The sequence below is a fragment of the Protopterus annectens genome, chromosome 10.part0 (genome assembly GCF_019279795.1).
Source record: "Protopterus annectens isolate FY-2018-M chromosome 10.part0, PAN1.0, whole genome shotgun sequence".
Lineage (NCBI taxonomy): Eukaryota > Metazoa > Chordata > Ceratodontiformes > Protopteridae > Protopterus > Protopterus annectens.
Genome location: NC_056744.1, coordinates 956,634,368 through 956,706,456, shown reverse-complemented (window position 1 = coordinate 956,706,456; position 72,089 = coordinate 956,634,368).

Below are 72,089 nucleotides of genomic sequence, written 5' to 3'. Positions count from 1 at the left end.
CATGTTCATCAGTGAAAAGTGCAGAATTCTGAATGAGTTCAAATATGATCAAACACCAACACTCCAAGAAATTGAATAATAAAAGAATTGACGTATTCAAAATAAGGAGACATTGTTGGCTTCTAATGCTATCAAATGAGCCCTCAAATCTGTGACTGCAATTCAGTAGTCCAAGGCAAAATTAAGTCATTGAACCAGTCCAAATATATAAATATGGAACAATTCTTCAGACTTATAGTAACCCAGATTTGATTAGCATCACAGGTGCTGATGGGCTGCTTTAGCTAATGGGTAAGCAGTAATAAATTAGGCAAAAAGGCTGAGTCTCTTTATTCAGGAGGAAGGGTATGTGCAGAGTACAGGTGCTATAGTGAATAACTGTAGTGGAGATTAGAAACATACACTTAATGTCTCCAATAAAGAAAACACAGCATATGTACAGGAACATGAGCAGAAACATACCTCAAATGTGATGTCAACCACCAGTTTACTTGATGCATGTTGAATATACAGATCTCTTCCTCTGTTCCCAACTTTTACCAAGATAGCTGCAATCCATGCACACGCCTAAAATAAATTGTCCTTTAAGATGGAGATGGACGTTTTCTGGTCAACTTTGCAAACATTGATATTCATGTCTTTCATTTTATTTCAGTACACCCATAAATACACACACACAAACACACACACATATATATATATATATATATATATATATATATATATATGGATCTATGTTGATCCATTGAAAGTACATGTCATCGAAACGTATAGGATCTAACTCACTTTCATGAAAGTGCACTTTATCAAAATTGCACTTTCGCAAAAAAAAAAAAAAAAAAAAACAGTACTCACATTTATGCAGGGGGAGCAAGCCCCCCTTCACCCCCATGTGGAGGGCTGTGCCACCCACACACCCCTACTTTAACATTCTTACTCTGAGATCGCACCACAGTGGGGAAAAGGGAATATTCCCTTATCCCCGCTGTACCACGATCTAAGCAACAGTTTGCTTAGTTGAACAATCAATACGACATCTTGATGTACAACTTAATCTACATGTAAACAACTGTTTGCTTAGTCATCTTTCAGAGAAAGTGCATTTTCGACAAAATGCACTTTTGCAAAAGTGAATTTGATCATGTACGTTTCGATGAAACGTACTTTTGATAATATGACCAGGACCCATATATATATATATATATATATATATATATATATATATATATATATATATATATATATATATATATATATATATATATATATATATATATATATATATATATATATATATATATATATATATATATATATATATATATATATATATATATATATATATCTGGTTCTACCTGACTTCGTCGACAGCGCAGAAGACCGACATCGGAATCCGGAGCTCCAGAAGATCGAAAGTGAAGAAGACCGGCTTGAATCGCGAGTGGCAGAACATCGACAATGCAGAAGACCGACACGACGGATGACAACACCAACGCCGAGGATGCCGACATGGGGAAAGGCTGTGTGAGTATCACGGTAGTGACGGACGTTAGGGTGCGGCAGGTAAGTGTGGAGATTGGCGGTCTGTGGGGATAGGGTGGGTTAAGTGAGTTAGGGTTAGGGAGGCGATAGGGGTGGGTTAAGTGAGTTAGGGTTAGGGGCGATAGGGGTGGGTTAAGTGAGTTAGGGTTAGGGGGCGATAGGGGTGGGTTAAGTGAGTTAGGGTTAGGGAGGCGATAGGCGGGTTAAGTGAGTTAGGGTTAGGGAGGCGGGTAGGTAAGTGTGCGATAGTGGACCTTAGGGTTAGGGTAAGGTTTAGTGTGGGCTTGTAAGGATTTTGGTGTGCTTGTGTTGTGTGTGTGGTTTGTGGAATGGGGATGTGTTTTGTTTTTAATAATTGTTATTGTGGTGTGTGCAGTGTATGGGGTTTCGTGTTTGTGTACCGTCGGTTATTTCGGTTATGTGTGGTTTCGTGTTTATGGACTGTCGAATATGTGGTGTCGGTGATGTGGTTGTCGGTGTTGTGTGGTTTCGGCTATGTCAGGTAGAACCATATATCTATATCTATATCTATATATATCTATATATATATATCTATCTATATATATATATATATATATATATATTTATATATATATATATATATATACATACACATATCTTCTTCTTTCGGCTTTTGGTTAGGGGTCACCACAGCAGATCACCTGTCCGCTCATGATTGGCAGTGGAGTTTTACGGTGTCGAGTTGCCAGCCCGGCACACACACACACACACACACACACACACATATATATATATATGTGTGTGTGTGTGTGTGTGTGTGTGTGTGTGTGTGTGTGTGTGTGTGTGTGTATATATATATATATATTTTTATATATAGATATATATATATATATATATATATATATATATATATATATATATATACACACACACACACACACACATATGTGTGTGTGTGTGTGTGTGTGTGTGTGTGTGTGTGTGTGTGTGTGTGTGTGTGTGTGTGTGTGTGTAGGAAATTGTGGGGCACAACCCTCAAAATTAGGGGATGCAGAGGGAATCTTTCAGAAAACAAAACATTTTAATAATGTAACAATGAGTTTTGAATTTACCATTTTAATCACAGCACTTTTTTTTGAGTTTTGGGACTCAGAATTTTGGGTCTTGCACTTGTAATCAGGAGTTGATTAAACCTACCAGCATAAATGCTACGTTGGATGAACACACCTCTCCTGATGTAAATGCTAAGTACTTGATATTAACTATAGAGAAGGGAATGAAAGGGCAACATTTTTATATCTAGAAATTTCAAAAATGTGACATAATGAGGTGATAATACAGTTCTACTGCACTGGATTTAAAAAATTGCTTGGTGGGAGGATATTAAATGTTAAAACTACTTGATCATTATGTAGCAACAATGGGTGATATATCTGCATGGTTTCTTTGTATTGCAGAGTTGAATATGTAAATTCATTGAGGGACCGATTTAATCCAGCTATTTTCAAAAGCGAAGAAAAACTCATCAACTCTGAAGCTGTCATAACCTTCTGGGTAAAGGATGAGAATCAGACATTCCCTTGCGATGATATATAATAAAATCAGCCAGCCAGATCTCTCAGGTTGTCAGAGACACTTTGACTACTTGACAGAGTGCATGGACAGTGTAGATCAGTGTGTGTGTATTGTACCTAGTCAGTCACTGTAGTCAGAGAGCATGTGCGAGATCAGTGCCATTTTGTATAGTCATTCAGTGTGACTACTAGCTTTAATGGAGATGTATATGTGAGTGTGTTAGAAGTAATGAGCCAGTCAGTAAGCATATGAATTTCAAAGCATATGTTCCAATTACAGCTCCTGATGTGTTTTTGTGCAGTAAATGACCTGAACCCATCACGTGCCTCAGTGTCTCATCTGAATACATGAGACATGTGACAGACGGTAAGAAAATACCCATCCATTAATTTATTATCAGTAATGTTTAATCCAGTTTAGGGTTGGTGCATTTGGAAAACTACCCTTGGAACAAGAGGCATAACTTATGATGCATAAGGCAAGATACAGCATGGCTGGGATACCAGTCCATCATAGAGCTGTGCCAACCCAGAGACAAATTAATACATTTTACTGTACCAAACCAGAGACACATGAACAATTCTGGGGACAAAATAAAATAAGCAATCAACTTGTCAAGTATATTTCTGGAAGTGTAATGGAGCTAGAATACCCGTAGAAAATAGCTTCATACATAAAGAGAACCTACAGGTTGTTCTCAGACCAAAACTGAGGATAGACTTATCTCCCATCTGTTGCAATACAAGGTAAATATTCTCAAATTTTTTTATCCCCTTTTGGTTCCCCAAAGCTGTACCTAGTTCATCTCTTTGTCCACTGAGTATACCACTCTCAGCATGTCGAAGGTCAGTAAGGAGACTGAGGACATTGGGGCAACATCACACTAATGCCAGAGAGTGCCTTCCGACTTTTTCCCTATACCTGCCTGCCTGCATGCACTAAGTAATACTCCTGAGGCTAGCATGTGCAATGCACATCAGTGTTGATTCTTCCCTCACTTTTGAAACAGTCTAACATTAGCAGGGCACAGCACCCTCCCACAGGCAACACTTCACAGCTGTTCCTGCAGTCTGCACTAGGAAAATCTAGCAGTGACAGTGTGCCCCACATGAATGCCCCATCTCCTCCCTTCAGGATGGGCACACCCATCCTACTGTATTAGAGCCTCATGATCACAATAAATAGCTCTTTACCAATGAGCTGATTTATATTGCAGTGCTATTTATGGAGAGTCATCCAAATTCCCTTAAGTGAAACATCTCACTGCCCAAGAATCTGCAACATTATCAATTGTGAATAGCTACACAACAAAGCACCTACCACCTGCACTGTAGCAGAGGAATATACACACAAGCACTTGAACCCCATTCCTCAAACAGAAAATAGTTATTCATGCATAGACACTAAAGGACCCCTTTGCACACAGTCCAATGATGCTTGTATATACACACACACACACACACACACACACACACACACACACACACACACACACACACACACACACACACACACACACACACACACACACACACACACACACACACACACACACACACACACACACACACACACACACACACACAGTGACTCATTGATATACACATACATGAACAGTTACTTACATACAGCATGACTTGCCTCCTCAGCTATCTGTTCATGAAGGGTCTCCAATTCACCTTGCACAGATTCTCAACATTGGAAGTTGTGACTGTGTACCACAATAATGCATTACGTAGTTAGCACCTTTGAGATCCTGCTCTGCTCCAGACTTCTATAGCTTAGGTGTCAATGAATCCTGAACTATGCATGTATTACAAATGCAGTGGGATGGTCAGTTACATAGCAGTCCTTTGAACCTTGCTGCCTAGAGCACACAGTGGTGTTTCTAGGACGTGTGTGTGTGTGTGTGTGTGTGTGTGTGTGTGTGTGTGTGTGTGAGGGGGTCTTTGAATCAGAACATTTTTGCAAAGTATGCAAGGCAGCTTGCATCCATCTTGCATGCAGTAGAGAGTTGATTATCTGAACGCTGATTATTTGAAACATCAATTATACAAACACAGTCTTCCAAAGTTTTTGAGTAGGAAAAATCAGTAAAGTCTGAATATCTAACGTTATACATATTTGGTTGTGCATGTTTTTTGAGCTTGTAGCCTGCTCATGTGTGAAACATATTCTTTATTGTCCAATAGAATTATCTCTGAATAGTTGAAAAGTGTATTCCTTGTGTGTGGAAAAAACAAGATATTAGATATTTAGAAGTTTTTTATCTGGTTCAATGTATGTTTGATTTATCCAAACAGTTTGATTATCTGAACTACACTAGGTCCCAATTAGTTCAGATAATCGACCGTCTACTGTACTTCACAAAAAGAGTATGAATCCCAGCTATGGTTTATTCACATGTATAAAATCCCAGAATCTGGCAGCAGAAGTAGACCTAATGTTGATCAGACGTGCTGGGCTGTTACAGCTCTGTCCCTGTGGCTGTTGCCCTCCTTTCAACCTTCCTGTTCCACGTATCCCAGGCACTCTCTTGCACTCACAGATGTGCCCATTGTTTTTGATTCTGCTGCCAATTGTGATAATTCTGTTTGCCACTACTTTCTCAATGACATTTTGCCTAAAGCATAACTTGTATTGTTTTTATGAGCTCATTCCCTTTTTTGCTCTCTCATTTCTTCTGAGCATAATCCCAGCTTCATACTATTGTATAACTATTATATGGACCCAAATCATATCCTTATTTTCTATCCTATATTTACGAAGCACAGCTGCAAACACCTGAGCTTTCTGTTGTCTTACTTCAACAGCTGCTTTACCATCCTTCCTGACTTCTCTGCACTGCTTCTGTTAGATTTGTGTTTCTGGCCCTCTCAAGAGTATTCACAGCTTGATATAGAACTCCAGCTGGGACTGTACCACTGCTGTCTAAAGGGAAAATGCTATGTCCCTATTCCTAGAGTCTGTTCTTCTTACAGTGCAGTCTAGCATCCTGTTGGCTTTAGATAACACTCACTCCCATTGCTTCTGGGTGTTCATTCCTTCAACAATTGTGCTTCCCGAGTCCTTTTCCTATTACGTGGTTTGAAGCTTTATCACTAGCTTTTATTGCACTCCATAATTTTCCTTTCCAAGAAGCAATACCCTACACTTATCAATATTAAACCTAAGTTGACAAAATTCTGACAATGCTGTTAGCTTGCCTAAATCTCTCATGATGTGCCACCGCATCTTGTGCTGTGTTCCCATACTGTAGTGTCACGGAAGCGGCATGCCTTGTCTTCCATTCCCATTTTTACATCCAATACACATATTAATTAAATAACGTAGATCCCAGAACTGACTTCTGTGTTACACCATCGATTGCATCCATTTCTGCTGTCACTTCTCTGTTTACTATCGCCCTCTTAATACTGACCCCTATTAATTTCTCCATCATCTTTTACAGAATCGTGTTAATTTCTCCATCCAAGTGCCCAATGATAAAACAAATTATATGGTTCTCGGATGATGATGAGACAACAAACGAAATGCTAAAAAGGCTGTGCCATACATAACATAACATAAAAATATGGTACCATGCCAAATGTTTGAACCCCTAAAGAAATCAATAACTGACCTGAGTAAATATGTTTATGAGCTAGAATATAACTAAATGCCTGCTGGTTATGATAGATGGCTATGCAAGATTCACAACAGAAGAATCAGGGTTTTTACATCGTCATCTGCAGTAATATCAGCTCTTGGCAAACTATTTATAACTTTTGTGATATCAGGATCATTGAGGATTGACAATGCTTTTAGCAGCCATCAATTTAATGATGTCTATAACAGTCAAGAAATTGCACACAGAAAAGTAACTTCATTTTTGCTGCAGCCCAATGCACCAGTGGAATACTTTATGCATCGTATTCCAAAGACAATAATAATTACCAAGTACAAGGGTATTCACTGGAAACAACAACTAACAGTATACTGAAAACATCCTAGAGCAATAACTATATCAACCGACTCCCTGGGCAGTCCCCACACTTGTGTTATTAAAAAGGTAAACAGCTTATGCAAGTTCATTTCATCGGTTGTTAACATGCACTCACATTAACACTGAGATTCTGAAACATGCCTAATATGACCTGCAAAGGGCTACCGCAGTGATAAAGAGAGTGAAATGAAGCTTGAAGTTAAGACTGGTGGTGATGGGGAGAAGTGGACAATTAACAGAAAAGGAAAGGAGATGAAACAAAAGGAAGGGGAACACCATGACTGGGGATAGGATGGTGTTGCTTTTCCCTATCATGCTGTCTTGGGGTGGGACCAATGCAAAGTTCAGTGACCTCTGTGACTGTCCACCACACTGGATCCTGTCTTAGATGACATTCTAGGTAATGCCAGGGAGAGGTGTTTCTCTATTAGCTGCAGAAAGATGGTCTCCAGGCAGCCGATGCAGGTGTCAGGCTGCCAGTCAGCAAACTTACACCATTACCTCCCCCAGCAACTGTTGGGTAACATAATGTAACCTACTGGCAGTGGCACCAGAAGGTGTGGCACACTCCCTTCCCCAAGAAGTCCCCCAAGAAAACCTCTATGTTACACTGCACTGCATAACCTACCTCATCTGAAGAAAAAGGCAGTCTTGGAGACAGATGGTGATTTTGCAGATGAAGCCATGACAGAACAATGAGACAGGGACTGTTGCTACTACCCTACAGGCATAGATCTAGCTGGGACTGCATAAAATTGTATTACAAATGGAGAAAAGTAAAACAACAAACATGAAATTAAAATACAAGAGGGATAGTGATAAAGAAAGAGACAGAGAGAGAGATAACAAAAGTATTACTATCATGTCTGCATCTCGCTATCAGACTAACAGGTACCTCCAGGTGGAATAAACATCTGCTAGGTATGAAGTGATGTCAGGTGGTATAATGACTAGGCATAGAATGTCATGTGCTGTTACTGGAAAATGTACATACAAGAGTACTGTAGCATATTACCAATCAGAGGCATAGCTGGCTTTTCTCATACCTGGGGCTGTTCTCTGAACTGGCACCCCACCTTCTCAGCTCTTCATTGGAAGATCAAGAAAAAGATCTGCTCCATTCTACTGATACACGGCCACTTCTGGCAAAAAAAAAAAAAAAAAAAAAAGGCTGCTCTGTAACGTTAGACTGGCTTACAGGCTTGTCCTCCAACTCTTCACTTGAAGAGCAATAAACTCTGGCTTTCCAATCCAGATACAGACCTTCTCTCTACACTCGCTCTTTACTGGAAGAGCAAAGAAAAAAATAGCAATCAGCTCGGTACAGCTTAACTCACAAAAAGCACTGGCACATTGAATTCGCTTTCTGTACCAGCATACAGAAATGCCTTACGGAAAAAATAATGCAGGAACTGCACTTCAGAACTGCACCCTCTAACACTTTGTGCCCAAGGTAACTGTCCCATTCACCCCACCCTTGCTATAGTACTGCTACCAAGGGACTTGAGCATGTGTATGACACTAACATTAGTAATGGGCTGTTGGTCATTAAATGCAATGGAAAATACTTGCAAGTATGCCTGGGTGTCAAAGTCATGTGGGTCAGTAGATACTGATTACAGACTATGCAGGCCAACAGGCTCACCATACCAATGTGTTGTACTGAAGGCAGACAATAGAGTGGTAGCAACATGGACAGCTGCCAGAATGTGGTGGACAACTGTTGTAACATAAGCTGATATTCATTATGGGACAGTACAGTTGTCATGTATAAATGCCATTGGTATGCCAAATTGAAGAGGCACATACATGGACATTTGAAGGGGTAAAACAAAGTCAATATATGGAAATGTATACCTTGCTTGCTGTGGAACCTTTTGGGTTGTGGCAATGCACATAGCATATTAGTGGGACAACACTACTGTGTATCTGGCATGATGTAAGTGCATGCTCTGCAGGACATAAGCTGGTAAACATCGAAGCAAGGATCCCATGAATGTTTCCTGTGTGCATGTTGAGAATCATGTATATATATATATATATATATATATATATATATATATATATATATATGTGTGTGTGTGTGTGTGTGTGTGTCTACTTTTAAATTTTGAAGTTTCAAAAACTTTGAATTTCTTATGGTCTAGACCATAAGATCGAAGTTTTGAAATTTTGAACCGTTTAAATGGAGATCGCCGTACAGTGCAGAACGGTATATTTATCATTTTCCTCACTGTAGTGCAATCTCGGAGTTGATATATTTAATTAGCAGGGGGTGTGGGGGTATATGGGGGCTTTCCCCCCTGGAAAAACATATATTTTTTTTATTTACATTTTGAAGTTTCGGAGTTGACCTATATATATATATGGTTCCCATTCAGAAGCCTGAAACATCATAAGCCTGAAAATCAAAATCCTGAAACCAAAAGCCTGAAAATTCAGAATCCTGAAAACTCAAAATCCTGAAAGCCCAAAATCCTGAAAGACCAAAATCCTGAAACTCAAAATCCTGAAAACACAAAATAGACATACTGATGTCATTGTGGCTTTGCTATTGTTAGCCCTGTGGTGTTAGGTCATGCGTTGGGGTCAGGTAAGTGTGCGGTTGGTTTTATGTTAGGGTTTGGGGCGGTTTAAGTGAGTTAGGGTTAGGGCGCAGGTTAGGCATGTATGCAATAGTGACAAATACTGGGGTTAGGGGCGGTTTAAGTGAGTTAGGGTTAGGGCGCGGGTCAGGTGAGTGTGCGATAGTGACGGACCTTAGGGTTAGGGTTAGGTTCAGGGTCAGTTGGTAGATATTAGTGTCTTTATAGTGACATATTAGCATTATTTGTGTTTTCAGGATTTTGAGTTTCAGGATTTTGGTCTTTCAGGATTTTGGGCTTTCAGGATTTTGAGTTTTCAGGATTCTGAATTTTCAGGCTTTTGGTTTCAGGATTTTGATTTTCAGGCTTATGATGTTTCAGGCTTCTGAATGGGAACCATATATATATATATATATATATATAAATATATATATATATATAGATAATGGGTCTACTTCAGATCACTGAAATCCTATTTCACTGACTTTCATTTCACTAAGACCAAATCACCTAAATTTCACAACGCTGACATCTCATTTCACTGAATCTCATTTCACTGACAGCTTACAATGCTAAATTTCAAAAGACTAAATGGGAAACCATAAACAAACACCCTCACAACACTAATGACTGCCCTCTTTCCACAACTTAAAAACTACTTACTTATCCTCTTAACAGAAACCAGACAATATAAAACCTAACTAAATAGGGGGCTATGTCCCCCAAACCCCCCAACGTAGGGGATTGTGCCGCCGACACCCCACAACTATATATACTAACTCCAGGATCGGACTACAGTGGGGAAAAGGGCACATACCTTTTAATTGCCTCACAGTACTCTAAACACTGCCACTGCTGCTGGGAATGCACAAAACATCCACCATATTACTTTAGATACTTCCCATACAAATGTAAAGATACATACCCAGAAAAAACAAGAGAGAGCACTCGCCTAAGATATCCTTGGTAAACAAAGCAAATTCCAGAAAAAAGCCAAGGTGTATCACTGTAGATGCCTCGCCAGCGAGCGTTCGATTAAATAGATTCTCCTTTCCTTCAAAAAAGGTTTAATTGGGACACTCCCATTCAAACCAGAAGAGAGGAAACTGAATGACAATTTCCTGGAAAGAGGGTATCGAATGAAAGAACTAGAGCTCATAGAAAATGAACTGCATGAGTTACGTATCTCGAAAGGAAAGCCCTATTACTCTAGTCAATTGGGCAATTTGAAAAGAAAAACTAGAGCACAAGATAGAGGAAGGACCTTGAAATGTAATATTACATATAGCTCTGACCATGCAAATGTATGTAAGATTATAAGAAAGCATTGGTCGATTTTGACTTCAGAGGCGAGAATCAAGGAGATAGTTGGGGAATACCCTAGTTTTACCTTCAAAAACAGAAAAAACTTGAAGAGACTTCTATGTAATAGAAATGGATTTGACACCAGTCGGAATAAGAGTATGAAGGAAATAGCTCATTATGAAGGAATATGAAAATATGGCTTCTGTAGTTCTTGTAAAGTTATAAGAACTACAAATTCCTTTACCCATCCAGAAACTAAGAGAACATATAGGTACCATGGGATAGCAAATTGTAATAGCAAGAATGTGATATACATCGCCAATTGTACTTCTTGTCCAGCCTTTTAGATAGGCAACACAAATAGAATGTTAAAGGAGAGGATATCCAAACATTTATCCGATATTAAGAAGAAGGTACAGACTAATGCTTTATATATGCACATTTCGAAGAATTTAGATCATTCATTTATATTTATGGTGATCTCTGCAATAAGAGAAACTGCCAGAGGGGGAGATATTGTGAACAGAACGGAAGCTGAGGAAGCACATTGGATAATGAACCTTAGAGGACACTGCTATCCTGGTTTGAATGGGAGTGTCCCAATTAAACCTTTTTTGAAGGAAAGGAGAATCAGTACTAAATGCCAATTAAGATGAACCAATGTGATTGGCTGATGATTGGTTTTAAAAAACTCTCCTTGAATGAGACAGAATGGGATCTGAAGAAGGCTTGTTTTTGCCGAAAGCGCTTATCCATACATTTTGGAATTGTGAGCCCGCTGAGACAATTTTAGTGGTTAACCACGTATAAATAAAGTTTTTAATGTTTTTGTTTTATTGATTTGCTATTTAATTTAATGCTCGCTGGTGAGGCATCTACGGTGATACACCTTGGCTTTTTTCTGGAATAAAGATACATACCCACATTTAAAAAGACTGCAATGCCACTTTCTACATTACTATTGGTATTCTGACACTCAGCACTGTAAGTTACAGAAATTCTTTCTATCACAAACAAGTTAAAGGTGAGTAGAAACCCACATCAGGTCTATAGCTTACAATTCAGTGAAATGAGATTCAGTCAAATGCATTTTCAGTATTTTGAAAATTAGATGATTTGTTCTCAGTGAAATTAATTTCAGTGAAATGGGATTTCAGTGATCTGAAGTAAACCCATATATATATATATATATATATATATATATATATATATATATATATATATATATGATTATGGTTCATTTGATCTGAAATTAATTTTGTCTATAAAAAGTAGTTCATTTTGTTGAAAACTCATTTACCACAAAACATTGAAACTCATTTCACTGAAAATGTCACATACATTAAATATATTTCCAAAAGGTTTTTTGCAGGGGGCAAGCCCCACTGCACCCCTTACACCCACCTAACTTAAATATACTAACTCCATAGATGCCTAAGCAATGAGAAAAGAGAATACTCTTGTACACTTGACACACTGAATCACTTACACAATGATGTATACCTGGAGTTATGACTTAACATAGGCTTTGGAAAGGAACTAATAATGATTAACACTAATTTGCATTCTAATTCCTATCTCACAAACCAAACCAATAGTTATTTTCTACAAGCTAACACTGTTTTCAATCAAATGGGATTCAGTCATTCATGGTTTAGATCAAATGAGTTTTAGACCAAATGAACCACTGTTTTTTTAGATGAAATAAGGTTTTGATCAAATGAACCATGATATATTTCTCTATACACAGACTATGTGTGAAGCAGTATATAGTGGTCTTACATATGGGTGTTACAATTACTTCCACACAATAATAAATAACATGCTGCTGCTATGACATACAGAACTTGTCTATCTGCTCTGGAGCTGAAAAGAATGACAAGCATCATGAGTTAAATGTCCTACAAAGGCTCTTTTAATGATGTGTAAAATACAATGCAATGTTTTGCCCTTTATACTTACTGTACCTCTCAGGAGTACTCTGTCTGACCTCTTCTTCCCACTTGCGTAGAAGGTCTAGATAGTGCATCTTCAGGTCACTGTAGTGATGTCTGCATTGGTCCCCAGAGAGGTTGATGCCAGTAACAGCAGTCATCATCATGGCAAGGCTATACCACATATCTACCATACAGGAGTCCCCCCAGCAGGCACTTCTGGTGGTCTCTGTACATACAGTACAGAAATATTTTTGACTCCCTCAAGCACCAGATATGTGCCTTCTGAAGCCACAGGCACTTATCAGGTCACAGCCAAGAGGAATATGGAAGCTGACTTGTGTCCACATATGTTGCTGCTGTCAACACATGACATACATCATCAGGCAGCTGGTTAGTGTGACATGTCATGTTGCCTGCTGTATAAAGCGTATATACATGATTTGCTGGGATGGTTTTAGGGTGTAAACTATAGCATATAAAGAGTGTCACAGGAGCAATGTAAAACAAGCCTCGTTGTATAGCTTTGGTCATGTGCACATTGCATGAAATGCAAGATTGAAAGGCATTTGCTCTAAACAGGTTTGTTAACATAATGACCACATTGACTGTCTTAAAACTGTCATAAAAAACAGCCTTGGCTATTACTTTGTTCAACTCCCTACGGAATTTGTTACTGTGCAAACAAGTCTCAAAGTGCCTATTCATGAGGAAACTTCACATTTTCTTCCTTTATCAACAGTACATTTGAAATCAGTGAATGGGCAGTTGTGTCTGCAAATTTTGGTTATTACGTCATACATGTGCTGTAAGTGTATGTCATTTACTGACCTACATGATACTGTTTTGGGGAACGGTGACATTAGCTGTCAACAGGTTAATTTTGTCTTGGGGAATATGAACATGGACGGGAGTTTGTTACATGGTATGAAAAGATACATGTACTATAATTTACAAGTTTAATTGTCACATGGGAAGATTTGATGTGTGTTGTAGTACACGGGGCACACAGGGACTGTTTTTAGGCTGAGGACTGCTGGTGTGTCATGCTCACTGTTGATATCCCTTAGTTGTTGAGTGTTCTGTATGACTGTATGTAACTGACATGCTGCCATATATCCTGTTGTGTTCTCTTAAGACAGCATTACAGATGTACATAGGAAAAGGCTCTTGCACAGTACATACTTGTCTGATGAGGGGACAGTCACACAGCAGCTTCATGCTTATCTGATGAGGGGACAGACACAGAGTAGCTCCATGCTTGCTTGATGAGGGGACAGTCACACAGTAGCTCCATGCTTGTCTGATGAGGGGACAGTCACACAGTAGCTGGAGTTTTTTTTCCATTTGGGAGGAACTTGTAACTTGTGTCTCCTAGGAGTATCATTGCAATTCTTCCATGATGTAACCGCTGAGACTGGTATTTATAGTCATCTTTTTGAATCCATTGCTATGATGGACTAAGGCTGTGGAGGAGAATGTGTGGGAGTCTTGGTAGGTGGAGGGGGTAAGGGAGCTCAAACTACCATTTACTAACTTTACCTGCCTGTTAATGCTTCATGGGGAATTGCAACAAATAGAGATGCCTTCTCTGTTTCCGGGACTGATGTGAGAGAGGATGATCATAAAGTTGCCTCTTACTAAATATGTGCCAAGATGCTGTATTTTTGGATTGGGAGTTGGATGGGGGGAGGTTGGATCTCCACACATACCCACATAGGATACCTTATGTGGATAATACTTGGGTATTGCACCGATGTCCTGATGGATGCCCTGCTGTAGGCCTCAGCCTACTGTTGGTTTGGAAACATACAAAGACCGTGGTCATAACAGTTGTGCATGCTTTGGAGGTGGATATACTGTATCTGAGATTCATGGTGTATGTCATTGGCAGGGTGGTTGACATGCAGTTGTAGTTAATCAAGCTGCTTGGTCCTGTAGCACTTCCACAGTTCAGGGGACAGATGGGATGTAATGAAACACACTTCTACCCATTCACACTTTGGGTAGAGGCAGTATGTGTGCTTCTGAGGTCTATAGATGCACAGAACACATGCCAAGCTCAAGATATCCCTGTGTTTCTACGTGGTTTCTTTTGCAGGGTAATGTGACTTCCTGCTGTGTGTTAGTGCATCACCTAATACCATCCCATGCTGACTGCTGAAGACAGGCTGGCAGCAATAAAAATGGCTTGTGTCTCATGAGTGACACACAACACAGACCATGGACACATTCATATGGTGCTGAGAGCATGGTTAGATGCTAACAGCTTACAAGTATATATATGTTTACATTTACAGGTAGACATGCCAGTCAGAGCAAGAAAGTGGAAGGCGATTTCCCATGCAGGAAATGAAATCATGCTGCAGGATCTGCAAGATTATGGCTGGTGGATACTCTAGACTGTTAGCTCATACTGGTTCTTTTGGGATCATGCCTGGCATGACCTTGCTGAGGAAATTAATATATTCAGCAATCACAATAGGACACATGAACAGGTTTGACAAAGGGTCACCAACATCATTTTACATACACCAAGGCAATCCACTCAGGAATGAAGGGCCATAGGTGGGAATTTGATGACAGAATCACTATTAATCCTGGTCTATCTGTCTGAGGGACATGACAGCTGATTTATTCGTGGTGAAGTACTTGTCCATGGAGCAGAAATAGACAGACCACTACACATGTAGGTTGGTAACGCAAGATGTGGATGTTACCTAACTTGTGTCAAAGTCCATACAACCTGTCTGGCTTAGACCCGTGTAACTAATGTGCATGGTAAATTTGTTGTTTTGGGTACATCTGGAATACAATGATATTATTAGTTTATACAAGGTATGTTAAAATTAGATTTTGCGTGGTGGTCTGTTATAGAGATTTACCTCCATGGGGTTGTGGGTATTGGTGAAAAGTGCAGTCATATAGTTGGGTATGTTTTTGTATTTTCACAGGTGTTTCATTGTTAGGGTCCTCCACTCTGGATATAGGCATGTCTGATGAGTGGGGATCTGTCTGAGTCCAATGATTATGACAGCCACTTCTTGGCACGCTTAGGGATCATAGCTGTGGTGTTAGACATGAAAAATGTGGAGACCTTATCTCCTCTCCCTTCCATGGTCACTGATCATGTGCCTCTGCAACCTACTTCTTGGTCCCAGGATGCCACCGAAAGATAGGAGCTAGCTGACACATCAGTACAGGGAAACCATTTTATCCAGCTGCAGAGACATCCTTGGTTGCCACCATCTCCAATGAGCATGGGGAGGGCAGCATGAGTTGGTGTACTAGTGGATGGTAATGCAATGGGTAACACTCTCTCCTGAGCTCACTGTCTCTATGGCCACCCCTCAGTGTTTTTGCAGGACGATTATACAGGGACAAGAAGAAACCAAGGCAGCCATAGCAGTGCTAGTTGGGTGGTATATGATCCCTGAGATGACCTGTGAAGTTACCTCCATTATTTAGATAGCATTATGGAAAGCTAGTTTAGGGAGGGTTTCTGTATACTGTAGCTATTCCTATGCAGCCACTCATCATGGCCAGTGTCATTCTCATGGCTGGTCTTCCTCTACTTCTGGTGGGAAGCCCATCACAGGAGATGACAGCTTAGTCTAGGTCCCATAGCACCATCACCTCCACACATTCACCCAGTGTTGAGGGCACTGCAGGATGTCATGAACACACACATAGATGGGGTGTTTGTGCTGAGACCGTCTATAGCACATCACTCCATTCACATTCACAGAGCTGTCCATCATCTGTGCATGCTGTGGATGACACCTGTGATACTCCCAAGAGAGGGCACATGAAAGATGTGGATATCTATGGTTGGAATATATGTCTTCTTTAGTGCCCCCAGACCTTTCAATTAGACTACAACACCATCATGCATCTTCAGCTGAAGCTATTTCCACATTAACCCACACCCATCAACATTGCCCACCTCTGCTTATGCACACCACACTGGAGACATTACCCCCACCCTAAGCATTCTACTTGGCTCCCAATATTTACCTGAACAAGACAACACACACACACACACAAACACACACACACACACACACACACACACACACACACACACACACACACACACACACACACACACACACACACACACACACACACACACACACACACACGTGCGCGTGCACACACATGCACACACAACATACATGCATTCGTGCACATACACGTGCATGTGCATGCACACACAAGCGCATGCACACATGCGCACGTACACACACACACACACACACAAACACTCTGACCAACAATATTAGCCTACAACCCCACCTTCATATACACTGCCCATTGTTGACAGCTGTCATTGTAGCCCTCAGAGGTATAGCTAGGCTGCAGCAAATAGGGCAGTCACCACAGCTGCAAAGTACTGGGGGACATGATCAGCAGCTTTTTTCTGAATGCTGGTACTGCCTTTATGGTCAAAATTGAAGCACGTCAGCACTCCACATGTGGCACAGAGCAGCACCGCCATTCAGAACTGAATGCTGATACTGAATTTGTGGTTGAAGTATTAAGCACTTCAAGAATCTATATGGGGCTATTACATTTTTAGCAAGTAATTTGCTACAGCAACTACTTGAAATGGAGAGACCCGGTTTAGCAAATCTCCATAATGCTGAAACTGAATTACCGAATATCCAAACTTACATATCTTAAGTCCAAGATTGCCATTACTCAGAGTATTGCCTTTTGTCCAAAGTATGGCAAGCTCAGTTTTGGGATTTATAAGTTCAAGGATGGGGGGTGGGCTTGCCCTCATCACTGAGGGTACTGGTGGACTTGTCCCCCCCTAGCAAAAAGTTTTAAGGGTACAGCAACAAACGAGTTTTTATGAGAAGAAAAATGTTTGGTATTTGTTCTTCTCCTGAACTTTTGGTCTTTTATTTTCTGCTTGTCAGCTCTCAGTATTCTGAGTGTTGACATTTCAATAGGGAGCCAGTTTGCTGCAGTAAAAAAAAAGAAGCAAAAAGCACTTTTTTTTTGTCTTGATCCTTAGTGTTTAGGGGATCCTCTTTGGGGAAGGGGCTTACCTCACAGTGGATGAGATGGCAGTGCCAAATTGAGAAGCTGCACAGGGTGCCACAACACCTATTTCCAGTTCTGGTGGCACATCCCACCTGTGCATATAATGACAACTGTGCTCTGACTCAATACTCTGTTACCTGTATAGCATGTGTTCCATGACAATGTGGTCAGTCTATACATGGTAATGTATAGCTTACTTGTAGTATTTCATACATCATTTTTACTATTGTATGTTAAATTTAATCTGGTCCATACTTGTGAACCAGATCCAGTCTCTTAACTACTGCACTGTGTTTTATGCCTTCCACCATCTTGCATGGTCATGCCTTTTTCCTAGCTCCTCCATGCACTCCCTAACTGAGACCTCCTCCACTGCTGGCTCTGGGACTTCCTGTTCAGGACTATCTCCACCGGCATTATTTGTCTGCATGCCAATTTGTTCTGTAATATTGCAAACATCAGAAAAAAATGTACAGTTTGCATCTGGATTGCACTTTAGGGCACCATTTGAAATATCTAGATGGTGGAAGTGGGCCTTGTGCAACCAGAACATGAGTTGAGCATCGATTCATGTCTGTGACAGGGTGGTGTCATATGCATTCTCAGCAATGGCCCGTTAGTTACTTATTGGTGTTATTAGCTATAGTTCCAGGGTATATTTGTCATCACTGATAAATTAGCCCTGTAGAAAATCACCCAGCACAAATTGCTGATATAAGATGTGGGAATCATGGGTACTCTGTCCCTCGCTGTTTGTTGGAAAGTCCCAGCAGCCAATATTCTTAAAACTACCATATCTAAATGCCTACTGGAATGGGTACTCCATGCATCCTATGAGTCTGCATATGAGGGTGACACACCTTAAACAGCTCCTGTGGTCCACTGTTTCCATGTCATGGAGGGCATAGAGTGTTAGGTGTGTACAGATGATACAAGAACACTATTGTTGCTAACAGCTGGGAGAACAGCCTTCTGCATTTACATATCTGCTAATGCAACAGCTTCCATGAACACTTTTTTGTGGGCTCGCTCCCCTTATTACAATATTTTTTGTGGTCAACAACTCTAATTGTCACATCTTGTAAATACTGTGGGAAGAAATAGCCAAGGAATTGTTATGGCTAGGCTTGTATAGGCTCTAGGGCCAATAGCCTAGTACCAGCCTATGAATTACTCCACCATATTATTTACCTTCATTTAATTCACCAAGAGCTTCATTTTAATAAAGATGTTCATTTTTACTTCATTATATGCTCACTTATATAGCATGCTGGCCATGGTATTTCATGGCTTATTGCATTAAGTATGTCACTAAATCACCCCAAACAACAAGTGGCCATTTGCTGTATAATTTCTGCTATCACAAGATGGTATTTGTTTATGAATCCCAGGATAAAAGTCAAATAAGTAGCTGTAAAATATCTGTGACTGCTTAAATGATTACTGTTAGTATTTTCACCACATCAGTAGTTCAGTTGTACTGGCAATTGGCTCTCTAACAGCTTATTCCCAGGGCAGTTGCCCCCATTGTCCTGCCCTAGCTATGGTACTGCACTAAAGAGAGAAACAGAGAGACTAAGACAGATGTATCAACATTTTAACTGCCATATCAAGACCATTGAAATGTGAACGTTTGATGAATTATGTGACTTATTCTCATCTGCTTAATGAAGCAATGTGTGTACTGAATTGTTTGATACATTTCTGTTAACATTTGTGAGCTGAAACAGTAACCTTGCTACATAGTTTTAACATATTTTGTGGCTCTTTTCATCTCTGGTGTATCTTTTATTTCTTTAAAGTTATGGGGCTGCTAATGCAATTTTGTTCATTTCCTTTCCTTTTTTGTGCTGAAGGACAGTTTTGTCTCATTTTCCTGTTGTGCTAATAAAATATTTTGTTTTAAATTTGAAAGACTTAATGTAAGTCTTTGCTTCAGTTAACTCTTGTTAGCCTACCATTTGAAAGGGTTAACAGAATCTGAGCTGATTTTTTTTACTACCAGCATTTTACCTTTGTTTATATAATTAACAAATATTTGTGACACATTAGTGGCATTTATTTTGCTTCATCAAATTAGTTTATCTACTATCTAACCTTAGAAAACATAGCTGAGGCTCAGTGTAGCCAGACATACTACGTGCATGGGTGGTAGTCTGTATTATTAGGAGAAAACAATGTTTCTTTTAAAATAATTTAGTGTTTATATCATGCATTCTCCATATTAAATGAAGTTAATATGCAGGTTAATAAATCATTCTTCTTTAATGATTATCTTAATCCACATAACGCATTTATAATGTTAATTTAATTTAGTTACCGCTGACACATACAGTCGAATTTCAGCTTCCCACCAATTACATTTCCCAAAATGTAACAAGTAATGTGTATTTTTCTTCTGCCAGCACATTCTGTTAATAGCATTTGGTTTTGAAGCTTCTCAGCATCTGAAGTATGTTCATGTGAAATGAAGCCAGCCCTTCAGACATGCTGCAGAATAGCAATTACTTCTGCCAGACTAGCTAAAGCACAACTGTAAAAATACAGATGGGTTTGATCTAAAGAATCCAGTTTTGCTGCAGTCAGCAGGAAATAAAGTATTAGCTTCCATAGCTTCAAAAAGCAATTTATTCTCTGAGAAAACTTACAATTTGAACCCAGTGGTCGGAATTTACATCATTTCACATGCATTATACTACTGTTTCCATAGGGCACTGATTCATTAGGAAACTCTTAGTAACCAAAAACAGAAAAGCAAAGGTCTGTCCCAAGCAACTATAGATGTCCCATTCCTTTTTTTTTCCAGACCACTTCCTGTCTGTTTTTTGGAAGTACCTAGATTATTACTTTTGGCATTTTGTGAAGCTGAGTATATTCGTTTCCATTATGAGGCTACTGTTCTAAAATGGGTGACAAGGATGATGCAATCCCATTCATCAACAATATGAGAAAATGGATTCTTTTAGAAAGCATCTGACCTGAGTTACATTTTTAATAACCTTTTTGTAACACATAGCACAATTTAGTGTGACTATATTTATGAAATTCTGAGGACAATTTGTCACATTTCCCCATGGTTGATATAAGCATTTCTGCTTCTTGTTTAGCAAGCACTGAAGGTTTAAATTTTTTTTCAGTATCTACGCATTCCGGGCATCTTTTACCTGACCACTGCTGATGATGACTAGTTCACATGACATAAGTACCTGAACTGTCCAATAGTCATGTACTTTTGTAGACTAGCAGTCGTTTATATACAAGCCATTTTAGTGACTGCCAAAAGTATTACTTATGGGTTTGGTGTAGACATCTTAACCTGCAGTAGCCATCAGGGCACTATGCTTGACAATATATTTGGTTTGCAGATGGTTATTCTAACAGATATTTGTACTGGTAAAATTCGATTAATTTGCATTGGTAAAAGGATAAGGCCAAATACTTCAGTTCTTGAAAAAAAACTGAGTGTACGGCATCACAAATACTGCACTATTTGGACCCTTACTTTCTCTGTGCCCCTTACTCCTATAACATCAAATGCTATTTCTTCAGTAAGCAATCAAGCTGACTTAATTTTGCATGTTCAAAGATGGTGGCACCACATTTCTAATCACCACTCATAGAGAAGTAAACTGTGTTGTATAGTAGTAACAGCAGCATGCATGCCTGTTCAATGCTCTGTTGTCAGAATCTACCACCGAGTGATCTACAGTGATGTTGATTAATAATGCCTTGTGGACATGCTGGCTTGTGCCTTAAAGTTACATCATCATCAAAATAGTCTTTAATGATTTAGCTACTGCCCCCAGTATTCCTGCACTGTAGAATAGTTGGAACTCACTGATCTCAGTTGCCCTATAAGTAAACTGCTGCACGAAGCTACCAAAATGCCTCAGTCATTAAATCCAGTTGTAAGCTTTGTATTTATTAGTATTTATTAATAATTAATCATCTTGTGTGTGAGTCTCCGTTTCAACAGTACACAAGCATTATTTAGTACCTGGGCAGTAACCTGGCTTATTTGTACATGGACATATCACTTTGTGATACATTTTGGATGCATTACCATCCCAAACTACAAGTTGCAAGGCTTGTAATCTATAATTTGCATCACCATAGGGAAATGCAAACTGATGGGAAAATGTACTACAGTACACCTTGCTTGTGACTATAGACTAAGTAGGTAGAAAAGACAATGCAAAGTATTGTTTAAACCTTTTATGTCATAATATCCTGTAGGTTTACTTTAAACTAGTGCTGTCTTAATTGTGCTTGGGAAATTGGTCAGAAATACATTTTGTTGAATGTACTTTTCATCGAGTGCTGGAGTTATCAAATGTAGTTAGATGGACTGAGTGACGGTAAGGTAAATTGGGAAAGGTTGGAGTGTGTGCACACATTTGGGGTTTAGGGTTAGTTAGAGTAAGACAAGGGGAGAGATTTCCTGCTGTGTGCCTGTTTGTGTGTGTTTGTGTGATAATGTAAGTATTGTGTGTCTGTGTCTTGTATATACTCTAATGTAAGGTGTAGGGTTGCTGTTAGGGACAGAGACAAGGGCAGGATTATGGTATATACATGTTTACATGATTATAAGAGACTTGATTGAATGCCCGTTCAGCTAAATCCCACATGATTGATTCTAAATTGCTGAAAGCATATGTGATTGGAGTACCATTTAATTGAATTCTAAATAATTTAAACATCAATCAAAAGCATGGATGAAAGACTTGCCCTCCACTCCTATACCCTGCTGACTTAAACACACACACACACGTGCACACACACACACACACACACACACACACACACACACACACACACACACACACACACACACACACACACACACACACACACACACACACACACATATGCATGCACACACACACATGCATGCATGTGCACACACACCCACACACATACGCATGCATGCGCACACACACAAGCACGCATGCACACAAGAACACACGCACACGCAAACACACACACAGGGAATCACTGCTGGCAGACATATAGAAACCACAGCAGCAGAGATTATGTATGAGTAACTTTTGATCACTAGGTAAAAATTCATCTTATATTTCTACATAATTCTGCTCCTCTATTTCAAATCTGTCTACAACTATCATACATTTGACTAAATAGAATTTCAACTGAATGGGTATTCAGCTAAACGTGCAAATGTCCAAATGTCATGATTTGTATACAGAACAGCATTAAAAAAACAACTGCAAGGGGGGTTCTTACTCCTTTCCTCGTGTATACCAACTCTGAGGCTGCATCTTGATGAAGAAAGAGTATGTCTCTGATAAGTGGTAATTGAACCTTCTAAGGAAAAACCTGGCAGGTGCTTTAATACATAAATGAGAGTGTTGATCACTATAAAATTAAACATACTGATGTAAAAATCACTTTTTGGTAACCCATGTTAATTTATGTCCTAGGTACATAGGTTAGTACTAGGCTAACTGCCTTTGTGAGCCATTTTAAGCCTAGCCAGTTATCCCCTGTGAGATTCAAACCCTGTACCTTGTGTTTGTAAGGCTAACACCTTAACCATTAAGCCACCCTCCCAACCAAGCTCTCCAGTCCTTAGACGTACTCCCTTTTACTTTAGACAAATTCACAGGAAACCATAACTCAGTGTGAGAAGATATGCTCCCATTTAGTTATTCTTCACTTTGATGAGTGTAGGTACATTTAGGGCTTTTCTTTGGGTTTCTTTGACTGCAGTTTACTGAAACTGCATATACTTTATTTCTGCAAGCTGGTGATGTATTGCAGTGCTTTTTTCTTTTTCTTTACTGTTGTGTGACTGTGGAGCTGGTGTATAAAAGTAAGAGGTGTATGCAGAATAAAGATCCTGACATGTATGCAAACAAGCCTGTAATCTTTTTATTATAGTTTTGAGTTACATTTCCCAGTTTAAGAGAATATGAGAAAAGTAACTCGTACTAAGGCTGTACACTCTGTTACAGTAAACCCTCCTATTTTTTGTACTGGTTTGGTAACTCAGTAGCTTACCTATTTATTAGGCATTTGCAGAGATATGAGAAATATGTGTAATTCCTTTTTATTGCTAGCTATCTAATCAAGAAGCAGGGAAAACTATAAGGAACATCCCCGCATTCTTGTATAAAAACGTGTTTGTTGTGCATCTGGAATTCTCTATTTTTTTCCTGCTTCTATTTTAGTCACCATTTCCTGAGCCATGAACGACTAAACACTGTCTTGTGTTATTGATCTGTTCCATAGGTTCATAGGGTCATAGGTAGGTACTAGGCTATTGGCCCTAGGGCCTATACAAGCCTAGCCAAAAAGGTACCCTGGCTTTCGTCACCTAAGGACATTATTTTCCTGTGCCCCTCTCAAGCAGAACCACAGAAGTTATCCCCGGGATGAATTTCCTATTACCCATCCAATCATATAGGTACATAGGTAGGTACTAGGCTATCAGCCCAGGATGTGCAGCTTTCTATGCATTCCATGCAGCAATCACTTCTGTTCATTCCATCAGCTGAACAGTTGCCCTACATCTGGACCACTTTGAATCATATGCCACTTTAGTAAAAGTCTCCAGTAAAAAGTCACTAAGATATACTTTTACCTGTTATTCTAGAAGGAAGTCTTGCATTTGACACAGTACACAAGTAGAAGGCATCCCAACATTGTGAAGCTCAACCAAGACATAAATCCACCAAATACAGGAATTAAATGGAAGAAATATTCTCTGGACAGTTCCAGTGCAAAATGTACTCTTTATTTAAACAGCTTAGAACAGCATGACCTAAACCTTAGTGCCTCAGATTTCATGAATCCTTTAGTAGGTATAAATTACTAACAATCAAAGCAACCTTATATAGTCTTAAAACATGTTTATGCATTGATTGCATAATTAACTAGCTCCGGGCAAATGTTTAACTCATTTTTTCACAGCAAGACATTGGAACACAGTGACAAAAATTTATTTTTTATTGGTTATACTATATATTCATTGAGATATGCCTTTTTAATATATTTTCTAGGTTAATATATATTAAATATCTTGCTGTTAGTGTAGAGGATTATGACTCTGAGCAGTTACTGAGTTGCTTCCTATAGTCAAGGGTACAGAGTTTGATTCCTCCACCTCCATTTGTCTACTATATGATTCTAAGCACATCACTTAACTAGAGAGTGCCCCTGGAGCATACCTGCATCATAAAACAGACACTTATCCTGGGATCTTACCATGCTAGCAAACAGATAAAAAAATGTGCTGGTATAATAATCTTGGACAAGCATTATGCTTTAATAGATTATTTTTGGCATTGGAATTAAAATATGTATTTATTTACTTATTTATTTCCTAACCAATTAAGTGAGCTGTTCTCTGACCCTTTTCATTCATGACCCAGACACAAGGCATAAATATTACAATTTGAGCAAAGCTACAGAATAAAAGGGAGTGATTTTACACAGCTTATCGCAAAGAATATCACATACGTTCATTCAGTATAAACAAGTAGCATGCATTATTCGTCAAACAAATACAGTTGAAAAGAAGGAGATTATTCATTAGCATGATAGCAATTACATATGGATTCGGTAATGAGGTCTTCTTCAGTTGTGCCTTTAAAGTCCTTTAAGTTCCCAGATAACTTCAGAAGGTAGGTAATTCCACATAGCAAGTCTGAGGTGGAGAATGCTCTGTATCCCAAAGTAGTTTTGAAATGTGGGCACACTAGATTGTAATAGTTGTCTTGCGATCTTTGGAAGTCACATGGACTATTCTGTATATGCAAATTTTTTTCAGTGGTGGACAGAAACCCTGCTTTAAAACCTTGAAAATAAGAGTAGTTAGTCACAGTGTATCCCTTTCAGAAACAGAGATCCATTTTGTTTGTTCAAGAAGCTTGCAATAATGGATAAAAATGGGTCAGCTAGATTTTTTTCTCAGCCATTTGTAGCCTGTGGGTATTATTGGCTGATTGTAGGGCAATAAATGAAAGTCCATATTCTAAGTTTTTTGGTAATAATACATTTTTAGCAATTGCTGTACATGCCTTTTAGAATAGGAGATGACTTATAACATATTTTAGTTGAGTGAGAACTATGTTTACTATTTAATATCACATTTTTAACAACAGAGTTATACAATTTTATATTTAATATATATGTTATGGCAATGCTTCTAAGTAAGCACTATAGCTGTTATGTATGTTTAAATGTATTTTAAAATATTCCCAGGTAAGCAACATGCTTCATTGGTTCTAGGCAAGCACAGGAGTTGTTTGGAGAATATTTCTTCCATTTAGTCATTGAGTTTAGTCTTCTGTTTGAGTCAACAAAAAATAAAAAGTGATTCGGCTAGGCATTTCTATGCACATTGTGATGGAGGAAAATGGCAAAAAAAAAAAAATAATAAAAAAAATAATAATAATAATAATAATAATAATAATAATAATAATGATAATAAGAGACAAAAACAGAACAAAAGATATATGCATATCTGAAATTATTAAAACTTTGTTTTTTCTCAGTTATATATTTATTTTTGCCAGGAAACAAGGTCATACCACAATTGCTGGGACACTGAAAAGAGATTTGATTTAATATATGTGCAAACATTTACTCAGTGCCTGAGAGTCTCATTAGTGCAATGTAAATGCAGGATTAATGGTAGGACTTCTTGTTTCTTACTGTGGCCAGATGTGTTTGTTTAGGTGCCTATGGATTTTGGATTTTTTTCTTATTTCCCTAATATCTTAACAAAAGTAAAATACACCAAAACAATGCAGTCAATGATGGTTTAATGCTCAATAATCCACAATTCCAATACTGACATCCACAGAAAAATACGAACAACTAAGCGCTTTCGCCAAGGTTAACAAACCAAAGGCATCCTCAGAGTTGTTCGTTTACAAAGCATTCACCACTTTTAAACTATTCAACAATAATTGACCAATTAATCAATTAAAAACTTTTTTAAAAAGATTTTTCTTTCCACTTTTAAAAAAAGAAGAAGAAAAAAGAAAGAAAGAGAAGGAGAAAGAGAGTAAAAAAGAAAAAGGCAAAAACATTCTTTTAGAAATCAATAAACAATTGATGAATACACATTAATTTGGAAATAATCCTTGGTTCACTGAATTCCATTTAAAAATATATATAATTATAACATTCCATATGTTTCTAAAATATATATATATAAAATAATGAATATTCTCCATTCCTATTTATATGTATATAAATATTTGAATATTCATTACCCTATTTTGTCATGCTTTATTTTTAAGACAGGCTTGATAGAAATAAACTCATTCAACCCTGGAAGACTCGTGGCATCAGTACGTATTTGCCACATAGACTCACGTGCTTCCAAGATAGATTCCCAATCACCCCCCCCATCCATTATCAGATATTTTATCAATAACAAAAAATATTTTTTTTTTTAAATTGAAACACTGCATAGAATGTGAATACAAAGCATTATGAAGGTCCTTATTTTTAATTGCTCTTAAATGTTCACTAATCCTGTCCCTGAGTCTAGGTAAGGTCTTCCCTATATAAAAACCCGGACAGGAAAGACAAGTGGCCACATAGACCACCCTCCTGGAATTACAATTACATTTACCAGGGCAGTTCACTGATACTCCAAAACCACTGATGTCAACATAAGGTCCATTATTTATGTACCTACAATACCTACAATTCCCACATTTAGGCATAAATGAAATATTAATATTACTATCTCAATTATATTTTTGATGTTATTTCCCCTACTATGAATTATTTGGGGTTTTATTCCTACTATGGAAGTGATATTTCTATTGAAGATTATATCCCAACCCCTATTAATAATGTTAATAATCTCTGATGTCCTTTCACTAAATTGTAAAACAATACCTGTTGTGTGGGAGTTGTTCTTTTTTTCCCCTTGAAAATTGTTCTCTAATGACAAAATAGATTTAAAACTGGACCTTCTTTTCTTCTCTACTTCTGTCTTCAATTTTATTAATAGTTTGAAGGGATACCCTCTTTCCAAAAACATCCCTATAAGCTTATACATTTCTTCCTTGAACCTAGTTTCCTCACTCGTCAACCTAGATACTCTCACCATCTGTCCCTTTGCAACACTACGTTTCTGGAACAACGGATGGTGACCAGTGAAGTACAATAAACTGTTTGAATATGATTCTTTCCTGTAGATAGAACTTTCTAAGATGCCACTTTCCACACTAAATGTAATATCTAAATAATTGATGGTTTTATTATCCCACTTAAATGTAAACTTCAAAAAATCAGTTCTCCCATTCAAATAATCTGTAAACTCGTTCACCTCATCCAGTTCTCCCTTCCAAAGAATTAGAATGTCATCCAAAAATCTGTTGCAACAAACTATATGTGAGGCAAATTCAGAAGTTAATACAAAACTGTTCTCCCAATCTAATAGTACCAGGTTTGCGAAAATGGGGGCACATTTGGCCCCCATTGCTACTCCCGAAACCTGATGGAATAGTTCACCTTCAAACATCATGAAGTTATTCTTAAGAACTATGTCCATGAGTTCAACCACTATCTCCACTTTCCCTTCATCCATATCGGACAGATTATGAATGCTGTTTCTAAACATCTCAATTCCAGTTGTATGAGGGATAACTGAGAACAGATTTACGACATCTATACTCAAAAACTAATAGAATCATTGAATGAGTTACGAAATTCAGATAGACGCTGAAGACAATGCCATGAATCACTAATGATATGTGGTACCCCCTCAACAAGTTTACCCACCTTCTTATCTACCCACGCCACTAGAGGCTCAGTCTTAGAGCCTCTTGCCGACACTATCGGTTTAAAAGGAGGATTAACAACTGATTTGTTAGTTTTCGGTATTCCAAAAATTTTTGGGATAATGGGAAAGGGGACCATTAAAAATTCTTTTTCTTTCAAACTTATTCTCCCTTCCAATACTTAATTTTCCAAAATGATATCTAGACATCTATAGGCCATATTGACCTCATTTCTAGAGACTCTTCGATAAGTACTTTCATCATTTAAAACTTTCTCCATCTGTGTATTATAATCAATATATCGCATTATCACCACCCCTCCCCCCTTATCTGGTGTCATAATGCGAAGCTGCCTATCCCCTACCAAACTACGTAAAATTTCATTCTCTTGAACAGTGAGATTTGAACAAACTGTATGTTTCTGTTTGACCAAATTTCTGATTTCTTTTTCACAGTATGTTTCAAACAATTGAATTTCTGGATTGGGAGGGGGAATAAATGTACTTGAACGTATACATTCCTGCCTTTCAATAATTTCATCTCTTCCTTAAAAATACATTTTAAGGTTTAACTGCCTCGAAAATAACTTTAAATTCAAAAGTGTTTTTGCCAAATTGAATTTATTTGTTGGAACAAAGGACATACCTTTTTCAAGAAGACTAAAATAACTTTCCGTTATATCCAATTCAGTATAATTAAAAATACTAAAACCTTCTTTTTCTATTATTTCGTATCTCAATTCCTGTGTGATAATTGAAGTATCTTGAAAAGTCCATGGGCTTTCGCTCGATCCACTCACCTCCAAACTTCCACAAGTTACTTCCATTTCTTGCCCTGAGCATTCCCCCATGGCCTCCTCTGCTTTTGCTGCCTCTCCTCCTGGCTCCAACCCCCTGTCCATCTCGAATATTGTGAACCTGCCTGATTTCCTAGGCATTCCGATCTCCTGGGTACATTTTCTAAAAAATTGTCATTGTTATTTCCATTGTCCTGTTGATTTTCCTCACCTTCATTATCAACATTCCTCCCTGATACCTTATCCACCTTTGAACTATCCTTATCATGACCATGCTGCCCCTGAGGTTATGCTACATTATTGAGATATTCACGTGTGTCACGAGTTAATTTACGTTGTTTAGTCTCAATACCTTTCTTAACAAATTTCTCTACATCATTTAAAACCTTGTTGTAATCCATTTTATGTGGCTCAAACAAAGCATCATCCATAATACATTTATTTAAATCATTGATTTTCAACTGAAGCTCTTTGATTTTGTTATCATTATTTCTGACAATAACGTCCAACATTTCGAGGCCAGTCTTATCAAATAAAGAAATTAACTCACGATAAGCTGTTGTTCTGCTTTCTATTCCCATTGGGAGCTTCCAAATGTGCAAGCCCTTGGGAACATGCTTTAATTCAATGGACTTGCGCAAAAACATATTACCCATTTGCAAAGATGAAATTTGAAACAGGATTTTTCAAAGGATGCTAGCTGCTCCTTCCATGTTGGTATATAATTGCTTGTGTTAGAATTAGAGCTTTGCTCTAAACTTTGTGTCCAATCCACTTCCGGAATGCTGAACCAAGTGCTAAAATCTTTACACGCCCCTCTTCCTCCTCGGCTTACAGAACCTTGATCTTTTAAAGAACCAGTTACCTTGTTATTGTCACTTTCCACCGGGGAATGCAAGGTAAAAAGTTCAGCTTGGCTGTCAGTGAAAAGCCGCTCATTGTCACAATTGGATGCCCCCATCTCCTTAGGGAGCAAAGATGTTAAATTTTTAACTGAGTCCAACAGCTGCACAATTTTCTCTTATGATGGGAAGAAGGCATTACTATGCGACCATGGCCTGAGACAGGAATCTCAAGATGATTGTAACTCCGTGTTATGAACAATTTCCTCCTGTGATGGAATTTGGGTGCCACTATGTTCACAATGTGTTGTCACTATACAGGCTTGTTGGACTAGTACTTGAGATGTCCCCTGAGAGAGAGATGATGTATGACCTGGATGGAGTCTCCTGCTAATGGAGGCTTTGTATTGTGATTGCCCATGATAAGGGCTGGAAAAGCACTATACATATCCAGATGCAATGGAGGACTGTGTAGCTCACAATGTCCCCCTAGCATGGCCACAGCTTTTACGTACCCCACCTTTACCTTGGCCTTGGCAACAATGCCACTGTGGGCAACAATGGTGGCAATGGCAATCCTCTGCATAGAGGTGGAGTTTGAAGATGTGTGTACCACCATAGACTTCCTAAAGCCAATGAGGGCTGTGTTCCAGGACCCTGTGTCATCACTGCAACACACCATAGGAGTCAGTTTCATGCTCAGTTGCAGCAGATTGTCCCTGGGTGATAGTGTTGTACATGTGCTAATTGAACACAAGTCTGCTCACATGTCAGAGGCCTCTGAGCAGGTGCCAACAACAGCCAGTTGTCCTGCCCCAAATTGTATAAGTACCACTATAGTGGTGGTGGTCTTCCCTCTAGACAACAAAAGGCCCACTGGAGTGAGCATGAGTTCCTCTTCCAAAACTGTACCCCTGTTGCATACATTCTGAGGGTGTCCATGCAAAATGCATTACACAGTCCTAGCCTTTCTCAGCTGACATCCAGACATGGCTGGAATCATAATATTCTTATAACAACAAGCAGGCAGAATATGCTGTGGTCAGTCTACAATCTGCATATACAGTGCTACTATACAGAAATCTGTTATGGTACTATGCTGGCATAACACCCACCGTGGCTCCTGTGAGTAGGTCCATCCTCAAGCCAGTGTCTACTTATTCAAGGATGATCCCAGAAATGTTGCCCCTTTCATAGACACCAAAGACTCCTTTACCATGGCGAATCTGTCAGTTGCTATGGAGCATGCCTTTGCCTTGGCACAGCTTAGCATGTCAGTAACATGCCTACTACATTGCTGTAATGTGTGATTGTGGCTCCATATAACATTTATGTCATAGACCACTGTCTGCCACACCTGGCCTTCATTGGCTGATCAGCATCCCCCTGTCCAACAGGCACTGCTCAGGTGATCTCAGAAACTGCAGCAAGACATCTGCAGGGTTGAAATTCCCAAATATCAGCCATTCACCTTTCCCTCTGGACATACAGACACCTCTAAACACATAACACAGAGCTACAGACTATATGTTAGTGGGACTGGTAGGATGACTACTACAGTCAAAAGCATAGCCTAATTATACTATACTGTCATCACAGGGACGGCTATTGAGATATGCTGTATGATAAATGCAAAAACATGTATGGAAATAGATACAGAAGGTGATCCTGCCACATATAGATTGGGTCTATGTTATATATTCGAACTTTCAAAACTTCAAATACCATATGTTCGAAAGCAGTTTGAAAGACCAAATATATAATTAAAAAAAAAAAAAGAAAGACATACCGTAGCGGTGTGAGCAGGGGGCAAGCCCCCCTGCATCCCCCATACCACCCTACTTAAATATACCAACTCCAAGACCATACTTCAGTGCAGAAAAGGGAAATTCTCCCATTCTGCACTGTAAGGCACAGTTAAATTCAACATTTAAACTCTTGAAATGTTAATCATATGGTGTCAACCATATGACATTCGACATTTCAAGAGTTCGTTGTTCTGACAGGAACCCTATAGATTCAGTCCCTACAGGGCTCATCTACTTTATTAGGCCTGAAAGGTACATATAGGGTATGGCAGTCATCCTTGCTGCAAACATGAAGGGATATCTTGGAAAATGCTATTGCCCTAGCCCTACCCTAGTACAGTGAGTGTGGGGTATAGCTGTGTTAGGCAAAGGACACTATGGGTCACCATATAGCTCACATAAACTATACTCTTACTGTAACAGAGCCAAGAATATATGTAGAGAGATTGTCCTGATACTATGGCCTACACCTTTACCAGTGTGATCTATAAGCAGAAAGTATGTGAGGCACAATATTTACATTGCTAGCCTTTTCTAATGTGAATTCCACTGCAATGTTGTATTAGGAGGGAAGAAATAAAAACAACTTACCTTATACTTTCTCTTTAGAGCTGCCTATATGTCCAAGAATTGTCACTAATCATTCTAATACTGCTGTCCAGATATCAAATATAGCTTTCAAACTTTGTGTGACTTAGCATACAAAATGGTGGTACTCCTCAAAAAGAATGTAAGGTTATGCCTGTTTGCATGGTATGTAGGCAAATTAGAACATGTTATACATGAATGTTGATGAAATGCTTTATTTTGCTCTGACAGCTCGTGGATATGCATTTGTGCTGAAGAGGTGCACAGTTATGAGTGGCACTCTATTGTGCAGTTCTGTGTCACTTTATTGTACAATCCAGAATTCATGCGATAAGCACAATTCACAGGCTATCATTTTGTTCCTCATGAAAGTGAAACCTTTTCCAGAGGAGATTCAAGAGAATGGTAATGCATATGAAGAGAAGTACATCTTATTTGTTGTTGCTGCCATGGAAGCAAGCATGTGCATGAAATGCCCTAGTTAAGGCAGGTTAGTCAATTAACTTACTCAGGCTCAAACCCTGTACCTTAGTTACATGAGACAAGGACTTGAATCCTCTACACCAACTACCAGATTGCTCTTGGTCTGTTTTATTCATGACTGTGATAAAAACAGGACCTGCTAAAGAGAGAGGTATGTATCCCAGACATTAAACCATCTCAGGAACAGGCTTCCCATCTATGTGAAGCGGAGTTCCTCCCAAAGCCAATTCAAGTGTAATGTGGACAATTGGATGGGGAACAGGAAACTCATCCCTGGTCTGGCAGATATGTCTCTAATGGACACAGGCAGTCTGTAAATGGCTCATCTCCAAGGCCCTTGCTTGTAAATGTTTCAACTTTCAAGCCCCTGCACGGCTAGGCTTAAATAGGTCCTTATGTGTATTAGCCTAGTAAATGCCTATGAACCTATGACCAGTACACAGTGCATCTATTTCAATGTATGATGGAGTCTTTAGAAAAGCTGATGCCTATTATAACCAGGTTGAGGAGTTTTCTTAACACACACACATCCCCTGGACAAGGGAAGCAGTGTAGGCATTGATTCGATGGCCTGCAGTGCAAGAATGCTAATTATTTAATTGCACAGGAAACAGAGGTAAGGTAACACCACTAGAAATGCTCACCCAGACTCTGCTACACTTTGCTGTGAGGGAAAGGTTAGTTTGCTTTTTATTTGTTGTATTACTTTATTGCCTTTTTCTATTTTGAATACTGTGATTTGTTTTATTTTCCCCGTGTTTTACTTGTAGTCTGCTTTTAACTGCATATTAAAACTTGAAAAGAGACCACAGCTCTGTCTCTTGTAAGTCAGGCAGAAATTAGTACAGGTCAATAGAACAGGTCAGTTAAGGTCAATCATCTGTGAACTGAGTGGGTGGAGCTGGGAACTAAACCTTCTATTTAAGGGGTAAAATAAAACATTTCAGAGCTTTACTAGAAATGCTCATCCAGACTCTGCTACACTTTGCTGTGAGGGAAAGGTTGGTTTGCTTTTTATTTGTTGTATTACTTTATTGCCTTTTTCTATTTTGAATACTGTGATTTGTTTTATTTACCTTGTATTTTACTTGTATTCTGCTTTTAACTGCATATTAAAACTTGAAAAGAGACTACAGCTCTGTCTCTTGTGAGTCAGGCAGAATTTTTTTCCCCACCCTCACACCAAGTTAGTGTAGTGTTCTTAAACACCACTGTCTTTCTAGTTGCCTTCCTCTTATGTTAATTTGACCATATATATCATTTTCTCTCTGTCTTTACTGGCTTGTGTGAGTAAGCACAAAATTATCATTTTGTGAAATCGCTCCCCTTCAACTATTGAAATTTATTGGCCATCCTACTGTATTCCATAGTACCAGAATACAAAAGTGACCACCCCTTTCAATCTATCTTGCTGTTTTAAAAATAGTGACTCCCCCTAAAACTTAATTTTTTTAGACAGGTAAAACTTAAGTTAGCTACTTTCACATCTAACTCCTCTAATGCACACTGCAGTGTTTAGGATAAACCATTTTTTTTTCATCTTACCTTTAAGCATCCCTGTGACTAGCAATTGCTTTAAAATCTGCTGGAAAGCACTAGGAAGTCTTAAACTGATACAAGCACTCAACTCTCCTTGTTAATAAGGAGAAATTAATTGCAGGCAATAAACAGCCTATAATTGCAAAGTACCTTGCTAAGGTAAGGGAAAACATCTCTTATACTTTACAAAAAAAAAAGCACCAAACCAGGCATGTCCAAGGGTCAGCTTCTGGTGATTTCTCCAGTCCACCTAGTGAATCTGGGCATACTGGGGCAATGCAGCAATTGCCTCATGTACACAGACAACCCTCTCCTTCTACCACCCAACACTACAACCTGCGAGAGATGCACTTACATAGCCAAACTGGAAGCAAAGCTCTCTCCACCCAAGATTGTGCTAGACAGTCAAGAAGAGAAGGTTAAAACTCACACTACACCTCAAGCAACACATAGCCCTTCTAAACCCACACCACCAACACCCACACATAGCAACACTAAACCCACATGTGTGGAGGCCCTTAACATTAACCTGCCCAAGCAACAAGGACCTCCGAAGCTGAAACACAAACAATCACCAATCACAACCAGAGTGTCACATAGCACACAACACCAGTGTGCCACCCAACAACAGGCCCTAAGGCAAGACAACGTACCCAGCACTTTAGTCATAGGTGACTCTATAGTCAGGCACACTGATGTCCCACTCACCAGGCTGAACAAGGAGAAAATTACAGTTAGCTGCCTGTCGGGTGCCAGGATCCACCACATAACACATGCACTCAAGTCATTCCACAACAAGTACAAATATAACTCTGTCATTGTCCATGTTGGAGTGAATGACTTGAGACGTACCTCCCTGGACTACATGAAAAGTGACATGGAAGAGCTCTGGGATCATGTGGCCCAGGCAGGTATGACCCTAGCCCTGAGTAGCATCCTGCCTTCGTCCAGAATGATATCACAGCATAAGGACAAAATGATTGACTTCAACAATTGGCTACGCTTCTGGTGTCATTCAAAGGGGATTCAGTATCTGTCTGCCTGGGACAACATGATCGACAGACAATGATGCTTTGCCAGAGATGGTCTGCACCTGTTGCCCCTGGGATTCAGGTTACTGACTAAGGCTTTTGCCACCCCTATACTGCCTTTTTTAGGCAAAGTTCAAAGGACAAAACCACCACCATAACAGGTACAAGCATGCAGAATCTGAAGGTAACGCTACTCAATGCTAGAAGTCTAAACCTCAAAATGCACTCTCTTGAGGCACTCCTAAAAATAGAGAACATTGATATCTGTGCAGTAACTGAGATCTGGTTCAAGGCTCTAGAGAACACCCCTGCAATACCAGGCTACCACTCTTACCACACTTTTCGGCCACCAAACCAGGACCGAAACACTAAAGGTGGAGGAGTGTCTATATTCAACAAGGATATTCACAACACCAGGCTAGTTGGCCAACACAATGCATCTGAAATTCTCCAGGTGCAACTAACACTAGTAAGACTGCAATCCAAATTGTAGCTTGCCACAGATCCCCCACCATGCCCCAAGAGTCTCACTACGCCTTTCTAAACATACTGGAAAAAATTAAGATACAACCAAACACTCTAATACTGGGTGATTTCAACTACCCTGCCATTAACTGGGAAAACTACTCATGTACCAATACCTTTGCCCAACGGTTCTTGGAATTCATAAATTCCAATACTCTGGATCAACTAATCCTTAGTCCCACCAGGGGCTCCAATATCCTAGACTTGGTCAGTACCAACATGGGAAATCGATGCTCCACACCTATGGTCACCCCCTCGTTGGTCAGGTCTGACCATAAGCTAATCACCCTTGACATCCACATCCCACCCCCCACCTCCTTCTCCAAAGCCAACTTCATGCTACTCAAGTCAGAAGTGACAAACTTCATGACACCCATGCAGACAGGAACTGAAAGTTCGCCTGCTAAAGTCTACACTAAGGCACTGTACGAGCACATCCACTCGTGCATGAATCATGCCATCCCCAAAAGAACCAAGAGACTCTCCTCCAAAAAAAGGAAGCCAATCTGGTGGTCCCTTGCCATAAACAAACTGTACAACAAAAGAAGGAAACTGTTGCAGAAAATAATAAAATCCCAGGATGCAAAAAACTCCCTTACCAGCCTCAGTAAGAAGTGGAGATCCCTCATAAAATCCTCCAAAGCTAGATACGAAAATAAAATTGCCAAAGATTCCAAAGACAACCACGAGGCATTCTATAGCTATGTCAAGAATCTAAATGTCAATGCTCAGATCTGCTCTGAGCTAAAACAGAATGGCATTAAATATACTGATCCCAAGGATATTGCCAATATCCTGGCAGATCGATTCAGTGCAAACTTCACCCCCCTCTCATCCCCTAAAGGGCCCATCTCAATACTGAAAGATTGCCAAATTCCGATAATAATGACCACACAGGTAAAAAATGCATTCTCCAAAGCTAAGAATACAGCATCCATGGGACCAAACAACATCCCAGGCTGTGTGCTACATGAACTACAAAATGAACTGGCACCTCAAGTGTCATGTTTAATCATAGCCTCACCTCAGGCTTCGTGCCCACTGAGTGGCACACAGCTACAGTTATCCCACTCCACAAGGGGGGATCCACCTTGGATGCTGGGAACTACTGCCCCAGCAGTCTGATGAGCCTGATCTGCAAGGTCATGGAATGTATTATCATGGAACTTATAAACAAAGTCATTGACAACCTTTAAACACTGGACCCCTCGCAGTGTGGGTTCGTGAAGGGCTGATCTTGTCTCCTGAACCTGATTGACTTCTTTGAATCAGTCTCCAGAGCCATGGACAAGGGTAAGGTGGTCCACACAGCCTATCTGGACCTTGCCAAGGCCTTTGACACCATCTCCCACTCTGGAATCACAGATAAACTTACTAAGCTGGGCATTAATCCCTACGTCTCTTGATGGGTTGCCAACTGGCTTACTGACAGAACCCACACTGTAAAAGTAGCCGACTCCAAATCCAGCTCCAGACAAGTGACAAGTGGAGTACCTCAGGGTTCAGTCCTGGGACCACTCTTGTTTGGCATCTACTTCTCTGAAGTACAGGCCAACACTAAGGGACTCTGGCTAACAAAGTTCACAGATGACTCCAAACTGGGAGCCATTTTCTGAATCCCCAAATGATGTGGATATTCTAAAAAAAGGGCCTTACAGAAACAGATGCTTGGTGCCAGAGCCATGGGATCAAGCATAATGCAAAGAAATGTATAGTTATTCCCTTTGGGAAAAAAAACATGTACCCATGAATTACACCAAAAGTGTGATAAGAGACTTAGAGACACAGATGGCAGTCATCTCACCTTCGATAACCACATCACCACAACAGTCAGGAAATCCTTCTATGTGGCACACCTCATAACTAAGGGCTTTTCATCCAGAAAAAGGGAGGTCATTGTCCCACTGTACTCATCCCTCATTAGACCCATTATATAATACAATGCTCTGTTTGGTATGTACCTCTCAAGACATCTGCAACAACTGGAAAGGCCGCAGAAATACCTCACTAAAAGAATCACAGGCCTAAAGCAGATGCCCTATGCTGACCGTCTAAAAAACTCCACCTATACTCTGTCACATATCATCTACTCAGATGCGATCTGTGCTTAACATACAAGGCCATGTGAAACCCAGAGCTGTTGGACATGCTGCACTTAAAGAAATCCCAATCCCTCAGAGACACATGCTCTAGGGATCTAAACCTTGTCATCACAATGAACAAAACATGCTGGAGGGATAGGTTCCTGACCCAAAGACTCCCCAGACTCTGGAATAGACTGCCCATACATGTCAAGCAGAGTGCCTCTTTGGCCCTCTTCAAAAGGAACCATGATGACTGGATGGGAGATAGGAAATTCACCCCGGGGATCACATCAGTCTCCCTGCTAGACAGGGGTCCAGCATCACGTCAGTCGCCCTGCTAGACAGGGGTCCAGGGAAGTAAATAGTGTGTGAAGAAATAGCCAGGGAATTGTTATGGCTAGGCTTGTATAGGCCCTAGGGCCAATAGCCTAGTACCAACCTATGAACCTATGAAACATGAATGGTATCATAAGTATATAACGTTATAATTTTTGATGTTATATGTTTGAGACTGTTTCTGTAACTGTCTGTTGTTTTTTTGTGAGGGTCTGCTTAGGAAATATGTGTCTTCTACTGTCTGGATCTTCTGTGTCAGGCAGAGGTGAGTGATGGTGGTACTTCATGTAAGATGACTTCTGTTATGTGGTTTCTTCAGTGACCTGTTGTGGTTTGTGGTTGAGCTGCAACATCTCACAGTACAAACACACTACCTGGTGGGACCCATATGCCGCTTGACATTTTCTGTATGCGTATGTTGCTGTATGTGCTGAGAGAGACACACTTGCATGTTGCCTATTGCACAGCTAAGAAGATCACATTATGGGATTATAACTTGCATCTGCTGTTCCAGCATATCTTTTAACACTTATCACAGTCCTCTGATGTGTCCTTTTTCATTCATCATGAGCAGAAGGTAACAGTAATCATGTTGCCTTCCATAGGTAAGAGAGGCTTAGTTCCAGTCACAATGCTGACATATGTTTTAAATATTTTCAGTCCAATATTAGAATAGATAAGAGACATTGCAAACTTCCTACTGTGTCTCTTCACTGAAGTTCTTGATGATATAGCTTAACTATTTCTTTCCCCTACTGAGGCTGTGGCCAAGCCGTACAGGGTGATAAGGCTGAGAGTCTCTCAAACCTTTCCATCCCCATTTGTCTACCCTTGATTTGTCTCCATCGATCCCATGTCTTCCTGTACTAGTGTGCACACCCATTTGTCTACCCTCGGTTTGTCTCCATCGATCCCATGTCTTCCCGTACTAGTGTGCACACCCATTTGTCTACCCTCGGTTTGTCTCTGTCGATCCCATGTCTTCCCATACTAGTGTGCACACCCATTTGTCTACCCTCGGTTTGTCTCCATCGATCCCATGTCTTCCCGTACTAGTGTGCACACCCATTTGTCTACCCTCGGTTTGTCTCTGTCGATCCCATGTCTTCCCATACTAGTGTGCACACCCATTTGTCTACCCTCGGTTTGTCTCCATTGATCCCATGTCTTCCCATACTAGTGTGCACACCCATTTGTCTACCCTCGGTTTGTCTCCATTGATCCCATGTCTTCCCATACTAGTGTGCACACTTCCATCCTGGTTTGCTTGTGCAGTTCTGTGTGTGTCTGTCTGCCTCCATACTATCCTAACCAACTTTCATATACTGCTTCCCTTTTCACCCTTCTCCTTCTTCTCTCGATATAATGAAAAAGTAGGGACCTTCCCCAAAATAATTTTGACTGTCTCCCTATCCTACATGCTCCCATTTGTTGTCTTTTTATGGAACTTTTTGCTTACTCTTCCCCTTTTTCTACTTTCCTAAGAACCTTTTTCTTCACTGTTATGCATCTGTCAAGTGTCTACATATAAAGACACCATAACAATGCAACTGCAAATACTGTATGGATATAATGCTTTATACGGTGCTTTATGCCAAGGGGTGACTCAATGTGTCAGTCACTGAATTTGCATAGATGTGCACACTTGAAAAGTTGCAGTGCTGCTCTTTATCTACGTTGTGATGCGGCTAGCTGCACATAAATATACCATGTTTCAGTTTGAATATTTAATATCTCCCATAGTGCAGCTTAACTGCAAAAAAACAAAAAAAAAAAACATGATTGGGCTTTCTGTAGATCCTATATCAGTATTATAGGAAGTACGTAGTATAATAATGACTAAACCATTCCTCAAGTGAAAATACTCAAAGTAGAAAAGAAGCAATTACACAATGTTGTTGTTAGGTCTTTCGGCTTTTCCCAGTTAGGGGTCGCCACAGTGGAACTCCGGTCTGCTAATGATTGGCAGTAGATTTTTAAGTGCTGCCGAGTTGCCGGCCCTGACGCACAACCTTCAACGAAGGTACGCCCATTCATGCATGTCTCCACACAGAAGACGCTCTAGCTGAGAATCGAACAGGACAACGGCTTACTGTGAGGCGACAACACTACCACAGCACCACCACTGCAGTTACAATCCAGTATAAATCATTAAATTTAAACAGTTGACTCTTCAGTGTTGCACTGCAGAATGCAATGTAAGCAAGTTAAAATGCATGCTGAATAGCTATAAATACAATTTGCATAATGGTTTTCCCTGTAATGTTTTGCTAATGACTCAGGCCATGGCTGAAAAATCTTGTACCAGATCACTAACCCAGTTAAATAATACTTAAATAAATAAATATTAATACATTAAAACATAAATAATGTACCTCACTAGACACCTGCAACAACTGGAGAGGCAGTAAAAGTACCTCACAAAGAGGATCCTAGGCTTTTAACACTTGTCCTATATGGACAGACTCAAAAAACTCCAACTATTCTCTGCCTCATATCGCCTACTTAGAGGCAATCTCTGCTTGACATACAAAGCCATGTCTGATCCAGCTCTGTTAGAAATGCTACTTCTAAAGAAATCTCAATCCCTCCGCACCACACGCTCCAGTGACCTCAACCTCATTACCACAATCAACAGAACATGCTGGAGGGACAGGTTCATAAACCAGAGACTGCCCTTGCTATGGAATAGACTTCCCATACATGTCAAACAGAGCACCTCACTGGCCCTCTTCAAGGGAAACCTTGATGAGTGAATGGGAAATAGAAAATTCACCCCGGGGATCATTCCAGTGGCTCTACTCGACAGCAGTACTGAGAAATAAGGTTCGGTTGCACAATGTCAGGGTAATCCTGTGGGCTAGGTTTGTAAAGGCTCCAGGGCTATTAGACTAGTACACACCTATGAACCTACAGTTTGGCAATGATCTTATTTCTAATAGCACTACTGAGTTAATAAATTACAGCCACAGTTGCAGCACACTGTAACTGTTCATATACCTACAACTGACAACTTCTATTACAGTTCAGATGGCCAGAGTGCTGTTTTTTTTTGTGGTGTGCAGTGAATCAAGAGCTGATCAGTATTGAGAATTTGTGATGTTGAATTTAGCTTAGGCATTATACATAATACAGCTTTAAAAAAAAAAACAGAAAACGGTTTTGTATTTTATATGTTGTGTTAAACATTTTCCATTATTAAAAAAAAAATCACAAAAAATGTTTCCACTGTTACATTATGCAGTTTCCTGTGCTGAGCAGTGAAACTGGACTTAGGTTGATAGGTTCATAGGTGTTTACTAGGCTAACGACCACAAGGGCCTTTTTAAGCCTAGCCATGCATCCCAAATCTCTGACAAGTTCTGATACCCTTGATAAGTGTAAGCATGGGCCTGGGAGATGAACCATTTACAGATTACCTGTTTGCATCAGAGACATAGGTGCCAAACCAGGGATGAATTTCTGTTTTCCCATCCAGTTGTCTAAGCTGCACTTGAATTGGATTAGGGAGGAACTCTGCTTCACATGGATGGGGAGCCTGTTCCATAGACGAGGTAGTCTCTGGGATACATGCCTCTCTCTCTCCATCAGGTCCTATTTATATCACAGGCAACATTTAAGTCTTTAGAATGGGTACTTCTGGTACTGTTTGTTTTGTGGATATGCAGAAGGTCCATCAGAGTGGGGTCTGACAATGCCCTGTATGCCAGGCATAGCTCTCCCCTCAAAAGCCTATAGGAGACAGAATACAGGGATAGGGCCTTGAGGTCGTCTGCATAGGACATATTACTTACAACATGTATTCTTTTAGTGAGGAACCTCTGTGGATGTTCCAGTAGTTGGATGTGCCTGGTTAGGTACATATCAAAGGGGACGTTGTACTCAATGATAGGTCTGATAAATGCCGAATACAGTGGAATAATGACTTCCATGGACTTAGATGCCATAAATTTGTTTATAAGTTGCAGAGCATAGAATGATTTCCTCACCACTGTAGACACATGATGATCAAAGGCTAGATTACTATCTATGTGTGTCCCAGAGTCCCTGACTACTGGGTCAACTCTAAGGGGCGTGTTGTCAATATGATAGTTACCAGGGATGGATGACTTCTCAAAGGATACTATTATACATTTCTTCGCATTTAGTTTTAGTCCATGACTCTGACTCCAGTTGTTTGTCTGTGTCAGCCCCTCCTACAGAACATTTGTGTCAGTGTGAGATACAGTGACAGCTCCTAATTTGCTATCATCTGCAAATTTAGTCAGCCAGAGACCACTGACATCGGCCTTGACTCCTGAGAACTAAATGCCAAAAAGGAGTGGTCCAAGTACTGATCTCTGAGTGACTCCAGTTGTGATGGACCTCTTTTTAGAGGTGAACTCCTCAATTCTAACTTCCTGGCTCCTGTCTGTGAGCCAATTTGCTATCCACTGGGTGACATATGGGTTTGTACGTAATCTCTTGAGTTTGTCAACAATGCCTGAGTGGGGATTTGTGTCAAATGCCTTTGCCAGGTCAAGGTAGGCAGTGTGAATGATTTTGCCCTCATCCTTTGCTTTGGTGACCTTCTCAAGGAGGTTTGCTATATCTTCTGGCTCAGTATAGGTGGCTTCATTTGCAATAAGCTCTGCACACAATTGTGCATTGCCTTTGAGGCTACGGACATAGCTAAAGAATACTTTGTGGTTGTCCTTGGCCTGGGAGGCCAAACTTGCCTTAAATTTGGCTTTAGTAGACTTTATTTGTCCTCTGAGTTGTTTAGTTTAATGAGAGTGCATTTATCCTGCTGGGTGCTCCACCTCCTAATTTTTGCCATGATTTTCTTCCTCCTGTTATACATCCAATTAATTTTATGATTCCACCAGGATGGCTTGTTTTTTGAGGTAGCTCTTTACTTCTTCTTGGTGGTTACAGCTGCCTCTATGCAGCTATTAACATGCTTGTACAGGGTTTCTCTGAACAGTTCTGTATAGGCAGAAGTGTTCTCAGGGTTTATAGGAGGTTAGCCTTAGAATAGTTCCTTAATATTCCTGGTTTAGCTGGGGGTCAAGGTTTTATTTTTACTTCAAAGGAGACCATTTTGTGGTCCGACCTTACCAGGAAAGGAATTACAGTAGCAGGTGTGCAGCAATCTCCTATATTAATGAGGACCAGATCCAGTATGGTTGCACCCCTAGTTGGTGTATTGGCTCTCTGGTCCAGGGAGTTTGTGTTTGCAAAATCCAGGAATCTCTGTGCATGTACGTTTGTTGTATAGGATTCTTAGTTAATAGTGGGGTAATTAAAGTCACCCATGAATATGGTATTGGGTTGGATGGTTAGTGTTTCTAATAAGCCATACATGGTGTGGGTTTCCTGGGTCATAGAGGAGGACCTAAGGCTTGCAAGGAAGTGGTATTGGATTTTACCTATGGTGATTTGAACATGGAGCAGCTCAAGTGCATTGTCCTGTTTGACCAGCCTCGAAGTATATTTATTTTTGATGTAAATAGAGACACCTTGGGTCTATATTATATCAGTGAATGCTTAACTTAGACAACGCTGCATAATTGACCCAAATATGTCAAAACACCAAAATTCCAAACACATGGAACAGCGATTTTTTCCCAGGGAAAAAAAATTGCTGCTCTGTAAAATTCTTTATAAATAAATACAAGAGCACAGTCTTTGAAAGATATCTGCATCCCATACTTTCTGCTTGTGACAAGCAATATATTCAAATGATTATGCAGAAAAAGCTGTTATTATTGTCTGAGTCAATAACTAGTAATAGTACTTCTAATACTGTAATGATCTGCAGGGGTGGCCTTAGGCCAATTGAACTCATTTGGCCCAATGGGGACCTGTGCCCACACACGGCCCAAAACTATGGTTAAGTTGACTGGGTGGAAACTGTACAAAAGTAGATTATACTGAAACAGCAGGGGCATACAGGGATAAATTCCTCACTATAGCCCAGATTCATAGGTAGGTACTAGGCTATCTGCCTGAGGGCATTTATAAGCCTAGCACGAGTGTGTCGGCTTTCCCCACCCCATTGATTAATTAACTGATCCTCTGTCAAGCAGAGCCAATGAAGTGATCCCAGGGATGTAGTTTCTGTTACCCATCCCCTCGTCAAGGTTTCTCTTGAAGGGTGTTAGTGAGGGGCTCTTCCTAATGTCATTTGGAATTTTGCTCCAAAGCATGGGGAGTCTCTGTGACAGGAATCTATCCCTCCAGCATGTTCTATTTATTGCTGTGGCAAGGTTTAGCTCACTAGAGCACGTGACTCGCAGTGACTTGGATTTCTTTAGGTGGAGCATGCCCATCATTCTGAGTTGGACATGGCTTTGTAAGTCAGGCAGAGATCACCTCTGAGTATGCAATATGCCACTGAGTACAGCCAGAGTTTTTTCAGTTGGGCTGCATAGGACATATGTTTGAGGCCAGTAATCTTCTTGGTGAGGTAAGTTTGTGGTCTCTCCAGCTGTTGGAAGTGTCTTGTGAGGTACATCCCAAATGGGACATTGTACTTTATGATGGAGTCTGATGAGTGATGAGTAGAGGGGCACTATAACCTCTTTATTTCTAGATGCAAACCCTTTAGTAATTAGATGGGCCACACAGAAGGATTTCCTAACTACTTTGGTAATATGATTGTCAAAGGAGAGATTACTAGCTACCTGGGTCCCCAGATCTCTCTTCTGTATTAAGGGGGCGGCCACCTATGTGGTAATTCGTGGGTGTTTTGTTTTTCCCAAACGGGATGACTATGCATTTTTTGGCATTTAGCTTGAGGCCATGACTTTGACAACAGTTGTCCATCAGAGTAAGGCTCTTTTGTGGGATGTCTGTGCCAGCAGGAGAGTCAATTATGGCTCCCAGTTTTCAGTCATCGACGAACTTGGTTAGCCATAGTCCTCTTGTGTTTGCCTGTACTTCTGAGAAGTATATGCTGAACAGTATGGGTCCCAGGACCGAGCCTTGTGGGACACCACTTGTGACTGGTTTAGAGTCAGAGCTGGAGCCCACTATTCTTACCATGTGAGTTCTGTCTGTAAGCCAGTTGGCAACCCATCTCATGATGTAGGGGTTTATGTTCAGGCTGGTGAGTGTTTCTGTAATACCCGAGTGGGGAATGATGTCGAAAGCCTTGGTGAGGTCAAGGTAGGCTGTGTGAACAACTTTTCCTTTGTCTATGGCCTTGGTGACTGTCTCGAAGAAGTCAGCCATGTTTAGTAGGAGTGATCTGCCCTTAAGAAAGCCAAACTGGGTTGGGTTAAGTGTTTGGAGGTTCCCAATGTCTTTGTTAATGAGTTCCATGATGATGCGCTCCATAGCTTTGCAGACCAGGCTAGTCAGGCTTATAGGGAGATAATTACCAGGGTCAGTTGTGGCCCCTCTTTTGTGGAGTGGAATAACCATTGCTGTGCACCATTCTATGGGCACGTAGCCTGTGGAGAGGCTGAGGTTGAACAGCATGTTTAGGTGGGGGGTTAGTTCATTCTGTAGTTCGTGCAAGCTGCAGCCTGGGACACCATCTGGCCCCATTAACACTGTGTTTTTGGCTTTTAAAAGGGATATTTCACCTGTGTGTCTGTAATTTCTGGGACACTACACTTTTCTGGTATTGTTGTGGGTCCTTTTAGGGGTGAGAGGGGGGCAAAGTTTGCACTGAATCTATCTGCCAGGATGTTGGCAATATCAGTAGGTTCAGTATATTTTGTGCTATTTTGCACTAGTTCAGTGCATATCTGCACTTAGACTCTTAACATAGCTAAAGAAGGCTTTGTGGTTATCTTTTGATTCATTGGCTATTTTTCTTTCGAAGTTAGCCTTGGATGATTTTATGAAGGACCTTAGTTTCTTACTGATACTGATCATGGATGTAATTCCTTCTTGGGATTTGCTTTTTTTCTGAACTAGTTTCCTCCTTCTATTGTATAGCCTGTTTATGGCAGGGATCCACCAGACTAGTTTCCTTCTCTTAGAGGAGTGAGTTTTGGATTTGCTAGGGATGGCACGATCCATGCATCCTTGTGCATTTGTAAAGGTTTCACTATCTTGGGCAGCGTTATCCTTTAGAGTGGGGGCTGTGAAACTTACCACCTCTGTCTTAAGTAAGGTGAAGTTTGCTTTAGAAAAGTTTTTTACTGTGGTTTCCTTAGCTGGGGGTGGTGGAAGGGTGTGGACATCCAGGGTGATTAGTTTATGCTCTGATCTAACCAGTGACGGGTTGACCTCCGGTGTGGAACACCTGTCGCCCATGTTTGTGATGAACAGGTCCAGTATGTTTTCACCTCTGGTAGGGGAGTTTACCAGATGATCCAGGGCATTTGAGTTCATGAATTCCAAGAAGCGCTGAGCCTGGGAGTTTGTACTTGAGTAGTTTTCCCAGATAATGGTAGGGTAATTGAAATCACCCAATATCAGGGTGTTCGGTAGTACCTACATTTTTTCAAGTGTCTCCAGAAAGGTGGAGTGGTGGTCCTGGGTCATGGAGGGTGATCTGTAGCAGGCCACAATTTGCATTGCAGATTTGCCCAATGTTAGTTGCACATGGATTATCTCAGAGGTATCATGCTGCGCCACTAACCTGGAGGTGTAGGTATCCTTGATGAATATGGATACACCCCCTCCTTTTGTGTTTCGGTCCGTGTTCTGTGGCCAAAACGTGTGGTACGAGTTGTAGCCAGATAGTGCTAGGGTGCTCTCTGGTGCCTTGAACCAGGTTTCAGTTACTGCACAGATGTCGATGTTCTCCATACTGAGGAGTGCTTCGAGCTCGTGCATTTTGAGATTTAAACTCTTGGCATTGAGTAGCATAACCCTCAGTTTTTTGTTAATTGTGCTGTTTACAGAGGTGGATTTGACTTTTGAGCCTTGTCTAAAAAGGCACTATGGGGGCAGCAAGAGCCTTGGCCAGTATTCGAAAGCCTAGGGGGTGACAGGTGCAAGCCATCTCTTGCAAATTAACGTGGTTTGTCAAGCATGTCATCCCAGGCTGACAGACACTGGATCCCCTTTGAATGACACCAGAAGCTTAGCCAATTGTTGAAATTGATCGTTTTTTTCTTTATACTGAAGTATCATTCTTGGTGAGGGCCTGATGCTACTCAGGGTCAGGGTCATACCAGCCTGGGCTACATGATCATAGAGCTCTTCCATGTCTCTTTTTCTGCAGTCCAGGGAGGTACGTCTCAGGTCATTCACACCAACATGAACGACAGTCATATTTGTACTTGTTCTGGAGTGAACTGAGTGCTTGTGTTATGTGGCGGATTCTGGCTCCTAACAGGCAGCTAACAGTAACCTTCTGCTTGGCCAGCCTAGTGAGTGGGCCGTCAGTGTGCCTGACTATAGAGTCACCTATTACTAGTGTGTTAGGTATGTTATTTTGCCTTAAGGGCTGTGATTGTGCGGCACACTGATTTTGTGTTTTATGTGTTGTCTGGTTTGTGACGGGAGGTGCAGGTTGTTTGGGTGTCTCTTTGGAAGTCCCTGATGCTTTTGCAGGTTTTTATTTAGAACCTCCGAATATGATTTTGTGTATTTATGTGTATTTTTTGTCAGTGCTGGTTTAGTAGGTTTATGTGTGGCTGGAGGTGTGGTGCAAGTGTTAACCTTCTCTTGACTGTTTGTTCCAGTCTTGGGTGGAGACAGCTTAGCCTCCAGTTTGGCTGCATAATTGCATCTCTTGCATATGTTAGTGTTTTATGGTAGGAGGAGAGGGTTGTCTGTGTACATGAGGCAGTTGAAACATTGCCTCAGGATACCCAGATTCACCAGCTGGACTGGAGAGTACACCTGAAATTGCCCTTTGGTCATGCCTGAATAGTAGGGTGAGCTGCTTAGTCACTTGGTTGGTGAGGGGTGAATAAAGAGCTTTGCCCTGCTGGGCAATCAAGTGTCAAGGTATATTAGTGCTTGCTATTAGGTCCGAGCAAGTGCTGGGCTGTAGGATGCTTTTTAAGTGCTTAGGTTGACAGTTAGACTAGTTTCAAGGGAAAGACTGAAGAGAAGACTTAGTGGAGCCGGGAATAATTTAACCTTAGCTAACCGGCACTGTCCGGCGTGCAAAACCGTGCAAACGTGGTTTTTATAGCAGAGAAATGAAAGAGATAGAAATTAGCCCAAAATGGCCAATAAACTACTAACTTCTGGCCTAGAACCACTCCTCTAGGGACAGATAGGCTGCTCAAAGCTCCCCTCTCTCACAGGTGAACAGAGAAACTTCCTTCTATCCAAGTAAGGTATGGACAACTCAGAAACTTGTAACACAGCCCTGAATTCAGCACTAGCCTGAAAACTGGACTATACTAGCTTAGAAAGGCGGGAAATAAGAAATTCTTTTGTTTTTTGTTTTTTTGAAAAGATAAGGCAAAAACAGTAAAAATACACTTAAAACAGCTTTAAACGACTACAAATGATCAGAAAAGGCTATCACACTTTAGTGTGTAGCCTACAACAGTTAAACAAATTATTTAAACAAAAAACACATTTTTAAAAGTGCAGGCTGTCAAATAAGTACAATATGTGAAAAAAATAAGCTTTTAAATCACAATAAATGCTGGAAAATCGGTGTTTAGGCAGAAAACAGTTAAGTACAACAAGAAAGTACAGAAAACTGATACTTAATCACTCCAAAGTCTCAATTCTAAGCTAGAAGGCTTGTATCATTTTAAGGCTTTCTAGTGCTTCCCAGTAGGTTAGTTGCAGGAAAGATGGGAAACAAGTGCAAATGTGGTCTTTTAAACCAGAAAGTTGAAAGTGATGACCAACTGTCCAAATGGTCAATAAACTACAATTTCTGGGCCAAGAACCACTCCTCTTATGGTAGACAGACTACCTAGTGCTTACCACTCCCACTGATAATCTAGAAGGCTTTCTTCCAACACAGAAAGGCTTGTGGGTCTCAAAAGCTTGCCAGCAGTCCTGGATACAGTAACTCTGTATTTGGACTAGGCTAGTTACAGAAAAGGTGGGAAACAAGTGCAAGTGTGGCTTTTAAACCAGAAAGTTGAAAAAGATGGAAAAAAAAAATACCCAAACAGCCAATAGCTACAATTTCTGGGCCAGGAATCACTCCTCTTGTGGTAGATAGGCTACCTAATGCTTACCACTCCCACTGATAAGCTAGAAGGCTTCCCGCCAACACGGAAAGGATTGGGGGCTCAGAAGCTTACAAAGAGTCCTGGATACAACTAATCTGTACCTGGACTAGACTAGTAACAGGAAAGGCAGGAAACAAGCGCAGACACAGGCTTTTAAATCAGAAGGTTGAAAGAGATGGAAAAGCTTCCCAAACGGCCAATAAACTATAATTTCTGGGCCAGAAACCACTCCTCCTGCGGTAGATAGGTTACCTAGTGCTTACCACTCCCACTGATAAGCTAAAAGGCTTCTCTCCAACACAGAAGGGCTTGGGGGGTTCAGAAGCTTACCAACAGTTCTGGATACAGCAGATCTGTACCTGGACTACTCTAGTTACAGGAAAGGTGGGAACCAAATGCAAACACGTGCTTTTAAACCAGAAAGTAGAAAGAGATGGAAAATCTGCCCAAATGGCCAATGAACAACAATTTCTGGGCCAAAACCCACTCTTCCCATGGTAGATAGGCTACCTAGTGCTTACCACTCCCACTGATAAGCTAGAAGGCTTCCCTCCAACACAGAAAGGCTTGGGGGGCTCAGAAGCTTACCAACAGTCTGTATCTGTACTATACTAGTTACAGGAAAGGCAGGAAACAAGCTTAGAATTTTTTTTTTACAGAAAAGCAGCTAAAACAGCAGTAAATACAATTCAAATTGCAGTGCAGGCTAGCACACTTGAGTGTGTAGCAATATTATGGCAAATACAGTTTAAATAAATGCAATTAAATTAACAAATGACTAAAAAACAAGTGCAGAAGGCAGTAAATTAGAAGGCTACTACCAAGCAGTAATAAGTGCAGAGTAAAAGCGACTGAACAGATAGCACACAGAACAGCAACTAAGACAGTTACAGTAAGAGCAGCTGAATAAAATATGTATATTTTATTTATTTATTTATTCATTTATTTTAGGGAGGGAACGGAGCAGGATTAAGAGGCTACAGGGGTTGTCCTTCCCAAATGCTTTCTTTGTATACAGTAGGAGTGCCTGAAATCAGAATATGATCTCACTGCACTCAGTTGAGTGAGCAAATGAGATGGGCCCAGAAGGAGTATCCAAATACAAATTTACAAGAGGAGCAGGCAATTTCAAAGCCACCAACATTAACACCAGAACAAGAACAGGGAGGGTGGGTGGGAAACTAACTGTAGAGACACACCTTGGTTTAACACAGGTGACTTGTGTTAAATTAGAGGCTAGGGTTCTTAAAGGCACAGTCAGCTGAGGACAGATGTTCTCATTCTGAGGGGATGGGGTAAATCTGAAGGTATACTATATCCCTTCGGAGGATGGTCTGGAATGAAAATATTTTGCCTAGAGCTAAGCATTAAGCTCACCAGGCCACTGATGGGTGATAGCCTTCACAGGGTGTATGTAGGAGCAAATGTAGAATTAATGAGGATGAAAGCAGAAGATTTGTTCAGTGACTAAAATTGGGAGAAACAAATGGAGTAAAGTTATGCTAGGGCACTAAACATAAAATTATTGATTGAAATATTACATCTTTTACCTGATTAAACTGTGTAAATGGGTGACTGTAACCAATACCTAGCCTTTGAATACTTATAATTTATAAAGCGTGAGTATTCATTATCTATAATACATTCACATTGGTAAGTATTTGTAAGGTTATAGACTGGATTTGTAAAAACAAAATTGAGTAGACCTTATTATGAATCTCTAGAGGAAGAAAGTTTGAAGTAGAAGGAGTAAGTTTTGAGAAGGCCATTTTGGTTGCTGCTAATTTAAATGTCTGCCTACTCAGGACAACAGCTCCATGATTTTGGCTCCTTAATAGTAATGATTAGTCATGCCTCTTAGTTAATTGGAAATTTTGCAAAGATGAGAGCAGTATTCTGAATAAATATATTTTTTTAAATTAGTCTGGGTAAAAGAGTGGCCCAAGTCATAATATCTGCAGGGACTACAGTCATTCAGTATTAAAAACAGTATTATTTTCCTAGATGATCTAAACTATCCAACTATAGACTAGAAAATCTACACCACCACTAGTGCACAAGCACAGAAATTCCTTGATTTTGTTAGTGCAAATACCCTGGAACAATTAGTCAGAATACCCAATAGAGGGAACAACATCTCGGATCTTTTTCATACTAATTATGATTATGTGAGGTTTTGTCAGCTATGCCAGGAGAAGTAGGGCAGTGGATGTGTAACATATGCCAGCTTAGCTGTCTGGAGTTTTGTAAAGAATTGCATGCCATTTGTATATCAAACTGATTTGTACAGGTGCCTGTGTTAAAAATGTATTTGTAAAGCTGCTTGTTGCAAAAAATGTACCAACAGTTGGCCCTGCTGGACAGAAAAGAAATATACTGGTATGTCAGAATATTTTGTAAATGTTGAAATTAATATATTGTAACACAGGATACTGGAAGAGCAGGGGTTAATCTCACATGAGCTAACTTTGAAAAATAGTCTGAAATTAAATTATCTGGTTTAGGCCATAAAGATTTTATTTTACAGTTCTGATTGCAGCCAGAGACAAAATGTCTGTGAAAACCAGGACTAAAAATCCTACTGTATTGTCCTTAGGGGTGAACTAATTACTACAGGAAGGGTGGAAGATTTTGAAATGGTTTTATAGCTTCTAGATGCTATAACACATCTTAGCAAAGTTCTATGTGTGTGTATTATGTCACAGATATGTGTGCTAGATTATGGTTCCATTTCTAGTAAAGGGGGTAGTGTGGGAATCAGAAGTCAGGTGACTAGATGTATGTGATGTCATTCTGTAATCCAGCACTGAAATGATGTTTTAATACTAGATTAGACAGAAGACTCAGGACAGTTTAATTTTGAAACCTGACAAAGAAGGACCACTCACCTACATCATCTTGCCTTGCTCTAGTAAGTGAACTAAGAAACAGTAATTCTTTAGTCAGAAAAATATAGTGAGATTGGTTAAGTATTTTATTTCTGTATCTATGTGAACCTTTCCATCTGTGTCATTTTTAATATTTCCTGTGATTGAAACTCTGGTGTTTATTGTAAATAGATATTTAGTATTTTCATGTTATTTTATTATTAAATATATTTAAACTTTGCATTGTGGCTGGTCCTTTAGAGAATATTTAACCTTTGAGACTACTTATATTTATTTGGTAACACTGTGGCCACTCGTGAAAGTCTTGCTGTATTGGTCAAACACTACCATTTGTATTAGTATTCATTTTACTCAGTAATAACTGGGTCCCCTTTTAAGAGTCTTAGGGTAGGTGGCTGGTGGCAGTGCAACTTACCTTATAGTCTGGGCAAAGGGTAGCAGAGTGGGTAATATGTGCCAGCCTTTCCCAGGTGTGTGTGTGAATCAAATCTCAAAGGCTGTGTGTGCCAGCTACTTGGAGCAGGGACACAGAAAACTTATTTCATAGAGAGGGTGGTGAAGGACTTGGCTTGGAACACTCAGCTGATGACTCAACTCTACAGCTGTGTTAGTGAGGAGTCTTACTGGGGGCCTAGGGAGAGAGAGGGGAAACCCAGCCCATGGGCTGTGTTTGTTCCCAGTGTGCTCTTAATGGGAAATTGTGCTTGGTGCAGTGAGATGCATCTGGAAATACTGTGTGTATCTATTTTTGTTCCAAATGAATGTCCCTCACTGGTGTCTGTGATGAGGATTGAGGCTCCTTGATTACTGGCCCAGCAGAGGGACATCACACTAATATGAGGGCATCTTGCACCATCCATTGCATATCTTCATCACTTGTTATGTCTGACCATAAAGTGATCTCTTTAGAAGTAAAATAGAAACCAGAAACCCCTTCCACCCAAGATAACTTTAAAAATGTCACTATAACAAACTACCTACTCCTAGATAGATACATTAGCAAGCTTTAAATCCCCATCAAACCCAGTTAACTCCACTGAATATGTGAACATTTATGCCACCACACTATATTGACATATAAACAGCTTCGTAAATGTAGCTGTACCCTGTAGGAACAAGCATGGCGCAAACTCCAGAAACAAAACTCCATGGTGGAACCATAATATTAACAAGCTGTACGATGAAAGGAAAATAATTTGGGCCAAAAATCAGAACAGGAATTCCCATAATGTTAAAGGCCTTGTCACTGAAATAAACAAAGAACTTGAGAGCTTAATAAAATCTACCAAAGCCAAGTTTGAGGCTAAAATTGCTACCGAAGGCAAAGACAATTGTAAGGCCTTTTTTAGATATTTTTATAATCACAGAAGCATAATGCAGCTATGAGTTGAGCTGATTGTGAACACTGTTAACTACACTGAGGTAGAAGAAGATATAGTGAACCTACTGGCTGATAAATTCAGCTGAAACTTTACCCCTCTCAGTCCCCTCTTTGCTCCAAAAGTTATATCTGAAACCAGCTTGCCTCCAGCTATCATACAAGACAAAGTCCTAAAAGCCCTATCACAAACTAAAAATACTGCATTGATAGGTCCTGATAATATCCCTGGATGCATCTCAAATGGCATGAAGCCACCCCCTAACAACACTCTTCAACCTCAGCCTTATTACAGGCTTTCTAGCAAGTGAATGGAGAACAGCTATTATCATTCTCTTGCATAAGTGAGGACCTTCCTCAGACTGAAGCAATTACAGACCCATAAGTCTTACTAGCCTCAAATGTAAAGCCATGGAAAGATTTACCGTGGAATCAACTAATTGATAAGGACATAGAGAACCTCAAAAAAACTGGCTGTGTCTCATTTTGGATTCACCAAGGGCAGGTCATGCTTACTTAATCTGGTGGACTTCACCAGAACAATGAATTAAGGTAAAATAGTATATGCTGTATACCTCAACCTGGCTGAAGCTTTTGGCACAATACTCCACTCAGGCATACTAGAAAAGCTAAATAAACTGAGAATAAATCTCTACATCACCTGTTGGATTGCCAACTGGCTCACTCATAGGAAGTAGGAGATCAAAGTAGGGGAAAGTACCTCCACAAAGAGCTTGATCACTATTGAAGTTCCCCAGGGTTCAGTGCAGAGGCCTTTCCTATTTGACATCTTCTTCTCTGAAGTAAAAGCCAATACTAAAGGGCTCAGCCTGACTATATTTGCAGATGACTGCAAGCTGGAAACCATCATTGAATCCCCAAATGATTTAGACATCTTGCAGAAAGGTTTGTCCCAATCAAATAATGTACCAAAATCATGGTGTGAAATTAAATAAAAAAAAATGCATTGTTGTATTGTTTTGTAAGTCATCTACCCTGGGGAACTACTGCATTGACAATACTCCCCTGAGAGTTGACTCACTTGTTCATGATTTGGGAACTTACGTGGACAGTGACCTAACTTTTAGCCAACATGTATTCACTGTCATAAGAAAGTCATTCTATGTTATGCAGCTAATAAACAAAAGGCCTGTGTTTCTACAGCTAGAGATATCATTGTCCCCTTTACTCATCCCTCATTAGGCCAATCATTGAGTATTGAGTATAATGCCTCTTTTGGTATGTATCTGTCCAGACTAATGCAACAACTGGAATGCCCACAGTGATAGCTCACTAAAAGGATAGAAGGTCTAAACAACAAGTCCAGCATGGATCAGCTCAAAGCCTTGTCAATATACTTGGCATCCTACAGACTGCTAAGAGGTGCCCTGTGCCTGGCACACAAGGCATTCTCCAACCCAATATTGATGGATTTACTGCATGTCAGCAAGTCAAATGGCATCAGAAATACTTGGTCTCTTCTGCTACATCAACCAAATGGTTTGTTTGGACAGGTATCTCACAGAGACTCCCCATCTACATAAAACAAATTTCATCTCTGTCCATATTCAAGTGCAACTTGGATCAATGGATGAGAAGCAGAAAATGTACAGCAGGACTGCCCCTGTGCTACTAATGAAGATAGAAAGCTCCTAAGTACTTTATCCCATGCATTTGTCCCCCTGAAATTATCTATGGTATGATTCCAGTTATTCTGACTAGGAGTACTATATAATTATTGATCATGGGATGGGTAAGGCCAATCTCTAACCAAATGGGATATGTTAATTCAAGCAGAAAAAGGGAAATTGGCCCTCAAGGGCAGCAAGCCTGGTACGTACCTATGAATCTGCAAACCTATAAAAATATTTATGCCTAATAATTTCCAGATTTCAGATGTATGGAAATTCAAGATATTTAACTATAATCTTACAATTTTTCTTTAAGAATTTTGGCAACATTTATATTAGGATGATGTTGGAAAACTATAATTGGGTTAAACCATTGACCCATATATATGTGAATGTTTTGTTGCATTACAGGTGAAGGATCTGGAACATAAATCATTTGAGGGCATCCTTTAGTTGCCATTGTGGCCCTATTGCCATTGTTAATGTTTTAACAGAATATAAAGACAGTTTATTTTTGTTTTGAAGCTAAAAGCACAGGTTTATGAAGTATTTCTGTAGCATATCTGATAGCAAGTTACAGCCTGATCCTGGCTTCAAAATTAGTATGTCATATGCATAAAGAGTAATGTCCACTTGTGACAGGTTCAGTACAAAATCATTAATAAATTGTTAAAAGATTTGGAGAATTAACATCGACCATTGTGGAACACCACTAGTAAAGTGGCTTATATCAGAAGTATCTTCACTTACTGTAGCTTGAAAAGATCTGTGTTCTAAAATTGTCTTTTCAGTTGCCCTCTGCATAATTCCCTTTCTTTCCATAATCAAACGTAGCAACTTGAAAATGTAGCCAGTGATTTAGATGACATGAGTATTGGGGGTGTTGATGAATATCTCTGTCAGAAGTTCCACTGAAATATATTTCCCAGTGTCATCAGTGCGACTCTATATGACACTACAGTACACATGCACAGAGCCACGGTTCACAGTGCATACCCATGATGCTGGTCTGTAACTACACAGTAGGAGCCATGTGAAACTAAGGGAGTGGAGCTAACATTCTAGCTGGTTAAAACTCACTGACTATAACGGAAAGGAAAATATGATTTTCTTATTGATATTTCCACAGAAAGAATAATAATGAGGGTATGGGCTACTTGGTTATATACAAACATCTTAAAGTAAGGAGACACATATTTATAAATTATGTGGAACAGACACATGCAGAACATATAAAACTTTGTGACTATCATATCAAATCTGCTTTAAATTGTAGATGTGAGCAGACAACAAAATGAAGTTACTTGAAATGCTCACCCAGACTCTACTACAGTTTTCTGTGAGGGAAAGGCTAGTTTGCTTTTTATTTCTTGTATTTTGTATTACTTTATTGCTTTTTCTATTTTGTATACTGTGATCTGTTTTCTTTACATTATGTTTTACTTGTATTCTGCTTTTAACTGCATATTAAAACTTGAAAAGAGAACACAGCTCTGTCTCTTGTGAGTTAGACAGATACTTTTCCAGGCCGGACACCCTATTACTGTTGTGTTCTTAAACACCACTGTCTTTCTAGTTGTCTGCCCCTTATGTTAATTTGACCATATATCTCATTTCCTCTCTGCTTTTACTGGCTGGTGTGAGTAATCACAAAATGATCATTTTGTGAAATCACTCCCCTTCAACTAATTAAATTTACTGGCCATCCTACTGCATTCCATAGTACCAGAATACAAAAGTGCCCATCCCTTTCACTCTATCTTGCTCTTTTAAAAATAGTGGATCTCCACTAAAACTTAACTTTTTAGACAGGTAAAACGTAAGTTACCCACTTTTATATCTCACTGCTTAGTCCACACTACTGTGTTTAGGATAAACCATTTTTTTATCTTACCTTTAAGCATCTATTGCAAGACCACCAGTTATTGGAGAGCCCATATTCTGAATCTCAGTCAGGTCACTGGATCACAATTATCAATATGAATAAAAAAAAAGACAGCACACATTACTCCAACCACATAAAACCAAACAGCCCAAAGAGCAATGTTAAGCAGGCACAATATCCCTCCTTTATGAAAAAGGCATCACAGCCAAAAATAAGAATAAAGTCTTCTTTATTACAACAGTCATACTGGATTGAGCGCTTTCACCCACTCAACGTGGGCTTCATCAGAATCAATAAAACAGACATCCCTGTTCCATTAAATAACCCCTAGGCACCAATGAGAAGCTGTTAACAATTAAGACATTTTAAAATGACAGTACACTTCCTACATACTAGTGCTATACATATTATAAAAAGGATTGTGCTAAAATGTAATACAAATAAAAAATGAAGCATACAATCACATAAAACACCCTCCAAATATTAAGTGCACTTATAATACACTTCACTATACAAATGTACACAAAATGATTTCATCTGCCATTTCTAACGAAAATGAAAAGTATATAGGAGCACTTGCTATAAAACAGTTTTAATGTCCAAACCTCTCCTTACCTAAAAGGTTGGATCAAATTAAATGCTTATATCCTATTATAGTGACAACATTACAACCTTGCTTCTAAGACTGGTTTTATAGAAATGTAATTTAGTCCCAGGGTGTTGGTGGCATTTAATAATAATTGCCACCTAACTTCTTTTTCCCCTAGTATAGCCTTAATATTTCCATTTACCAATATTCATAGTCCATGTGGGAGCAAATGACCTGAGATGTACCTCCCTAGACTATATGAAGAGAGACATCATAGAACTCTCAGAATATGTGTCTCAGGCTCGCATGAGCCTAGCATTCAGCAGGATTTTTCCTTCTCCAAGGATGATGCCACAATACGAAGAAAAGATAATTGACTTTAATAATTGACTTAGTTTCTGGTGTCATTCTAAGGGGGTGCAATATTTGTCAGCATGGAAGGAGATGGTCAACAGACCACGCTGCTTTGCCAGGGATCATCTGCACCTCTCCCCTCTAGGCTTTTGAATATTAGCTAAAACATTGTCTTCCCCCATAGTGCCTTTTTTAGGCAATGCCAAACTGAAAGTACTTCAGACATAGCAAATCAAAACCAAGAAAATCTAAAGGTATTACTGCTCAGTCCTAGGAGCCTAAACAAAAAACTCCTCTCCCTGGAAGCTCTCTTTACCCTAAAGAATGTTGATGTCTGCACGGTCTCTGAAATGCGGTTTAAAGCCACAGACAGCACTATAATGCCTTCCACACATTTAGACCAACTACTTCACAGGCAGGGACTAAAGGTGGAGGTGTTGGGTTTGGGTCCCTATTAAGTCAACGAATGCACTATATTGCGAATGCTGCTTAATCAAACCTACTTACCCGAAATGGCAAAATCCCAAATGCACGGAGCAGCGATTTTTTTCCCTGGAAAAAATCGCTGTTCGGTGTGTTCAGAATTTTGGTGTTTCGACATATTTCAGTCAATTATACAGCGTTCTCTAAGTTGGGCATTCGCTGATATAATATAGACATGAGATTTCTCTATTTACATCAAAAATAAATATACTTCAAGGCTGGTCAAACAGGACAATGCACTTGACATGCTCTATGTTCAAATCACTATAGGTAAAATCCAATACCACTTCCTTGCAAGCTATAGGTCCCCCTCAATGACCCAGGAAACCCACACCATATATTTAAACTTATTAGAAACACTAACCATCCAACCCAATACCATATTCATGGGTGACTTTAATTACCCTACTATTAACTGGGAATCCTATACAACATCAAACATGTATGCACAGAGATTCCTGGATTTTGTTAACACAAACTCCCTGGACCAGATAGTCAATACACCAACCAGGGGTGCAACCATACCTGATCTGGTCCTCATTAATATAGGAGAGTGCTGCACACCCCCTACTGTAATGCCTTCCCTGATAAGGTCAGACCACAAAATGGTCTCCTTTGAATTAAAAATAAAACCTGGACCCCGAGCTAAACCGGGAATATTCAGGAACTATTCTAAGGCTAACCTCCTGCTATTAAGTGAGAACCTGGCAAAATTTCAAGCTCCTATAAACCCTGAGAACACTTCTGCCTATGCATAACTGTTCAGACTCATCAGGAAGAAGTACAGAACTAACTCAAAAAACAAGCCATCGTGGTGGAATCATAAAATCAAGTGGATGTATAACAGGAGGAAGAAACTCATGGCAAAAATTAGGGGGTGCAGCACCCAACAGGTTAAAAGCACTCTCATTAAATTAAACAAACAACTCAGAGAACAAATAAAGTCTACTAAAGCCAATTTTGAAGTAACTTTGGCCTCCCAGGCCAAGGACAACCACAAAGTATTCTTTAGCTATGTCCGCAACCTCAAAGGCAATACAAAATTGTGTGCAGAGCTCATTGTAAATGGAGCCACCTATACTGAGCCAGAAGCTATAGCAAACCTCCTGGCTGATAAATTCAGCTCCAACTTTACTCCTCTCTCCCCCTAAACCTTATCTCAGGAAATATGAAATACAACTTCCCTTACTATCACTAGGGAACAAGTCCTTAATACTCTATATTAGACCAAGAATACTGCATCAATGGACCCAGACAATATCCCAGGATGCCTTCTAAATAGCATGAAACATGACCTATCAGGGCCTCTGGAATTATTATTTAACTGTAGCCTCCAAACAGGCTTCATGCCTCATGAATGGAGAAAGGCAACAGTCATCCATCTACACAAAGGTGGGCCTTCTACAAACCCTGGAAACTACAGACCCATAAATCTCAGTAGTCTTATATGTAAAGCCATGGAAAGAACTATCATGGAGATGGTCAGAGATATAATAATCCTCCAGACACTGGACTAACCCAGTTTGGTTTTGTCAAGGGCAGATCATGCCTACTCAGTCTGGTGGACTTCTTTGAGAAGGTCACCAAAGCAAAGAATGATGGCAAAATCATTCGCACTGTCTACCCTGATCTGGCCATGGCAGTTGACACAATACCCCACTCGGGCATTGTTGACAAACTCAAGAGGTTAGGTACAAACCCGTATGTCACCCAGTGGATAGCAAATTGGCTCACAGATAGGACCCAGGAAGTTAGAATTGAAGTGTCCACCTCTACAAAGAGGCCAGTCACAAGTGGAGTCCCTCAGAGATTAGTCCTTGGACTACTCCCTTTTGGCATTTATTTCTCAAAAGTCAAGGCCAATGTCAGTGGTCTTTGGTTGACTAAATTTGTAGATGATAGCTGAATCTGTTGTCCTGCCTCTCATGTAAGGCAGAGCTGGACTTAGTCTCGGACTTGGACAGAGGATACTCTTACATGCATCTGCAACCTAATTCTACTTAACCATGAAATGGTCAGCCTAGAGTCATGCTGTTCTGAGTTAATTTGTTTTTGTCCTGTTGTTCAGCCAGTGCTTCTCCTACCTGATGTGAAACACCTCAAACAAGACTGCTTTTTGTGTGTGTGTGTGTGTGTGTGTGTGTGTGTGTGTGTGTGTGTGTGTGTGTGTGTGTGTGTGTGTCAAAAAGTCAAGGCAATGTGGGAGTTGATAACAAATTCATTTAGTGACTTACATGTTTTTCATCATGAAAAGAAAGACACATTACATTTCCATTTTTTTCATGACATCTCCCACAGACAACTATTTCCTGAATTCACACCCTCTTAATTTATGGAATCTGCAATGCACTGCTGTGATGATTTAAGTGATAATTACGTTATATACTGTTGTACTGCTATAACTGATATTCTGTAAGTATAAAAATTCTTGTTTATCCTGTTCACATTTATCTTCTAAATGATTTTCTCTCTGGTTCTCTCTTATAAACGGGCTTTCATAAAGGGGCTTCTGTGTCACTTAAATTACTTAGTTAACAAATACCATAAATGTCAGCTGAATGGTTCAGTAGTAGGATTTCTGTGTCACAGTCGCCATGTTTAGAGTTTAAGCCTGTTTTTCAGTCAATGCATGTGTGGAGTTTGCATGTTCTCCTGATGTCTGCATGAGGTTTCTATAGTTCTAGATTTCTTTTATGTCACAAAAACATGCTTACTAAATAACTTTTCCCTGTGTATTACATCTACCCAAGCCATTGTGCCTGGGTCATGTCTCAAATGAATTCATGGACCACCCTTGTTAATGAATGATAAATAAATAAACTTCTGCCTCTCCCAAAGACACCCCTCTCGAGATTACTGCTAATGGATGCAACATGGTCTACTTTATCTTCTTCCGGTAGTTGCCTTTTCATGGATTAAAAAAAAAATGGCTTAATTGTTTTCATATGGAGTCCCATTAGTAACACTATGCAGTGTTTAGCTTTACATTTTGCATAAATCCTACTGCCGAATAAACTTAAGTTTGTATTTCAGAACATATCTGCCAAAATAACTTAATGGTTACACTGTAAGGATTTCTGCACTTTGAAAATGTGAAAAATGTTTTATTTTCATCTCACTTGTTCTTCAGTTAGTGGAATCTACGTGGCTCATTATTTTCAAGCACATTTCCTGCTGCAGAGAAAGAGGCAATAGGCTGTACTGCAAGCTGAGAAAGACAAAAAAGGGCAATCGAGCATCACAGCTGCACTCGTTATTGTGCAGGACTGCTGTGAGATTGTCTTATACCATATATGGTAATAGGTCACAATTTAACATGTCTTTTGATCTCACTGACTATGAAATCCTGTAATGTGATCCAAGAACTGCATATCGCATTGTCATTTTACGGAGTGTGTAGGGCAAGCAGCTGTAGCTTTACAGATCATATGAGCAGATAACAGGAGACCATATGTTACTGAACAGATAGCAGGAGTTCGCCACCATAAATAAGCACATTTGTTGCCCCTGGAAAAAAAATGGTTAACTGTGTAGCATACTGTTTGAGTAAACATTATTTGCTGCAGTTCCTGTGCCACAAAGCAGACATCTTCCTAGGCTTTATTTCTGTATGACTTCCATAGCTCTCACCCTTTCATCTCCAAAATGTGGAACATTACCTCTCATAATGTGGAACAAATGGACATAATTTGGGACACAAGCTAACAGCTTACTAATAGCTTCAACTAGGAAGCTCAACGGATATTTAAAATGTGTTACTTTATACTTACAAAAAAACTTCTCGTGAAGAATTAATATGATTCATTATTATTTATCATTGTTAGGAGTTAAAAAATCTTAACACTGAATGTGTGGCATACCCTTTCAGTGTGGAACAACGAAGAGCATGGACTTTTTAAGCCTCAGAATCAGGAATATTCCTTATAATGAGGTAGACTTAAGAGTTATGGTGACTGCACTGTCTTCTTGTTTAGGATAGTAACCTATTGATAGAGTTTAACATTGGAGATGGAGTAAAATTGCATCAGGACACAGGTCAGAACACTGTCCTGAGCAGAGAGACATTTTACTTCATTTCAAACACTGTTTCACAATGTAGTTGCTCATCTTATCTTATAAGCCTGTCTTATGCATGGTGTTTGACAGTATTTCATGTGCGTCTAAGCAGTTATGCATATGCATAATATTTGATCTTAATAATTGTTTTCTGCAGTTTACTGTGGATTATAGGTCAGATGCTTTAATCTGCTGACACACTTTGCCCACTGTTGCTGTTTATATCCATAGTAATGCTCTCTTGCCACACTTTGTCGGATTTGTCTCTAAACTGTTTGTCAACCAAATGTTAATGTATTGAGCAGGCGTCATTCAAGGAAGGGCATTATCACAATAGGCTGTTCAAGTATTTTTCTCTTATTTTGCCTTAGGGATATTGCAGTAAATTATGTCATATACGCTTGCTAAAGCCCCTTTTCAGCCCAAAGCAGTGCTGATGCTGGCTTAATGCAGCAAGCTGCTACTATGTAATTCCAAAAGATGAACATAGAACCTTCTTCCAGAGTACAGAATGCAACATTTTTAAAACAAACCTTCTCAAAATTTGCTTCAGCTTAGATTTATTCATGGTTCCATACTGTTTTGTTGTTGTGCCCAAAGTTTAATAATTTGTTTTTAAACATAACGGAAATCATATGCCATATTGGCTATCAGTGTTTTTAAAGCATAACAAAAGTAATATGACTTACTGGTTATCATTTGTCAGAACTAGTGCTAACAGATCACTCACTGTTCTTCTTTTTGTTTTGGGACAGTCATCCCTCTCCATAAAGGAGGAGCGACTACAGACCCTGGGAATTATTGCCCCATTAGCCTGACGAGTCTGATATGTAAGGTTATGGAGCGCATCATCATGGACCTAATTAACAAGGATATAGGGAATCTCCAAACTTTAGATCCCATTCAGTTTGGTTTTGTGAAAGGTAGATCATGCCTGCTCAACCTGGTTGACTTCTCTGAGTCAGTCACCAGAGGTGTGGATGAGGCGAGGCAGTTCATACAGCCTACCTCGATATGGCCAAGGCCTTTGATTCCATTCTCCACTCAGGAATTATTTATAAACTCACCAAACTAGGCATCAACCCCTATATTACTAGGTGGGTTGCAAATTGGCTCACAGATAGAACCCACAGTGTGAAAGTAGTGGACTTCAAGTCAGACTGCTGACCAGTCACGAGTGGAGTCCCACAGGGATCATCCTGGTCCTTTCCTGTTTGCCATCTACTTCTCAGAAGTCCAGGCCAACATGGAGGGACTCTGGCTGACCAAGTTTGCAGATGACTGCAAGCTGGGAGCCATTATTAACTCCCCAAGTGATCTAGACATCCTACAGAAAGGCCTCATTGAGACCAATGACTGGTGTCGAAACCATGGCCTTAAACTTAATGCCAAAAAATGTGTCGTCATCCCCTTTGGAAAAAACTCAGTTCCCACTAATTACCACACTGATGAGAGCCCACTGAACACTGAAGGCATTATAAGAGATCTGGAGACACAGGTTGACAGCAACCTCTCCTTCGACCACCACATTGCCACTGTGGTCAGAAAGTCTTTCTATGTGGCACACCTCATTACCAAGGGTTTTGCATCTAGGAAGAAAGAGGTCATCATCTCTCTCTACTCTTCTCTCATTAGGCCAATCATCGAGTATAATGCCCCATTTGGCATGTACCTCATTAGACACATGCAACAGCTGGAAAGGCCACAAAAGTTACTCAAGAAGAGGATCCTAGGCCTTAAACATGTCCTACATGGGCAGACTCAAAAAACTCCAGCTATTCTCTGTCTCATATCATCTACTAAGAGGCGATCTCTGCTTGACTTACAAGACATGTCTGACCCAGGTGTGTTAGAAATGCCACTTCTAAAGAAATCACAATCTCTCCACACCACACACTCCAGAGACCTCAACCTCATTACAACAATCAACAGAACATGCTGGAGGGACAGCTTCATAACCCAGAGACTGCCCATCCTCTGGAATAGACTTCCCATACACGTTAAACAGAGCACTTCACTGACCTTCTTCAAGAGAAATCTTGATGAGTGGATGGGAAATAGACAGTTCACCCCAGAGATCACTTTGGTGGCTCTACTTGAGAGAGGCACTGGGAACTAACGTCGGGCAGCACGATGCCAGGGCACTTCTATAGGCTAGGCTTGTAAAGGCTCCAGGGCCATTAGCCTAGTACACACCTATGAACCTATGATGTACTTATCTGAGGTGTAATGATTTTACTTCACTGAACGGACCACCTGATTAGCTCATAATGACATATAGCATGACCCTTTCTGTATCTTCTTTTCTTTTTTGGTGATATGTAATGAAAGCTAATATTTTTCATATCCCCTAACTTCTCCCAAATAAACTGTTTAGCTATGAAATCTACCACAGTTTATAATATTTTGCTGTGTATTGCAGTGTTTTACTGTGCAGAACAATGACTCATACCTCTCAACTGTACAGATTTTTGCAGAATGCCCAGATTTTTGCCTCATATTTTGGTCCATTTTTCATAAAATTGTGTTTTTCTGGCAAGTTAGTAGCAAAACATTAAAGAATGAAGTTAGAAAATAATGACAGACATTTGAGTTTCAGATTTCATATCCTTCAGAAAATCCATGCTAATGCAAAACCTGTTATTCTATCAACTTTCTAAGTTTGTAAGAGCAATATTTAAAAATTGTCCCTATTTTTGAGCCTCTATCCCACTTTTATTTTTGGCTTTGTCCAGATTTCTTCCTCTAAGAGGTTGAGAGGTATGACACTGCATTTTAAACAGCACAAGGAGGAATAAGGTGTCTTGCAACTCTACCAAACTTCCAAATAAGCAAACCAAGGCACCTAAAAGGCTAATGTAGAAGAAAATCACTCCACATCATGCAAGTAGACCAGTTTATTCAAGTACACAAGCACTTGTGCACTTGAATAAACTGGGCTACTTGCACGATGTGAAGTGATTTTTTTCTACACTAGCCTTTCAGGTGCCTTGGTTTGCTTATTTGGAACACTGCATTTTATTTTTGTCATGTACTGTGGCTCACCTCTGTAACTGATATTCAGAACCTCAAAATGTTACACACAGCTGCGCACATCTCTTGGCATAGAGAAATAAGGCACTGACTACAGTCCAGGTGACCCAGGCTTCATTACCAATTCTAGCATCTGATGGAGTTGGTGTGGGAAAGCTGGGAGTACCTGTCATAGCAGTGAGGGGTTCTGGTGGGTTTCTTTAGTAGAAGCAGAAGACTGAACTTGCATTAGCGTTTTTTTTCACCTACTAAGAGCAATAGCATGTGCACATCCTTGGTTTCTGTTGTGCTTTTGAGACCCAAGTGTGCAAGCTCTGAAACTCCAAGGAATTAAGTGCAATTGGGGGAAATACATACCACGTCCAAAGTTGCTGTATCTTAAAACATACTCTCTTCACCAAGATATGGCAATCTTGGACTAAGTAGCAGAGGTATGGAAGGATGCATACCTCCTGCACTGGGTTAGTAGGAGGCTTACCCCCAAACAAAAATGCTTTTAGTATGTAACAACAAGTTTCACACATTGCCAGATTAATTTCATGATATAACTTAATTTTTTTGAGGTCTGGAACTCTCATTGTTAAGTCTTAAACCTCCAGATAGAGAGCTACGCATTGTGTAGGAAGCACTTATGGAAGTTATAGCCAGGAGGGTTGGGTCTTTGTTCACATGACCATGGTGAAGAAGAACAAAGGTTTATTAAGCTCTTGTTCTGTCTGAGGAATTAATGAACTAGGGTCACACCCCATAGGAGGAGTTACGGGGCTGCCTGGGTACAAATAGAGGAGCCTTTGGGAAGACTAAGTGGCTAACGTGTGGAATGTTATAATGTAACTCTATTACTTAATTTCCCTTTATGTTTTTGCCTTTAGTACAAGATGTGGGTCCATTGAGGATTAGTCTATCATCCCACATAATATAAAATTAATGACTGAAACCATGCAGATCCTGTAATGAGTTTTGTGTATTAATACTGAAGAGGAGAGCTTCTTTAGGACATCAGAAAACTGGCAACATAAGTAAGATGTAACAGTAACTGATAAATAGGCATCACTAAGTTAAAATTATATTTCTTCTAAATGTAGTTTACCTGAAACATTGGTTTTGGCTGTTCATTTTTCAGTAACAGGCTTCAGCAGTTTGTTTCACTGAACAGACCACATATCATAAGAAGTGTACAATGGCAAGGATCAGGGGTGCATTTTGCTAAACATTTCCCCATGAATGCACACTTTTACCAACTTAAGACTACAAACTGACATCTGTATCAGACTATTGCTTTACATGAGAAACTGCATCCCCATGTGGGAGGTTGTACCCCCATCACATTGCTACTTTAGAAGATGCCTAGTGCAGAAAAAGTTTTATGAATCACAGATATTTTACTGATTTGGGTCTCAGCAATTTGTCATGTTGCCTTCTTCTTGGAGAAAACAGTCACTTCAAAGTACAGAAGAGTGGAGATCTTGGCCCATTGTACAAAGAATGGTTCTGCAAAAACCTGGGCAATAATGAAATGGTCAGTCTTAAAATTCTCTGGAGTAGAATTTTTGGAATTGCTGAATGATCGTTGTTTTGTAGCTAGGCAAAGCCTCTCATCCAGACAGTGCCATGTCCATAACTGGGTCACTGCCGAGGCTGACAGGAAGAAATGGGTACATGTATAGCACATGGCTTCAACAAAGCCAATCACATTATGCATTACAGGACTCTAGAGGGAAAACTACACCCTTTACAAGTTTTTAGCCTAGAGATATAAGGTGGGCAGTGGAATGGTTAGGAGAGGAGGCAGAGCATAACAGCTAATTTGAAACTGCAGAATATGATTCCGGTAACTAATGGGGTGTGACAAGATCTGTTACTTGGACTGGTTTTCTTCTGGATACTTGCGTAGCACGTTGGGCTGGGGAATAAGGTCAGACTGTTCAGTGATGGTGCTCACTGGAGTGCTGAGTATCAGTAGGGGAGCCTAATGCCATCATGTGCTAGTAAAGCTTACAAATAATCATATAGCTGGCAGCTGGGATTCATTGCAGAAAAGTGCAGAACTATAGACCTTAATGGGCAATTAAAATCTGGTTTATAACCTGAGAGGAGTACTCCAAGATAATCAGAGGAAAAGAAAATTTGGGGCATTTTAATCTTCACTAGGCTGCATCATTACTTTGTCCTATCCCCCATTCTAGGAGTATGCACATGTTGTATAGTGGTGCCACAGAGGATATAACATTGTGTATTACTTCCAGTACCACTTGGATAGGCTTCCTGTCATGTGCTGCTCTGAAAGCACTTGCCCTCTGGCCTGACTCTCAACTTTTGCTAGGAGTCACCCTGAAGAAGTCACTGACCATTTTCCACCTTCTCTCATCTGACACTCCAACATCAGAACTGCTAATCAGGTCACAGTAACACAGATGGGCAACTTACTTCTGCACCAATGAGCTTGCCTTACAGTCTAAATCATGCTGTTCAGTCTGAGAGAGCATATGTAAAGACCTCTAGAATATTCAAATGCATTACTATGGATGTGAGCTGTAGAGGCATAAATGACATCATTTTCAGTGAAGTGTTATCACTCTGTTAATCTGTGCAGGTTATGTTGAAGGAGATATATCAGACTGTGTCCAACAGAAAGGCTTTTTGCACTGGGAATGTAAACAAAGGAGGAGAGAAGACAACAGTGGGGGGACTATGACATGGGTGCAACACATCAATGTGCATTGAATGCTGTATAGAATTGCAGCTGAAGCCTGGAGGTGGCACAAGGATGACTATGAGTAGGAATAAGAAGTAAACTTGACATGAAGAGATATTCATTCACAGAGAGTATGGGGAAGCCATCAAATGTAATATCAGGAAAGCATAGTGTACCTCTATGCACCAGTTTGGAGGAAAAAGGGTCAGGAAAAGCAAGGGCTAGCTGTATCACTCACGGAGACTTAGTGAACCACAGGTCTTCATGCATTCAGCTTTAGATATACTTGCAGACTTCGTAGGCTCTGTACCAGAAAACGTAAAAATGATTGTACTTATTTTCTCTACCTTTACTGTTTTAAAGCCTATATTTAGTCATATGACACACATGCTGTCCATTTTCACACACTGGAGTGACATAACCTGAGAGGCAAGATGCCACATCTTACATCTCTTGACTACGTACACATGAAACCCTTCACATTTTCTACATTACCAAATGTTACATTCTTATCATGCACTACAATTTCCCTACTTTAGTGTTTATCTCATGTTTATCAGAGAACTGCGTTCTCAGTAATTCCTGCTTTACACAGTTAGATGATTATCTGAAAGCAAAAGCTCAGAATGACATTTAGTTATTTATTGGTCAACTGCCCGATGTTTGCTTGATGTTTTAGCATTATATATTGATTTATTGAACGTTTGATAAAAAAATCTTTGTTTTAGCAGAAAATAATTATGGGCCCATTACAGTGTTAAATAAAAATAACTGGATACAGTGAAACCTTGAGTGTGTAACCAGTTGACTGTATGATTTAATGATGAAGTTAATGAATAAACATAACCTAGACAGGGTTTTGCTGTGCTTAAAAGAGCATCAGACTAATACAGATGGGTCCTGGAATAAGGCAGGAAATGTACTGAACAAATGTGCATGTGGGGGTGGAAGGGGTGGGGAATTTGAAGGGGGGGGGCAGCCATTCCTGATACCTTAAAACATGTATGGTACAAATGTACAACATGCCACAATTCTAAAGGGACATATAAAAAGTTGTATTGCTTCTGGTTTTCTGAAACCTCTGCTGTTTAAAGCATTTGTTTTTATCTTGAAGCACAGTTAAATGTGAGCCTGTTGTCTGCTGGAAAACTAGTCATATAGATTTCTTTTGATGAGTGATAGTGCTACAGGATGGCATGTGACACTGTAGAAACCTCTAGAACAGAACATTTATTTTAGGTTTTTAGGAGCAAAACTTTGGAACATCTTGGAATTACAATCCCATTTCCTACTTGCACCTCTTCGGTAAAGTGATGTTGTATAAGTAACAGAAGCTTAGTGAGAATCTTTGCTTCCATGAAAACCTTCGGTAAAGTGATGTTGTATAAGTAACAGAAGCTTAGTGAGAATCTTTGCTTCCTTGAAAACCTAGGGTAGTGTCTGCTCCTCCAAAAGTATCTTAGCTGGCAATGAAACAGAAGCTGGGAGTTCAGACTGAAGTGGCCCTTAGTAAGTCAGCTGAACAGTATTCAAAATCCAATTACCTTAACCAGACAATATTTTAAAGCACGGAAAACAAAACAGGAACCTTGGTCTTTTACTTGCATTTTTGTTTCTGTACTAATTTTCTACCTGTATTTGAAAAAGAAAAACTAAGAATAACCGAGCAGTTCTGGTAAGAAGAGCCCTTCAGAACCCTCTCTTTTGGGGTGTTAACCTGTAAGTATTTTTTAAATATCTGGATTATTTAACATGGCCCATCCATAGCCTTCATAGGTTCATAGGTGTGTACTAGGCTAATGGCCCTGGAGCCTTTACAAGCCTAGCCCATATAATTACCCTGGTATAGTGCCAGTAGTAAAAAGTGATAATTCAGGTAAGCAAACATCCTTTTATAGGTTCATAGGTTCATAGGTAGGTACTAGGCTATCGGCCCAAGGGCCTACGTAAGCCTAGCCAACAAGGTTCCCTGGCTTACGCCACCCTTTTCGGTTAAGGATAAACTAACTACCATGACTAATGAGAATGATATAATGTCTGCAGCTAGACTTTTAATCTTTTATTCTTTTTAGCAAGTTCATAATGCAAGCTGTAGAAGTTACTGCATGCAACAGCAAATTATTTACAGATGATCCTGGTTCTTCTCACTTAGCTGGGCAGTCTCACCAAGTGTATGAAGTTAAAAAAATCAGTATTGGTGATTTAGTAAAATAAGGGAATACAGAAAAGGTTGTTAGGCTGAGTTTTCCTTTCATTTATCTCCACACACATATGTACAGCAATATCTGCAGGAGTATTCATGAAACTGTGACCCATAAGGCAGACAAAATTTGTAGCTGTTTTATGCATAAGCAGCTTGACAGCAGAGGTCATAACCTAGATCTTGAAAAACTAGTTGTTGCTTTCGTCATGGGGAAAAAAGCCTGCAGTCAAAAATAATTCTATTCATTTACAATAAGGAATTTATTATACCTTAGGCAGTTATTCGACATATCTCCTCACTTTTATGAACAACTGAAATTACAAAGTGCAACCAAGCTGAAACTGTCTCCTGTGAAATAAACAGTCACAAAAATCAGGAAGACAAACTGATTTATTTTTGTTTGGCTTGTGTTAGTTTATTAAATAGTATTTCTTTAAAATAACTGTGAAAAAGGTGCAGTCTTACTTAACAATATCAGTATCATCAAAAAGAGGGGTGTAAATCCAGTCTACTATGCAAAGTTTTGTTTCATCAGTTAGTTATTGTTGACAAGGCTGATTATTCTTTTACGTCTATTTAATGAACTTATTTATTTAGTTAGTTTTCTTACTGCATTTTAGTAAATGGATGGGTGTCACTTGTCTGAACACTTTTCTTTCACTGCTCATACTCTTAAGAAGAGCCTGTGCTGGTGTAAAGAGTTCCATGTGATGGGTGGAAAGTGGTTTGGTGTTCATTTGCATATTTTTGAATTTGTTTTTCTGACTACCAACAGGAATTCTTGACAGATGATCTTAACAGATGGCTACTTTTATAACTGATGAGTGGAAAAAGTGAGAGATGGGCATTTACAGATATATGAGCGAGTAAGACATGGGCTGTAATTTTGTTATTGAAAGATATCCATCCCAGTAAATTTAATATATGGATTAACCAGTGCTGTGAAGCTAATTTAGCTATTTTGTAATATGTGAATTACAATTTATGGAAAGTGGTTTTGTTGAGGTTGCCAGGGGTGGATGTCTCACAGAAACATTTATGCAAAATTAATA